General features: G+C 40.8%; 2 protein-coding genes across 3 annotated transcripts in view; one reads left to right on the top strand and one right to left on the bottom strand.

Moving 5' to 3' along the window:
• Window positions 1–14,357: 14,357 nt before the first annotated feature.
• On the bottom strand, window positions 14,358–36,162 carry TGS1 (trimethylguanosine synthase 1). Of its 2 annotated transcripts, XM_015855641.2 has the most exons (13): window positions 36,002–36,162; window positions 35,826–35,890; window positions 34,494–34,666; window positions 32,029–32,896; window positions 30,677–30,800; window positions 29,440–29,526; window positions 28,549–28,720; window positions 27,166–27,517; window positions 26,131–26,304; window positions 25,075–25,218; window positions 23,337–23,553; window positions 22,828–22,906; window positions 14,358–16,902 (listed from the first exon to the last, which is right to left on the bottom strand). In XM_015855641.2, exons 1-13 carry the CDS (start codon window positions 36,097–36,099, stop codon window positions 16,786–16,788), a joined length of 2,670 nt encoding a protein of 889 aa, XP_015711127.1. In that variant the 5' UTR covers window positions 36,100–36,162; the 3' UTR covers window positions 14,358–16,785. The 2 variants fall into 2 exon arrangements, with proteins under 2 accessions (XP_015711127.1, XP_015711128.1); XM_015855642.2 differs by lacking the exons at window positions 35,826–35,890; window positions 36,002–36,162 and adding an exon at window positions 35,189–35,296.
• A 25,771-nt stretch (window positions 36,163–61,933) lies between these two features.
• The window catches only part of LOC107310207 (transmembrane protein 68-like), a 17,090-nt gene continuing 6,934 nt past the window's right edge, over window positions 61,934–72,089 (top strand). Inside the window, exons 1-4 of the mRNA XM_015855654.2 lie at window positions 61,934–62,035; window positions 65,694–66,022; window positions 67,616–67,780; window positions 70,960–71,153. Coding sequence (XP_015711140.1) covers window positions 65,737–66,022; window positions 67,616–67,780; window positions 70,960–71,153 — 645 coding nt within the window. The 5' untranslated portion in view covers window positions 61,934–62,035; window positions 65,694–65,736. The remainder of the gene's footprint in view (window positions 62,036–65,693; window positions 66,023–67,615; window positions 67,781–70,959; window positions 71,154–72,089) is intronic.

The raw sequence follows: 72,089 nt of genomic DNA, 5'->3' as shown, positions 1-72,089 counted from the left end.
ACAGTGCTGTGAAGATTTTACCTCTTTCTGTAAATGTTTTGCTTTCTATTATTAACTCTGTTCTTTCAGTATAACTCTCAGGTTTTTTGTTAACAGGTAACATTTGTTCATATGATTCAGCAGGCTGATTTTTGTAAAAGAAGACAACAAAAGTGAAAAAAGTCTACTTGTGGCAGAGAGGTATGTGCTTCATAATCTGCAGATGCAGATCAAAATGCAAAATATCTACTTGGCTGAGCAATATCTTGAATGGGAGAAGATCTGTAAGGCAATCCTTAAAACCATATAGCGGATTAGATTTATAGGTAAATGCACAAATGTTTTCCCTAAAAAGGCAAGTGTGTCTTTTCTAGAACGCACACTACTCAAGGTGGTAGCTGTTGTCCCATGGCTCAGTGACGTTACTCAAAATGTCGCTCTGCTTTGCCATCACCTTTGCACGCATGCAGTGCCTTGTCAAGGACTGACATTACCAGGCCTCCAAAGTGGCTTCGTGCCCTGGTGTGTCAAGTCGATGTCTGCCAAGCATGGTGATGAGGTCATTGAGCAACAGCCAGTTGATCTGTCGAGCTCACAATCAGAAGGACTATTCACAGCAGTCCCAATGCGGTAGAAGAATTCTCTTCCTACCAGTGACAGCTACAGCCCTGACAAACATTCCAAGCAAGAACTGCCAAATGACACCTACTCTGCTAAGCTGGAGAGTACCTTCCAGAAAGTCAGAATGCTTCAGAACAAGCAGGGAAATGGTGCACAGCAAACTCATGGCCATGCCTGCCACAATGAAGAAAATCAAGGAATCAGAGAAAAGATATCAGGAGCTGCCACCCCCACTTTGTGCCTCTTACTTAGAGGCACTTACCTTAGTAAGTGCCTAAGACTACCTAAGACTTACCTTAGATATCTGTGTTTGTAAGAGATCAAGTTGCATGCAAAACAAAAACAAAGAAACAAAATAACCACAACAGTATCACTGACTTTTTTTGAAACTATCTTATGTGTTTAACATCCCATTTAATACCCTCCTTAACTTATGCACACTACTGCAAAATTAATTAGTTTTGTAGTAAGCCAGTTTTGAAATAAATGCATCTCGACATTCACCTTTAAAGTGAAGCAGTGGAACAAGAGATCTCTCAGATAAAAGCATTTTGAACCAGATTCTTGAGGTGCTGTAATAATACAGCTACTACAGGTCGCAGCTGGAATGATATGTTCTGTTTCCTCATGCTGTTTTTCACCTTCCCATCTTTCACTTTCTTTTGCATACACTGTTCTAGTTATTCTTGGCTTTACTTTTTTGCAGGTTTTCTTCCTCATTTTCTTTTGCCCGTACCTTTTCTCCTATCCTATTATTTTTCACCTCTTCCTCACCAGGGATTGAGTAGCAAATTGGAGCAGGCACAGCAGAGTGCTACAAAGATGATTAAGAAACAGGACTGCATGATGTTTGAGGGGTAGCCGAGACCCACGTTCATAATGGAGAAGAGTTGGCTTGGTAGAGGTCTAATTATATTTTTCAACTACTTGAAAATGTGTTATTGAGGAGGAGGTGTCAGATTCTTGGAGGTGCAAAGTGAAATGACAAAAGGCAATGGACAAATGACAGCAGTAAAAACTCCAGCTGGATCTAGGGAAAAGTATTCTTGCCATGAGAATGGCTAAACCTGGAACAGGTGCACAGAGAGCCTGCAAGATCTGCATCCTTTGAGATCTGCATCCTTTGAGAAACTACTTGATGAGGCCTTCAGCTACTTGCTCTGACTTAGTGAGCCATGATCTGAGTGAGCATTTGGAGTCTAACCTGTATTATTCTGTTTTTCTTCAGTTCTTTTTGGTGTACTAGCCACAGTTTTCTTAAGACTTTCTTTCCAAATTAGCTTCCTTTTATCTTACTCCCGCTCAAACCATGTGCTATTTGGTCTTCAGCCAGCAACACCATCCTCTAAGTGAGATCACGCTTTTGGTTGATGCACACCCTTTTCTCTCTGCAGTTCTTCATCCCGCTCTCCCCAGTGCCCAGTTGTCTTTGAACTGGAAGAAGTTACTTCAGCTTTTAGGTAGCATGACTTGCTGTGCAGCCAGCAGCTAGAAGATATCTACCAAACAGGAAAAAATCTGCTGAGAGTCAGAACCAGCTTCTTGTGTACAAGGTTCAGCCCCACCATCCAGCTTGTATCCAGATACTGTATCCAGTGTTCTCATAGGATACCACTATGTGCAGATATTTTACTGCTTAGTATTTGAAAGCTGGATTTACAAATAAGGTTCTTTACATTCAGTTTAGTAATATATCAAGAATAGCAAAATCGTGATTAAAACTAAACCATAAAAATATGACAAAGATGTTGAGATACATCTGTTATCATCATAATGGTCTTCCAATATTTAAAGGGAGTTTACAGACATGGGGGAATGATTTTAAACTAAAGGAAGGGAGTCTTAGATTACATGGAGGATTAGTGGGAAGTTCTTTTTACTGAGGGGGCGGTGAGGTGCTGGAACACGTTGCTCAGAGAGGTTGTGAATGCCTGTCCTTGGAGGTGTCTAAGGGCAAGTTGGATGGGGCCCAATCTGCTACTTGATCCACTGGCTGGAAGCCCTGCCTGTGGCAGGGAGGTTGGAACTTGATGATCCTTTGGTGATCCTTGAGGTCCCTTCCAAGCCAAGCCATTCTATGGTTCTGTGGTCCTGTGGTTCATATAAGTATGCCACTAAGGCAAAGTGGATGAGAAAAACAAGGTTTCTATTAATGGCATAAAATGAATCTTGCCTGCCACAAAATTTCTGCACTCCATTTAAAAGCTGAATGGCATCAAAGTAACAAACAGTAGAGAACAACATGGTAGCTATAGTCAGTATTAGACAGGCTCTCGAAAAGCAAGTTACAAATAGCTTTGGTGAGAGTCTGGTTTGGTCTGACAGCAATTGTATTAACTTGCTATTACAACATGTGGCAATGCTAAGGCTATTTGCTAACTGTAAACAGGCTGTGAAACCTAGCAATCTGATGCTTCCTTAAAGTGTTAGCTCTGAATGGGTAGTACTTACAGTGATAAAAATATTAAATCATTGCACTTAGAAACAATGTTGGCCAAGCAGAAGCCTCAGGCATGTCAGTAAGATCTTAGTCAATGACTTCAAGTCTTCAAAAGTACCCCACTTAGTTTTCTTGACTTTCCCCTCATCTACACAGTGGAGGATATGATTGAACAGGAACCAGTGAGGGCTACTTTTTAGGAAGAGATAGACCAAAAAACAATGAGAAGTAGTCTTATGGGACTCCCACTGCTCAAAGAAACCATCATGCTGAATGAGACAGCCAGAAGAAAAGAGGGACTTGATGTAGAAGACTTCATGTAGTGACCTCTTCCAAACTCCTCATCAAGTGCACTTTGCTGGTGTGTGCCAGAATGTTGCTGACAGGAAGCTCCTGAGACTTTGAGGACCTTCAGATGGGGAGTGTGTGAATGAGATCTGAGGGCAAAGTATCAGTCCTGCTAGGACTGCATCTCCTGCTGCAGACAGCTTTGGCCAGCATCCCAGGCCTGGATCTCATACTCACTAGGGGAATGTGTCTACCACGCTGTACTTGGCAGGACACAAGGGCAAAGAAATGCACAGGCAGATGTTCTTAAGGCACAAGGATATATACAGGACAGACTACTGATTACTATTCATTTGGCTGGTCTGGTGAATGGGAGGCTGCACAGAGCTGGCTGTTTGTACAGAGAACTGTTACGCCCAGCTTCAGCTCTAAGGCCACCAGGAAACACCTGCACAAAACAGCCACAGTGCTCGCCTACTCCTGTCAACAGCTATCTAGAGATATCCAAGGCTGAAAGCATTGGCTGGGATCAAACTTCATGGCAATGAGGCATGTAGGTCTGTCAGAGCTTTGTGCAACCAAAACCTGAGGCAGGAGTGGCACATGGCTGTTGGGAAGTGGCTCTATATCAGCTCCTGGGTATTGCAGCTCTGGGTTGTCCAATTGAGGCTGCCCAGCGCCAGGATGCAGGAATGAAGCCTAGCCATGAAGGGCCAGTTTCCTCAGCATAGCCTGTGAAGAGCAATGAGAACTGTGAGGATATGCTGTACTTCAAGAAGGGAACGGTGATGCCATCTCAACCAGTTTCAAACCTTTTCAACTGAAATACTTGGAGAAGGCTATTTTGTGAACTGGCTCAACTGTGTCAGTCATCAAATATAAAAACAAGTGCTATGCTGGTTTATTAGGTATGCTCTGAGCTCTAAAGAGATTACACCCAACTAGGTGACGAGAACATGACAGAAAAATGATATCACTGTCATCAACAGCAAACACTGAAAACAGCTTAGTAAGTAACGAGAGTTCCCAGCCATTGCACAAATAAAAATATCACCGGGAACAAAGCAACGCTTTCTTTCCTGTGACATTTTTCATTGCGTACTTTAGTGAGCCAACTAAGTCAAAAGGTTTAGAGAACAATTGCGTGAGAACAATCAGGAGAGGAAGGTGAGTTTCAGGTAACATTTGAAGAAAAGTAGGGAAAAACAAGTTGTTCTGGAAGGCTGTTTCAAATAAAAGGGAAGGAAAGAAAAGGCTTCACACTAATAGTATAGAACAACAGAGGCTGCAGAGCCCAAAGCTGGATTAAATTCATGGACTTCACCTTTTGGGCAAGGCTAGAAAATAGTGCTTTGAGCGGTTCCTGGAATTAAAAGGTTAAAGTTTTATCACCTACATCAGCATTACAGTAATAGGGCTTTGAGGTTTAGAGCTGGGGCTTTTTGAGGATAAGTAAACATTCACACATAGATCCAAAGCCAGTGTCTGCCCCAGAGAGTTCCCGGTCTACACTTAGGGCAAGAATCCAGAGGTGGAATGCAGACAGTGAGTGGCAGAAATTTTATTGACAAAATAAGTTGTGAAATAGATGGCACCAAGATAGGAGAACTGGTGATTGAAAAGTGGGGAAAAAATGTTTGCCAATATAAAGAACAAAATATTTTCTTCTCATGTACCTGTGACCAGATCAGGAACAGAGTAAAAAGAATAAGGGAGTGGAAGAAGTGCACATTAGATGTGTGTAAGAGAGCAATAGAGAGCTTCTGTTGGTGTAAATAGCGAGTGAAAGCAAAGAAAGAGACACATCGTTATTGTTCTGCCTACTGAGTTTGGGTATATATGGAAGAGGAATAACAGTGCCAGAATCAAGTTAGTTAGACTCTGGCTTGCCCTCATATCACCATCGGTTCACAAAGTTGTGAGACATATTTCTTGACAGATTTATTTTGAGGTCATTATTAGTGGGGTTTATTATGATTACAGCTGGCTACCACTGTGCTACACACTGTGTTAACAAACGCATTTCCTGATACTAAGTAAAGAGATTATATAATGAGTGGAAAAAAATCCTCCGTGTGTCCGTGACACATCATCATTCCAGTTTCATCAGCTTCAGTTTCAGCAGAGATAAATCCTGGGAAGGGATTTCAAGGAGGAAGATGAATTTCAAGAGAGTGCAGTTATTTTAGGCATGGAGTCGTGCCTCCAAAGTTCTATCAGAAATATGGCAGAATGTCAGACTTTATTCATTTGTAATCTCCTCACTAATTCCCTTTCACTTAATCTATAGTTTAATGCTCAGTTTTTGGTGATTGTATATGTATATACAAACATGTACACACAAACCACTCACTCCAAGATTACAGGCTATGTGTTTACCATCTACCTGATGGAAGATACCATTTTCCAAGGCCTTTGGGTAAGAACAGGCTGACATTTGGTGGATCTGAAGTTCAAAGCTCTGTTTGTACTTGCAGATAGAAAGGAATGAGGAAAACATCTTATTTATTTTCTTTTCTACCAGTGTATTTCTTCTCTCTGTTGATTTTAAATAAATCAAGTGTATGTCCAGAATTATGTTTCATTATGCTGGGAGAAGAATTTGACTTCAGTCCTAGCATTCTTACTGGTATCCTGGTCTGCTGTATCCCTTTATCAGCTTCCAAAAGAAAGAATGGAAATCTCCTAGAAATTCTTCTAGTGCCATGTAAGAGCTGAACAAGTGTCTGGGGGGAGGTGAGAGAAGACTTCTGGCACAAACACTTCAGCTCTTTTACAGGAAAGCTCCAGTGAAGGCTCAGAGCTGTTCTTTCCCTCTGATGCTGGTAATACCTGAAACTTCCTCAGGAGACAAAAACCTCAGAAAAATAGCACTGGCTTCTCTAGCCTCCCTCAGGAGGCTTTACTCTTGAAGTCCCTGCTGCTTGTCCCATAAGAGACCATAGTCCATCTCTGTATTTTCACACCCAGGTGGGTAATTGCCCCAGGAATTCCCCTTCATGTTATGGGAGAGAATCCAAATGCAGGGGAGAGTACAGCTGCTTGGACAGGACTTCACTGCACTTTCTTCCCTACTTCACAATTTATGTCATAGGGAAAAAAATAGAAGTTGAAGTAACTGCACAACGGCTACAGGATGTCCTGTTGCATTTATCTAGCTATGCAGGCAAATGACTCACTCAAAATATTTGATGATCGGAAACTATTATGTTTTTCTTTCTTTTTCACATTTCTTCCTGAGGCAAGCATTTCAACCCTGCAACATGCCTAATGGTAGATGTTTTAAAGCTGTGTGAATACAAAGAAAGACTAAGGAAACTAAGTCTGTCTTTGAAAGCTTGATGGAGGCCAGAAAAAATATCATGAGACAAAAATGCATCTGCCCACATTTGAAAACTATGTGATGCAGCAGCAAACAGCATCTTCCAGATCGCTGGGGAAAATCCTGCCCAAACCATATACTTTGGCATGGATTATATACTACATTTATTATCCTGATATATATATATATATATATATATATATATGTATGTTTAAATAAAGAGCTGTCCATCAGTGGCAACTCATGCCAACCGCAGGTCACAGCATCCCTATCACTGCAGCATTAACAGCTGTGGGCTGCACCCCAGCCAGTGCTGTGCGGAAGCCATGCAAGGCTTCCATCTTGCAGCAGACAGGCTGCGGGTAGCCAGCATGTGGCCAACACATGGTTGTAGGGATGCCTGCAGCCTGATTCCTCCTTTACCATATTTCTTTCTAACCTGTCTGGGAGAGGGGGGAGCCTGAGCCCCATTCCCTGCTCTCACGGCCGTACCCAATGAATAAAGATCAGCTATGAAGTCTGTGGTTGTGTTATGGCCTTGTATTTGCTGTGCTGAGAAACAATCTCTATCTAAAAGAGCGGAGACTGTTTCACTATAAACCATGTTTTGTGTGGTCATGCATAAGAAGCAGCAAAATAACCCAAAACAAACAAACAACAAACAACAACAACAAAACCATAAGGCATTTTAACCCATGAGGAGTGAACAAAGGGTCAGAATGACCGTGAGATGATTCTATTTACCTTAAGGATTTAAGATTTCTTCCATCATGTTTTCTCAGCAAACACAGATCTTGAAATTCACATGTGGTTTTTCTTTAAGTTTGTTAAGGAAATCAAGATTTTCATGTGGTTCCTCGATTGTTATCGGCCAGAGAGTGAAGAAAACATTGCATCCCATGACATTCATGAGATTGTGAGTTTTGATAGGGCTGACTCAAAGCACACAGAATTATCTTGACATGCTAATGCTTATTTTTGTCAGAGAGTGGCCAGCTGTTTCTGGGTAAACTCTCTCCCTCTCTTTTTGGTTGTAAGAAGTTTTTCAGTGTTATGCAATAGGGAAATAGATTGGAAATGGTAGTTCCTGCCCTAAGGACAAGGCTGAAAGAAGGTGGGAGGCAGAGGAGCTATTTAAACAGCTCAGTGGCTTGGCCAGACACCCAGCTCTGTTTTGTCTTTCATTCAGAACTTTGGGTCTCAACAGCATTTGCACAGAAGTCTGCTGGGTTCTGCAGAGCAAGGCATAACTAATGGCTGTATGAGGATATCATATGTAAGACACATATAGCCCAAATTTTAGAAAGGCCATTAATGGGCCCTTTCCAAAATAACAGCTCCCTCAGGCTCAAATGCCTCGCATTCAAATAAAGATTTGGTTTAATTCATGGAGAGACTGATTTGTCTGCTTGATTGTTTCCCATGGATCAGTCCATTCGCGAGCACAATAAATACAGGCATCCAGCTGGATGTTACTGCTGCTTATTTCAAGGCAATAAACAGTTTAGTACACTGCAAAATTCAGAACTTTTATTCCACAGACCAACGAAAGCAGCAGCCTACTTGTTCACTGCCCAAGTAAATAGTACCTACTGTATGTATGTGCTCCCATTCAGAGATTTCGTCAGATCAAAGTACAACCACTGATATTATCAAGCTTCATACTGCATAAAAAAAGGGTTCATGAATGCCTGAAAAACATTTTAATTTCATTTTCAAACACATTACTCATCGCATCTTAATGAGGTGCAATCTCTCTTAACAGCGGTGTACAAGGGGGCTGGTACACTTCTTCTGAATGCTGGGGTTTGATCTGGGATAAAGCCTTCATTGGAAGACAGAGATGGCATCTGTGGAACCTCTGGCACCCCAGAACAGGTGTCCCTAGCACATAAAGAAGAAGTGAATACTGATCTCAGACATAGGCTTCAGTTTTTGAATGGTCCTGCCCATGCAGGAGGTGGGTGTTGAATCCAACGATCCTTGTGCATCCTTCCAGCTCAGGATGTTCTGTGATCTTATGATTCAGGCTGCTCCACAGAGCAGTTATCTACAGTGCCCCATCTCAGGGTGGTGGGACCTGTACCACTGTAGGAAACTCAACAGTGGCCCACAAGAGGCTAACGCAGAAGCTATTCATTGGAGCCAGTGAGAGCAAATGTGCTCCGCAACAACTTGCCAAGATATGGTAATTGCTTAGGAATGGCTTTTTTATTTCAGTTATTAAGAAAAAAAGCAAAAGAAAAAAGATTAAGCAAACCTGCACCATTCCTTTTCAAGACATATAATTTGTCAGGAGAGAAACTAAAGGAATGACAGGAATGGGGAACAGAAAACATGGAGGTAGGAAGGAAGGAGGGATCTCTGGGACATCGGGAGTTAAAACGAGGAGGTTGTAATCTATTTATAGAAAATATGGTAACCAGCCCCAGCTCTTGAAGCAATTGAGGTGGCAGAATCAAGCTCAGAATGTTAATTACTGTAACTAACGAATGAGTATACTTATCATCTGATATAAAGCAATTTCAGAAACACCCACATTTTTATAATAATAGTAATAACAGTAATTGGAAACATGAACTGACAAGTCACTTCCAGCCCATTATATCACAGCAGAGTGGAAGAGCTCATACATTTACAAAGTGCCCTTCTATCAGCCCAGAGCCCCAACAAATACACACACCCAAAGGAGGTCTAAAGAGTTACTGCACAGAAGATGTAGGATATACCACAGACACGGAACCCAAACCACAGTGCTTCTTCTAGGTGGCTTTTCTGGGATAGGGTAGAACTCAAAGCCCATACCAGTAGCTGGCTTCAGAAACACTGGTTTGTCCAAACATCTGTGTCCTTTGGTGTAAGTCCAGCCAGCTGTTCTGAGCTACCTGCTTTCACTTGGATTTGCTAGAAGCTGAGGAAGACTTCATCAGGTAAGACAAAGAGGCTTTTATCTGCCTCAGTTCCAGGAGTGCTCCCAGTCTTGTGGCAGTACTCTAAGTAGTTGCCAGCCTGTGTCTTAATGTTGGATTATTTAACATTAATTTCACTTTGGATATTAGAAAAGAAATATTCTCAGACAGAATGCTGAGATGTTGAAACAGGCTACCCAGGGAGGTGCTGGAGTCACTGTCCCTGGACATTTTCAAGTAACATGGAGATGTGGCACTGATGCACATGATTTAGTGGGCATGGTGATGATGGATTGAAGGTTGGACTAGAAAGTCTCAGAGGTATTTACTTTGATGATTCCATGACTCTATGTACCTTGAAAATGGACATCCAGGCCCCTCAGACCTCTCTTATTTGGGCTCATATGGGTTAGGAATAAAACTTTAAGACACCAGAGAGGAGAATACTGTCCTTATGTGCTACACAGAAGAGTGTGCCACAATCCTTGAGCCCTAAGTGACAGGAGAACAGCTTCTGCCTTGCTTATCCTTGCCCTTTTGTATTCTGAGCAAAGGCAGATGAGGACACAGAAGTCCTCCTCACACTTCCTGATATTGGAATTCCCATCCAGTATAATTCACAGGATGATCCAGTGCCTTGTTAGCTCCAGAGCTGATGAGCAGCAGGAGCAGTGTGAAGTTTGTTCTGACATCCCTCATCCCTCCTGTGTGCCCTACACAGCCAGCAGCTCAGCCATGTTGAGGCCTGCAGTTTCCTCTGGCTTTGTGCACCATGGATGAGATCCATCTGGACCTTCGCCTCAATCTTTCAGTCGCTCAGAGGAGGCTCAGGAATTCAGTTCTGACTTTGTCAGAGTTTTCCTGTGAGCTCACACTGGGTCTGTGATTTGCAGATTCCCATCTGTGGCCAGGCTCAGCCCACTGATTTCCATGCACAATGTGGTTACGCTTTGCTCTCTCCTTGTGTCTTTCCGGATGTCTGCCATCTGGCTGGCCCCACTCCCATTTGCAGTCCTCTCCAACGACGGTGACGGATTTGCTTGCCACCAGCCACACAAACACACACATTGTGTGCCTGTGTGCCTTTGGCTGCACGCCTGGCTTCTCCCAGCTATAGCATAGCCCACCCATTCTGTACATCTCAACCCTGATGCATAATCAACTTAATATACAATAATAACTCCTTCCTATTTCAAAACAATCTTGCCCTTCTTTTCTACCACTTCATTAACTTATTTGGCTGAATTGCACAATGGCTTCTCCGAGCTGCACGCAGCAGCCCTATTCTCCCTGGGTATCTCTAAACTGGTGATTCAATTAGATTCAATAATGAATACTTTTTTTTTTTTTTTAACATATTTTATACTGCCAGGTGATGCTTACCAAGAGGATCCCCACAGCCACCGATACACATTTGGCCCATGGGAGCAGATAATTGGCACTGGTTCCTGATAAAGCCACAGTGATGGGTGCTCCATAGGGCCACTGACCTCCTCTTACACTCTTCCTATGGCTCTGCAATGCTTGTCAATGCAGCAACCTCTCCTGCATGTACTGATTTGGTGGTTTGAATCTGGCTTGTTGTGGTAGGAATGCAACACAACAGAAAGAAAACTAGGAATCTCTCCTTGGTGATGAGGAAGAGATCTGAGGCTCACTCCAGCCACAGTATGAAGCAAATGCTCCACCAGAATTAAGAGGGATCAGCAAGAAGCTATGGGTTATTACCAGAAACTTCAAAACTTTCTTTTCTTGATAATACTTCTTGTAAGTCACTACAAGCTGCCACAGACATCGCTCCATCATTGCTTACTGTGATCCTGCTGTGCAAAGCTGCAGCTTCTTCAGTACCAGAAGATCCATGGCTGCTGCCAGCCATACCACCAAACACAGAGCTGGGCACCATGTTCTTCCCTCTTCAGACTGTCAGAAAGACCAGGCACCTATAACTGTGCTCAACAAATTCTGGCTTCTTTTGTTTCTCTCCCAAACTGAGTCCCTTCTCACTGTTAAGCTATTGTCTGTTGTTCCTTGGAATTCCTTCTCAAGGCATTTTTGCAGTTTCCCTAATTCCCCACCACAATGAACACAATTCCCCTGGTGTAACTTAAGTTCATTCTCTCTCCTACCGCTGTTACTTGGGAGAAGAGTCTGACACTCACCTCTCCACAGCTTCCTATCAGGGAGCTGTGGAGAGCAATAAGGTCGACCCTGAGCCTCCTCTTCTCCAGACTGAACAATCCCAGATCCCTCAGCCACTCCCCATAAGATCTGTGCTCCAGACCCTTCTTGGCTTCATTGCCCTTCTCTGGACACACTCCAAGGCATCAATGTCTTTATTGTAGTGAAGGGCCCAAAACTGAACACAGTATTCAAGGTGTGGCCTCACATTGCTGAGTACAGAGAAAAGATCATCCCCCTGCTCCTGCTGGCTGCACTGTTTCTGATACAAGCAAAGACTGAAGAAACCCCAACCCAGAAGGAAACTCGGTGGCTTTAGGTCAGCCATCAGGCCGAGCTTCTTTGTGCTCTTGGGCTGTAGCTTTATGTGCTCAGCCCTCCTATGCTGCCTTTCAGATTAAGCTCCCGTATGCCAGTCAAGCAGAGTGTACAATTTGCTCCTATTCAGCATAATCATAGGCTGTCCCCATGCCTGGAACAATTTAATGAATACCTTGGGACCCGTGCTGCTGTCAGATCACAATACCACCTTTCACAAAAGCTCTCACCACTGTTGCCATCGCTAGTTTTGACACTGTGGAGAACCTCCTGAGCTCCAGACAGGTATGATATCAGGTGTCTTGATATCATAAATGTATTTATTCAAGCTGCACCAACCCGCAATAACCACACAGAGAAATATCCTCTCTGATAGTGTTATTCCTCAGATGCATTTTTAGGATAAAAGACCGGGAAAAGGCATTTTGTTATTTTCTGAACTACCAAGGGTGAGCTTTTTCTTGTGTTTGTGTGGTGTTAAGGCTCTGGTGAAGCCATTGCACTGCCCTACCAAGCCACAGCAGTTTCACAAGAAGGTTGCAGTGCAGTTTTGTGAAGGAGGAAGAAAATAGCTGGAGCCATACAGAGACAGGAAGGACTGCGCTGTCATCAAGGCAGACTGCCTTCAGCAGCACTTCTCCTAAGTCTGAGGAACCTCAAAACCAGAGCAACTTCAGCAGGTTTTCAATGAAGCATGTGCTGCTGGGAAGTGCATTGAGACTGGTTTTGGAACAAGGCAGGCAATGGGGCAAAACCCACAGGGAGACTTCAGGTAAGTCATTTTCATGAGACTTGGGGAAGGGCACAGGAATGGACAGCGTCAATACTACACCCCAAAACCCTGAGGTACTCTTCCAAGGTCATATCCTAAAGGGACGGTGGCCCTTGGCACTTCCGATGCAGAAATCCAGGGTTTGGCAGGACCAGCCTCAGTAAATGATGAATCTGTACTGTAGGTTACACGGATGTACTGCACAGCTTTGTTCACAGCTCTGACGGGGAATTCCCCACACAGGGAAACCCTTCTGCAGCACCCAGATGCTGCTTATATTGCCAGGTACTAACACATCTCAGGTACCTTCAGGGGACACCATGAGGCCAGACTGTACACTAACAGGCTGTGCTGACTGGAGATAGAAACCAAGCCCTGTTTGCAGAGTCAGTTCTTCCTCCTGCTTGCTCCCCACGTGCCTGTAGTGAGGGTGCTCACTGCTTGGGCTTATCTCCAGCACACTGCATTTAACAGCCCTTCTGGTTCTGGTCATTCCTCTAGCTTCTTTTCAGCCAGCAGTCCTTTCTGCAGCCTCCCAAGTAACAAACCTTGTATTACTGTCTTCTTATCATTGTGGTAGTGGTTGCTGTTGTTACGGTTTGATATGACTCTGGGGGCATTTTGGGCACTTCAATGAATGGAACCAGCAAAGCGTCTCCACAAGCAGGTGCCTGGAAAACACTCATTGACCCAGTGGGCTGGAGTGCTCAGCAGCTTCCCCTTCTGGCAGCTGTGACGGGAAACTTCTGCATCAGTTTCAAGTCCGGTTTTGCAGCATTTATTCCTCTGCTGCTTCCTCCTCCCCACCTTCTTTTTGGCAATGAAATAAAAAAAACCAAACAAGCAAGCAAAACCAACGTGCCATAGGCTTTCCTCGCTTGAATACACTTGCCCAAATAGCTTTGTTCTGGTTTCATACAGCAACCCATAACTTCCTTGACACTGAAAATCAACTTTTAGCGCCCTGAACCCCAACAAGATATTCCAGGGACAGGGATGCTGTTTCCAGTGCTGGAAAGGCTGAACCAGCACCAATCAATCAACCTATATGCTGGGTCAGGACTGCCCTCCTTATTCAGGCTGGGCAGATTCAGGTGCAGAGAACCAAGTGAATATGACACAGTTTTTACTGATTTGCTCAGCGAGTTACTGCAAGTAAGTTTTCCTTGCACTATTTATGGGGTTTCCCTCTTCTAAATGTTTCCAAGGTCACAGTGGTGTAACACTAATTTGTTTGTGTAACCCCTGAGCAGCACATACAGAACCAGATGTTATTTCAGAAACTACGTTTGGGGAAGGTCTTCTAAAACCCGTACGTTAAAATGACACGGCACAGTGATTCTTGCCACAACACTAACACGGCTGCCTCAGTGGCGCTGAGCTTCCTGCCATCAAGGGAGGGTTGGGCTGCCTCAATGCCCTGCTCCCATCCCGTTGGATCCGACACTGCTCTGCACCTTGCGGTCTGATTGCTGGAGCTATGTTTTTCATCACTCCCTGCCAGCAGAAACAAAGGAACCAGTAGGCTTGGTTTAATACCTGATTTAATTAAGATAAAATTGAGAAATCAGAACCTTGGGAGCATGGCAGAAAGTGAAAGAGTACACATTTATGGTAGTCAGTATAAATAGCCTCCAAAAAAATACTCTGCATTTTTCTCATGGCTTCTTTGGCAGAATAAAAACAGTACAAAACTAAATCTCTATGAATATTTACTTTGTGCTGGCAATGTAACTTCTTAGTGGCCTAACACTTGTTGCATGTGACATGCAAAATACTACTGGACTCAACACAGTATTAAAACTCCGGAAATTTAACTCTGCTTCAGCACATTACATTTTTGTTCCAAAATACAAAGCAACACCTTACAGTAACTCATGTGATGACTGACGCTGCTATGAAGAGTTTGTTGCTTGAAACTACTGACACCCATGAAGTGAAAGTTCTTAGAGCTATGTGAGGTTTAAAGTTTTATTAGGGTCAGTCCATTAGGGTTTAATTGAGAGACTCTCCAGAACCTGGAAATCACAGAATCACAGAATGACCCGGGTTGGAAGGGACCTCAAGGATCATGTAGTTCCAACCCCCCTGCCTGGCAGGGCCACCAAACATACACCTTTACTAGATCAGGTTGCCCAGGGCCCCGTCCAACCTGGTCTTGAACACCTCCAAGGACGGGGCATCCACAACCTCCCTGGGCAGCCTGTTCCAGGGCCTAACCACTCTCCTAGTGGAAAAGCACACCAAGCATGAAACTGGCAACAACCACTTATCACAACCCGGTAGAATTCATTCTGACTTCAAGTGGTATTCAATACAAATCAGCCAGTACACTAACCCATCTCTTTTGCACTTGTTGGTTATGCTGAAGAAGAGGCATGAACAAGGTTTTCTTCCATTTTTGACTCAACACACTTGCCAGGCTCAGTAAAGGACTTAAACTAAGTCTTTCATTTTTAACACTAACTTCACTAAATTGGAAGCAAACGCTGGAACAGTAAATGTTGTACTTTGTATGTCATGCTTCAGCTTCTACTTCCTGAGAACTGGGCGCTGAACAAAATCAGACCACCTTCTGATTATACCTCATGTGAAGGTAGGAAACGTTCATTTAACACCTCAGCAGTTGCCTGGTATTGGAAGGACAACAAATTTAGGAAAACTCATTCCTAGGTGTTTCTTTACTGAATTTTGACACTGAGTCAAGTTACATGTGTGTTTTTAACAACCCACATACACAAACCTTAACTGATTTAAAGTCACTTAACTGATCAAATCTTTATTTGATTTGATCAAATCTTTAAATATATCTTTATTATCTTTAAAGATAATTCTTCTCATTTGGTTGTTCCACACTGTTATTCTACAAAGCTTTGTTTGTCAGCACAGATCCATGGATCAGTGCTTAGACATTGCTGCCTTCAGCATCATGATTTGCTGCACTCCAAGTGGAGGAGAATCAACACTTCTCATCTTCAACATTGTATTCCTACGCTCTTACCTCAAAAGCACTGTCAACACTAATCTTGCATACTTTCTACAAGTGTGTTTCAATGAGAATTCCATGTCTGTGCCCTACAAACACTTCTCTTCTTGCCTGCCTCCTTTTTTGCTCGGAGAAATGTCTGAAGGCAACAGTTCTCCCTCAAAACCCAGACTGGGAGTGGATTACTCCCACTGCAGATTAGTGCTCCCCCTGCTGCTCCGTGCTGCCTGCACGAGGAGAGGGTGCCCAAAAGGGGACGCAAACCTGTGTGTAACTCCTCCAATAAAGCTACTGGGACCAACCTCCAGTCAGGTTTGTCCTGAATATCTGTAAGAGGGGGAAAAAAAACCAAACAAGAATAAATAGCAAAGCAGAGGGTACAGCCCTGCTGCCAGCCACAAACACACCCTATTCTCTCTGCAAGCTGCAGCAAGCTGCAGAACTCACTACAGCATATGTATGGGCCTTCATGCTATGAAGAAAACTGAAAAGGTTCCAGGTGAGCAGGGAGCATTAGAAGCTAGAAGACAGCTGCATCTGGCAGCACGTATCACACCAGGTAGATCCATGTTATGTTTAGGAGCTAATGTTTTGTAAGCACAGACAGCAGTTCTTTACACTTAGTGTCTTTCAAACTATTAAACACCCTGAATATCCACAATGGAGTGAGTACAGCAGCAGCACACATCAGAGCTGCAAAGAACTCCTCAGGTCCCCTTCAACTGTCTGGAATTGAAACTTGCAAGACTGTGTTTAGAAAATTTCTTCTACGTTCACAGCTACCCTAGTTTTAGAAATTTGCCAGAATTCTTATAAAACATTTATTGTCAGCAGCAACGAACAAAACATGGTTCAGAATAGAAATTAAAGCAGAAAACAGCTTTACGTCATTTTGGACAAGCCAGTTGTACAAAGGTTTACGCAGTGAAATAGTCAAGGAGGTTGCGCCTGGAAGAACACACGTGAAATTCAGGAGAGGTCAGGCCTTATTAGATCCCCAAAATAAGCTGTTATTGTCTTCAGTTTGTTATTGAGAAAGTTTTGTTCTATTTCAACTTTTCCTCCTGGCCCTGCCAAGGAAGCGATCTGAAAAACAAAAGAACAAGAAGCAGCTCAATCAATGTGCAGGTAAAGAGAAAAAACAAACTTTTGTTCTGTAAAACATCTTTGCTCAGATATCGCTAGTGCCTAATGACTCCGGTCCTCTGCGTGCCTCCTGTTTTTATCACTGAAGTGAGTCTGTGTCTTTCTTGGGACCTGGAATTTGTCCCTGTCCAGTCAGCCAAGAAAGCGGGAGAATTTGAGAACTAAAGATAAAGAATCACTACTTCTCACACTGTGCTGAGACATACTACAGCCTGCTTTGCAGAGCACCAGGCATGCAAGATATACCCTGCTGCTTGCCTGGTAATGATGACAGCAAAAAGCAAGCCAAAATCCTGAGTGTCAAAATGCAAAGTTTTGTGGGCAGAGTAAAAACAAGTCCTGGAACTGGGAAGCACAAAGGTTGCACTGAAGAGCTGGGGAAGGAAAAAAAACACAGCCAACCAACACAAAAACATCACAACAAGAAGATATTCAGCCCCCAAACCGAACAGCTTTCAGAAATACTAGCATTTCTTTTTTACCCTGTTGCAACAACAAAAGAAAAGCTGCTGCTGTGTGCAGGTGAATTTCAGCCAGTGTTGACAGTAAGGCAGCTGGCAGCTGAGCAACCGCTGAAGAATGAAGTGGGCAGACAGGCTGAGGGGAACACAGGCCCTGTCTGCAGCCACCTGAGTGAGAATGTCACCGTTCACGCTCCGTTGATCGAGCCCAGTGAGAGACTTCGTTGCTTAATGATTGCAACAGACAACTGCAAGGGAAACACTGTTGTGGACTTTGCCTTTTGGACTGAAGCACACAACCCTCTGTCCCCTTCCGCTCACCATTACCGTGCCCAGCAGTGCTCTGGCAGATGGCAGATGGAAGGCAGCTGCTGTGGTGCGCTGCTCCCAAGCGGGCCTGCTCCCCTCAGTGCTCCTCCAGCCTGATACTGCAAAGCCATCTCTGTGGTCCCCTATGCTGGAAAACTTTGCGCACCAACAAAATAAAAAACAAAAGGTCTGCAGGCCAGCAGGCTTGCGCTGATCTTTAAAACAAGATGTCCATGACATTGCCAGCTAAAATGTGAAGTTTGGCTTGTGTTATTGCCACTTCTGAACTCCTCCAAGACTTCGCTCTGTAGCATGGGTTTAAATATAAACATGCTGAGCTTCCTCTATTTTACTGCAAGTAAAAAAGCAGCCTACCATCAAGAGGAAATAACAAATTAATCTAAATTATACCTTGAACCTTTACTGACTTGCCCAGAAAATTCACACTTATCTAAAACAGGCATTTACTTTCCTTTCACCCCCCCAACCTTTTATTTTTCCTTTCTTTATCATGCAGATACAAACAACAGTATGAGCAGTTTGCTCATCCTTCAGTACCACATTCTCGTCAAAGAGGAACCTGCCACTCAAGTAAAAAAGCAGAAGCAGCCCGATTTATAAATAGCACCAGAGCCTGAACTGGCAAGTGATCAAAAATGTTAATTTTATGACTTATCTTTTTCCTTCTTGAAATTCTAAAAGCAGTTAACACTGCAAGGCAACCCATTTAATTCTTTTTTCCCCCTAGGAAGATGTTAATTTTGTCCTATTTTACTGTAAATGACTCTCGCAAAAAGTGGTAGAGAATGCCTCTAGTAGCTATAGTTTCTTGACTTTTCAGAAATATTGAATGGATCAGTCAACTTAATATACAAACACTGAAATTACCTGGGATGATCCAGTCCCAAGTTTGGAACACAATTTATATAACTAAGCACATATAAGTATGAACGAGCAAATCATATCTAACTGAAGTCTTCACTACATATTTTTCTTAGAAAACCAACCGGAATACTTTTTCAGTAGCGCAAGTAAACGTCAATCCTCTGCTAACAGGTGGCATTTGCTGAAGGATACCTGAGAGCACAATATCCACATGCTATGTGTAGCTATATATAACTTGATTGCTCAGATAGGACCACCAACATTCAGAACAGGAGAACGCAAATACTCCACCACCATGCTTTAATTTAAACTGCAGGAGGTTGCAAATTTAATTATGTGCTAGCTGCTAGCTGCAAGCTTTCCTTGGAAGGGCTCAGTGAAGCCTGGTGGATTAACAAGGACAAACTGCCACTCAAAAAGCTTCTAAAACGTATTATTATGGAATCAAAGAATAGCTTGGGTTGGAAGGACCTTATAAAGTCCACACAGTTCCAGGTCATCTTTCAAAATGTGAAGCACAACAAACATCTCATCATCCAGGCACAAGATTTGCAGACAAAAATCAAAGTTTCATTTACAATCTTGATCTTCCAAAAATGGAGAACGACCATATTGAGGAAACAAAGGCAAGAAAAGAAAAAGGATCTGCATGACACACATTCTTTTCTTCACTGTCGAAGTCATGAGCATTTTGCTTGATATCAGCATATCAGTCATGCCAGTTTTTCAGAAGGCAACATAGAGCCTGATCCCATCCTGACAACCAGTAGCAGGACAAACACCTCAGCAGCAGCACCCAAATCATGCAGAACTGTCTGCAGCATTAGTGTGTGAACACCTAGGAAGATTCTATAAGTTTCAGTGTCCTACATAACAAAAGCACGTCTTTGCTAATAAGGTGAAATCACTGTGAAGAACCTCCTACAGTAAACTCCAGCGTCTTCCCTCTTTGCTGCAAATATTAAGATACAAAAGAGAAAAAAACAGGCTGTGCAACAAATCAGGATACTTAGGATAAATGCCAGTCCCTAAGGTGAATACGCAATGAGGCTTAGCACAGCTTGCTGAACATTATTTAATCAATCTCAACCCAGCTTGCTGCTCCAATCACTCACGCAGGTCTTGATTAGGCTTAGCTGAAGTTTTAAGATCCAAACATAGCATCTCCTACAGGTATCTCCTTTCTTTCCCTTGATTTGATGGAAATGATCCAGCTGATGACAAAGATGTTGGAAAAGGTTGAACATTCCCCAACTTCAGGTTCCTTGCTGTTCACAAAGTCTATTAGCAGCAGCGCAAGAGCAGGAAATGTATTTTCATCTGAATTTTGTCAAGGCGCAGATATCTTCATTTATTTATTTTTTCAACTAACAGCTTAAGTTAGTATCATTAATTCTTCTCGCAGAAGGCAAGAACAGCTTTCAACTACCCAAATGTTTTTACGTTTGCTAAAGCATTATATTGATTTGAAACTACATGTCTATTTCAGACAGTGATTTCAAGTTCTTTCCTACCTTGAAAGATTTCTTAAGTTTCTATTCTGATTTTCAAAAATACTGTTGGCAGCCAAATAAAAGTTTAGTCCCACCCAGAAGTGAAGTAGTATTAAAACATTCCTGACTGGTAGTATCCACCAATCTCACAATTCTGCCCCTCAACCCAATCTACCCCCCAACTTCTTTTATTGTCTTTTTTCCAACCCGCACAAGACTGTGATACTGTGTGATTGTCTTTTTTAAAGCAATACAAAGAAAGTTAAAGAAAAGACTTGGAGGTAAAGATGCTGCAAAGATACAGTGAGACAGGTATCAACAAGAATGAGCTGCAAATATGAACTATGTTTTCATGTACACACACATATATAACGACTCCTGAATATTCCCTAACCAGAAAGAACATTTTTGAAAGATTGATTCAACCTAAAAATGGACCTATGCATTATGCATTTTGAATTAAGCACATACTTATAAATCAGAAGACTGGATGCCACAAAGAGAAATGTTTCCTATTTCTTGCCAATACACCAAGTGTGTTTTACTGGTTCAATGCTCCCTCTTGAGGCAGAAGTACAGAAGTTTGTTCTTCCCCCTAAATTCACAGAATTTTCTAAGTGGATTCAGCCAAAGGAAAAACCTCTCTCCTCTCTGCAAGACCAACTTGATTCAGAAAAGTCATAGGACTACGCAGGCATAGTACTCATCACTTTTGGAATAAAGCCATACAGAACAAGGTTGGAAGTCTGATTTACCAAGAAGGCAATGAATGCAGAGCACTCAGAAACAGTCCTGTTGAGGTCAACAACCACCTGCTTTCACAGCAAGAAATCACACTATCCTACATATCTAACACCAAAAAGAGGTGTGTATGATTTCCTGTACATCTGCACCCTCACAGTTAAAGGATAAGCATGATTTTAGCTCTAAGGTTGATTCCAATTGCTTGGCATCTATTTCTACAAACCTGTGATCTGCTATCAGATAAGCCAACTTGTACTGCTACACTGGCTTACAGTCAGTATAAACACCTGCATGGAAGTTTGCAACAGAAATTAAATCAGCTTCTAAATTAATTTCATCTGACCAAACACACCTTGTTTGTAGATTCAGGCCAGTCAGTAAAGGACAAGAGGCAAAGTACCGAAGATTTAACAACTGCCACCTTCCTTGCCAAACATGCCAGACTGCCTCTTCTAGGAGCTCAGGGATGCATGAAAGCCTCAAGTATGTGCATGTATACAAAGAGAGAACTTTTAAGGACACTGAAGAGGCAAATCTGATAAGCCCATGCAATGCTATCACAAATAAAACTTAAGAACCCTGCAAGTTTCAAATCTAAGGCATCAGGTAATCTCTCAGTAAATGCTGCCTTATCAAAGTTATTTAGATTTCAGGTTTTAATCTCCTGCAAAAAAATGTTAAATATTTTCTTCATCAAAGTTTTCTAGGCCCCTGGTAGTAGCTTTCTTTCCATGAGAACAGCCTATAGATGGGAAACCTGAGCTGAACCCAAGCCCACAGCTACCTGCTTTTAGAACTAAGCCATGGCCAAATAGCCACAACTTTGAGCAACAGCACTTTTCAGCAATTTGTGTAAAGGAGAACCTGAGGATGTACATCAAGGAATATTCAGAACTGACTGGACCAAGAGGTAGGGGCAGCAAAATATCTAATGCAACCACATACAGGTGCTAGACAGGTAGAGCATGCTAATAGCTAGGCCATCAGAATTTCAGCCCATTTCTCATGCTGTCCATTTGTCATTAACCACGTCTGCAGGCAGTGGCTGGAGACCTCATCTGCTCCACATCAGACAAAGCTTTTGGAAAAGCTGGAAATAAACTTGTTAACTTCTGTGGCATAAGGCACTGCTCCGTCTTAACTATAAATCTACAAGACATAATTAGCATAGAAAATATACAGAGGAAACTAAACCAGACACCCACGGGAAGTGCTACAGTCATCTAATTACTTCCAAAATAAAGAAGTATTTGACTGACGTATTCAATTTCAATCACTGAAGAAGAAACTGTATTTGACATTCCACCTGAACAACCAAATAGGTACAGTACTTAGCTAACGAATGCCTCTAGCACAAAGTAAACAATCAACAACAAAAATGGCCACCCTGAGCTGGCAAAATAATCTGTGCATTTAACAAGTCAATGCTACATCTAAATAATACAATCACTGCCGTGCAAACCATAAGTAACTACACACCTGTATGGGCAGCATGACAGATGTCTCTTGCTTGAGAAAGTGCTAACGTGCTAATGAGGACGACAGCAGTGGCATTAATGATACCAGGATGTATGATGATCTCCTGCAACTCCTTCGTGAATGGAAAACCAGAAAGGTTTAGGACTCAGCTATTTATGAGATGGCATGAGCTGGTTAATATACCTTCTTTCTTTTATATTAATGTATCCATCTAGCACCCAAATATACCACACCTGGATTGTAAGTACCTCCAGTCTGCTGCTCTATGAAGGAATAGTATCAAGATAATGGAAATCATCTACTACTCCCATTTCTATATACGCCAGAAGTGCTAGAAACACAGACACCACTCAATATAAGGTTCAGATTTTAAACAAAACAGCCAAACACGTTCAACTGAATAGACTTAAAAATCTTAACTTTGTGCTTATACTATCTATGTTCTAAGCCAGTTGATGTTTTGGTAGTTACCAAGCCGTTATCCAGTAACATACCTGGTTAATGTCAGCGTTCCGAGGTAGAAAATACACAATGTTGTTTGTGATCTTCTTGGAGAGCCTGAAAATTTCAAATGTAGAAGCCAGTAAAGGAAAAAAAAGGTAGTGCATGGATGGAGAAACTATTATATATTAATTCATTTTGAAAGCTTAATACGCAATAATGGAATGTCTGTGTAATTAGATACTGCTCTAGAATGCAGAAGTTAGCACTAAATGCAGAAAGTCAATTATTTCACCATTATTGACCTTTTTTAAATAGCAACAACAAGAAATCATAGAATCACAATGTTGGAAAGGACCTACAAGATCATCTAGTCCAACTGTTCTCATATCACCATTACTAGCACTAAGTTACTAAACCGTATCTTGTAGCACCTCATCCAGACAGTCACTTTCAGTCAACCAGCTGGACATGGCAAAGCCCACCTCAAGAGAAACAGGGAAGAAAAAAAAAAAAGGACTGAAAATGACATCCATGGTAACACAGAGCTTTGAAAGGATATCCATCTGGGCAAATCATAGTTTGGATGTCAAAGATTTCAGCAGTGGCATAGTCAGGCCCACCCCAAGGAGGGCTAAGGAACACAACATCTGCTTTCAGGTCAGCAGCCAGCACCATGAAGTCTCCGCACACAAATTCGATCTGGTTGGCCACGCCGTACACCTCGGCGTTGCTGCGTGCAAGGCTGAGTTTCTCAGGATCGATATCAACAGCAATCACTGCAAGTGAACGAGAGAGGAAGTGCACAGGTAACGTGGGCTGCAAAGTGCACAAAACATCCGATCACCACACAGATGCCACCCAGTTACCAAACAAAAGTTTCACAACATTCTCTTGTAGCAACCAGATACACATCACATCCGTAATTTCATTTCATGTGCTAAGCACTTCATTTTCTGCATGGCGGTAGACATGAAACTCCAGCTCCTCAAAGGGAAAAGAGGGTCCTTTACTTTACAGTAGAAGCTCCATGCATTCACACCAAAGTGACAGCAATACCATAGCCAAGACTGTGGGAAGACTTAGCACGCTGTTTAAGTTTTGGGAATCACACATCTACTACAACACTCCTCAGCACAAGCATAGGACAGGCAAGGCTGTCTGCCTAAGTGAGGAAGGCTTCCCATCTTCTCTCCGGGCAGGAGCCCAACAGCTTCCACAGAGTCAACTGGAAACCCATTCTTCTCTCTTGTCAAAGATGAATGTTTGCCTTGTGGCTGATCGCATTACACTGAAAACTGAGTTGGAAAAACACGCAGTGTAGTACAAAAATTATGATACAATGGCAGTATATAATTATATAAAGTATGTGAAATTTAGGAAATATTTATAGAATGCATCATAGCCTACCAATTTAGTGCAGCACGAACTACCATTTTTCTTGCTCAGAAATTACTGGGAAGTGTTAGATGAGCTGGTATTTTACCAGTGTTTCATGAATAGGGGAGGATTAAGTAGTTAATGTATTTACAGAAAGCACTCATGATTCACTGCAATTTCATTACCTGGAAACAAGAAATTACACTAATATCAAGTTATCATTGCTTTTCTGTATTAGGTCCTGCTGCACAGACAGAGGTGATCCCATTCCGATGTTTTAAGTACAGTTCACATGAAACATGCCTTTGAGTACATAGTCTTAATGCACTATTGAGAAAAGCAGCAGCTTTCTGGTGTACTGCAGGTTGGCACTGCAAACAGAACTTAACTTTTAACAGCAATTTCCAGCGCATCCAATGGACTAGCTACTATGTCAATTAAAACTAACATTTATTACGTTCAATGTAAATCCAACTTTGACTTTAAATTGGAAAGCAGTTCTACAGGTCAACTTTAAAAAAAGAAACCTTGTATTGTGATTCTGATGAAGGAAGAAACCTCCCACTGCTTCAGAAGCACTGGAGAAAAATGCATCTGTGAAAAAAGCCCAGCTCCAATTTTCATAGAGTAATAGAATGGCCTGCGTTGAAATGGACCTCAAAGATCAACTAGTTTCAACTCCCCTGCCATGTGCAAGGTTGCGAACCACTAGACCAGGCTGCCCAGAGCCACATCCAGCCTGGCCTTGAATGCCTCCAGGGATGGGGCATCCACAACCTCCTCGGGCATCCTGTTTGAGTGCATCACCACCCTGTGTGAAAAACTTCAACCTAAAAAACTTCTTCCTAATTTCCTTCCCTAATTTTAGGGCAAAAAGGTTGAAGAAATGAAACAATGTACTGCATACAATGCCTACTTACCTCTTTTTGAGGTCAAAGCAAACTGAATAGCATTTCCTCCAACCCCACAGAAGGCATCCACTATTGTATTGCAGTTGAATGACTGAGCGACACGGACTGCAATATGCTCTGCTATCTTCTCAGGAGTAACAGAAAACCAGCCCTCTGCAAAGGGAAGAGAAGTATTTTTGCCACTTATTTCAATGTTATCTAAATTAAAAACAAACAACTGAAGGTTTAGCATCAACCCCAGCAATTTTGGCTTAGCACGTTTGACCAGGAAATACAGGCTTTCAAGATTATAAACTCCGTTGAGTCCAGTGATTTGCTAAGCAAACAAAGTCTCACCAAAGTGAATAGATATCCCTGATTCTCACTGAAGGCTTTGTTGAACTTGGCGCTTATCAAGGACAAATACATAAATACAATTGCACAAAACCTTATACATGTCATAACTATGCTCTGCCACAAGTAAAAACAGAAATATATCCTCTCACATCCTACACATTATTTTCATTACAGTCATGCCTGGCCTGCCAAACAAACTATGTGTTTATATGGAAAAATACTAGAAATGAAAGCCTAACAAAAATCTTACCAAAAACGGTGGTAATACTAACTCCTTATTTACCTATGAACTGATAATTTAGAAGCAGTTTCCACATAACATGGAAAAATGCAACCTTGAAAATGACTGCTGAAAAACCGTGAATGTTAAGAGAACTAAATTACATTCACCACTGCACTTCAAAGTTAAAAATGATAATAATAATAATAATAATAATAAATTATGGAGAAAAAATGTCATTGAGTTTCTGAGAAAGTCCTGACCAAGCATTGCTTGGGTACACTATGACCTTCAGCAAGCATCACAACCAGCACAAAGAAGGGCATACCATGCTAGAAAACGGGAGACAGAAGTCCCAAAGCTCTTTTGTTTGTCAGTGCATTGGCTGTGCACTCAGTATTGTTCCTTCCATCAAAAGAATTAGTAATAAATAAGCTGTAAGAAAGGTCACAGGCCTGGGTACCCCTTATGCCACCAAAGTCAGCACCCTGTGCACTAGACACACTTACCTCTATCTAGTTTAATCCCCTCATCGAAGCGAGAGAACAGCCTGTAGCGTTGTGCCCAGTACTTGATCAGCTCAGGATCCGCAGCAATCTCAGGAGGTATCTCTCCCAATGCCATCTTATGCTTTCTCCTCCTTTTTCTATCCTTCTTCTTTGCAGTATTTTTTTCATCTACAACTGGAAGACACTGCAAAAGTTAACTAACCGTCTTCATAGTCTACGCATATAACTGGCAGGTAGATAAGAGCCAAGATATGAAATGCTCGAGTTCGGCAACACTGATAAATGACCTTTAATGCTGCCTGCCAGATTATTGAGATTAGCCATTTAAGTTAAAAAAGAGCATTCTATATAACAAAGGAATAAAGTAATCTATCAGACATCTGTCACAGTTATAAAATGATACGTTTTTACCCATTATATAGGAGTCTTAGCAGGCTAGACATGACTTTCTGCTGATAGCAATAAGCTCTAAATAGTGAGCAAATGTGGATCGGACACCAATTTAATGCCCATATACTAAACAGGAATAAGAATCAATCTAGATGAGGATTTTACATAACTATAACATAACTGGATTACTGTGGGAAGGATTAAACTATGCAGAAAGCTGAATAATCCTATTTTCTGTTTTTCAGAAGGTTAAATTATCAAGTTTGCACCATAACTGCTTTTCTTTCTAGAAATTCTTTTTTAACCTAAATCTATGTGTATATGTGAATCCAAAAGTGGACATTCGTTGCCTCTACCTGACATTAATAGCTCTCACAGAGGAAAAAGGCATGAACCAGAGACATGACCTGCTAGGTCACACATCAGATCTATGGTCACTGTTCATCTATACAGAACACTGTCTAAAATAAAGGTAAGGTTTAGGATTTTGGTGGCCCTGGAAGACCAGTACAGCTATAAATTACTCAAAGAGACCTCTTGGTCCAAGTGGTAAACCATAGATAAATGCCACACAGCACCATAATTTGGGAAAGGAGAAACAGCCCCACTACCAAGTCATGTCCAGTTTGTAGGAAACAGGAGTACCTGGGCTCACATCCTCCATTCCTGCCTGGAGATAATCAGGTATGTCCAGAGGGACCAGCACTCTTCCAGAGCCACCCTTGGGCTTTTCCATGCCCTGGCATCCAGTGCTGTTTGCTACTGCATCCATTGCTCCCTCTTCCAGCTTAGATGACCCAGGTTCACCACCAACCACACTGGAAGTCAGCAGCTCAGACGTTTCCATACTGAATCTCACACTCTGTGCAGTTGCAACACTTTCCTGATCCTCTGAGTCACTGCTTGTTGAGGAATCCTCAACTTTACCAGGAGGAGAGGCTTTCTGGTATGTGATTTCCTCCACAGGTTCATTAACCTGCTTCAGGAATGCTTCCACCTGGAATGGAAATATATCACAGACTGTTAGATGCACTGCTAATAAGGTACAAATAAGACAGTTTTAAATCCTTGCAGTTCCAAAGCACCTACCATGGATACATGCTCTACCACTTGTATTTTGAAAAAAAGTAAAATATCTACAAATAAGCACACAAAAAAATTATCCTACTACAATGTATGAGTCCTTAGCTCTGCTCCCTTTGCACGTTTTCTCAAAGTAAGTTGTCTTGGTAACCAGATATCAGCTAGGTGCAAAGCAGAGATTGAGTTGCCTGATCTCCAGGATGTACCAAATGGTACATACATTGAATCTGCTGCACAGTAGGTAACTCCACACTGCATCCCAACCAGTGGACAGATGTCAGTTTAAACTCTTCAAAGGTATATGCAGATGCCTGGTTTTAACATTACAGTTACCCTGAGTAGCACTAGGCCTAAGGCAGTTGCTTACCAAAAAGACTGAGGAAATTTGTAACTTCTTTTCACCTTCACATAATCACAGCTCTCCTCGTTGGCTTCAGGCACAAGAAAGCAACAGCCAAGTTTTTGATCCCAAATTATAGCAGTGAGACAGGAGTTCAATACAACATTCATCACCATCACCAGAAAACAGTGCTTTACAGTGAGGTATTAGGTAAAGCCAGGCATCCCAGTATATGTTGATTATATACACTATTTTTTCCCCCCCTCCCCACTGAAATTCTTGCACTAACAAATGTCCTCATACTTATTTTAAGACCAGAGATACTCTTAGTAAGTACAGAAACCTACACACATCTCTAAAGGAATGATGCACCTATACGGTACGTGGTTTCATGTAACTTCACCATTAAGCTCACATTCCTTTTACTAGACTGCTAAGTGTCTACCAGTGCCTTTTCATACCCACCCCAACAATAATTATTCTTCACCTGATCAGACTGAAAATGAAATCACCTACTCTGTGCAATGTTTCCTTAACATAATAAACCAAGAGCTAAGGGAGCAGAGACATCTATGCAGTTCACCAACACTAACAAGTATGCTCACCTTCTTCAGAGTTTTATTTGTTTGGCAAGATGTTTCAGGCTCTTCTGTAAAGAAGATGTGCGTGTTTTTGCTCTTCCTTGCTTTACGCATGTCCAAAAATTTGGACTTCAGTTTTGCTTTTTTCTCCAGGTACTGAACACTTCGGTGAGTGAAATCTGGAATCCCACCATACCTGAAATAAAAGAAAGTAAAAAATTTAGTTGTTAAATTTACAGTTTTGAAGGTTTATTAACATACATGTAGCAACAGAATCAACTACAAGGCATATTCCTTTTTGAATCTTACATATATGTGTGTGTATATATGAATGTGTCACCAGAGCCCAATACCAAAGCTATAGTCCACCTGTGCTCTGTGATGTTACTTCTAAGGCATTGATAACCATATCTTTAAGTTATGCTACTGAAAATGGAAATTCCACCGAACAATAACCTGGAAATACTTTATTAACATAGTTAATGTAAAACACCCACAGTTCAACATGAAACATCTACAAATTAGGATCTAAACTCACAGCACTTTAGCATTCCAAATTTAACTAGTTGACTGGGCATTGCAGTTCAATACTCACACAGAATCACAGAATGACCCGGGTTGGAAGGGACCTCAAGGATCATGTAGTTCCAACCCCCCTGCCTAGCAGGGCCACCTCAGTGGTTGGTACTCAGTAGTTTGCAGTTATATAACTGCAAGTACACTACGATTTATGCTTATCTTTCAAAGCGCTTTTCTTGCTGTCTAACTGCATTTCTACTGCCAAAGCTTACAGCACAAAGATTAACTTTACCAATTATCTTCCAGTAGTTCAACAAAACTGGAATGCAAATTAATGGCATACTACAATAATATCAATAGAGCTGACTTGCTGTGAAGAAACCCATAAGCAATTACTTTTGTCCTGCACCACACTTGAAGCCCAAAATAGAACAGGTTTCCTCAGGATCTTCCACTGGATTCTCATCCACATCCAGTTCGTGGCTAGGAGAAAACACAGATGACGACAAGTTAGGTTGCAGGTTATTTCCCACCCCAAATCAATCAAATAACAGATTAAAAGAAAACCAAAAACAAACAAAACCACAAAACCTATGCACTCTTATAAAAATGCCATTAAAACTCCTGCACTGAAGCCATTTAGAAGTGAAATTCAATAAATCCCCCACACACTGCTGATATCGAGCAAGGCAGATAACACCAACTTATTTATATGCATGAGCAGATACTTCTTCTTACCCAACTCAGTATGCCCTCCCATAGGAGTTATGATATTCCAAATATTTGTAATGATTTCTCAAAACGTTTAATACCAAGCCTGATGTGGAACTGATGAAGACAAAATGTCTGTTCACCCTATTTCAAAATCACCCTCAACACCTATGATGCTATCTACGTCATCCACCTTTAGTTTTACAGAAACATCAAAATGTTACAACAAAAGCTGCGTCATTAGTAGATAATTCCATTCATCCCTTCATCTACGTGTTTTTATATTTATTAGAGAGGGAACGAAAAGCCTCCCATCTTCTTTGTGGTTACAGATTTACTAAAGAATAAAGAAAAAGACTGTGACGAGGCAGAGATTAACTATTCTGTGAACGTCACAGTACTGAGCACTTCATTAGCAACACATTAGCTAAGCAACACAAATTATTAAGTAATATCTCATACCTTTTACACTAATTAAACCTGAATAAATGAGTCATCATATCCAATTTAATAGTCTTATATACTTCAGTGACACAGGGCATTGTTACCTTGCACAACTCGGCATCCAGGCCATATATTCTTTATAAAGGAAAGAAATACTCTTCACTTGCTGCCAGGTAAAGTGATAGGCAGCGATGGAAGACTGTCATAGAATCATAGAATGGCCTGGGTTGAGAAGGACCACAATGATCATCTAGTTTCAACCCCCCCTGCTATGTGCAGGGTCGCCAACCACCAGACCAGGCTGCCCAGAGTCACACCCAGCCTGGCCTTGAATGCCTGCAGGGATGGGGCATCCACAACCTCCTTGGGCAATCTGTTCAAATGTGACACCATCCTCTGTGTGAAAAACCGTTATCTCAGTCAAACAGATGTTATAAGTAATAATCTGAGAAATTAAAAAAAAGATTTCATTACTTACCTTCTCTTGACTTTGGCACTTCTGTTTTCAGGAGGCTCTTCTCCTTCTTCATCTTCATCTTGATCACAAAGCGGCAATTGTTCTTTGTCATTTGAGCTACATGAGTTACCTGACTCCTGGGAACCTAAAAAGATAGAACTTCTTTAAAGCCTTTAGCACGCTAAATTTCAGAACCTACCATCCTTAAAGTGCATCTGCAGCAACACTTACATTGTTTCACATATCCTTACCAGACAAATAAGGCACAAGTGTCAAACCATGTGTAACTTTACCTGTCTTTGGGGGACAACATGCCTATGCAAGCTTCCAGTATTAGTTACGCTACAGTGTTAATATCTTAAGCAGGACTAATTTCAAGATAACTCAGCTCTCCAAGAAAAATAAAAAGCTTGCGGGGTACAAATTCCAAGCAGTTTCTTCTCTCTTTGTCTCCAGAAAGATTTTCCTCTTATCTTTCTCCTTCCAACTCTACTGTAGGATCAAGATGGGGGCAAACCTGCTTTTCCTTCTTTAGGAGGTAGCAAGCAATGGACTCGGGTTTCCTCATCAAACTGAATTTGCAAGCTGCTGACTCTTCACTCATATAGTTAATCTTTCATCTTCAGCAGGAGAAATCATACATCTGCCAGGAAGCTGTCGCACTGCTAATTATTGGCAGTTCTGGCAGGAAAAAACCATGGTCAAACAGGATAGTCACATCCCTTTCTGTACACAGAAATGGTGGAGAAAAACGTCCAACCTTTTATCTCCCTCGTAGAAACCCTTCCAGCACTATAAGGCACAGCCACTGCCTCTCACCATACTCCTTCGTGAACTGCCATTTTCACATGATGCAGGCACACGAATTTGGGGTTGTAAAGATGACGGCAGCTCACTGCCTAATTCACCTCTGGAAGTCCATAGTAACAGAAGGACAAGAGTTTAATTTCAAGTATGGCATTATTAAACAGAAGAGCAAAACAAAACCAGCAAGAACAAACAAAACCAAACTGTGAAAATGCTTTTTTGGGAATATTTCTCAAACTACCAGTGAAAAAAGAAGCACAAGCTGAATAAGCTGCTAATTAATAAACCAGTAAAGCACAAACTCTGCTCTCTTATCACTTTTAGTGATACATTTGGGAGTGTATATTGAGTTAAAATCAGTTGCGGCTGAAGAATACATTCAATATACAGCCTAGAGAGGCGTTCCAGGGAATCAGAGGGGAAAAAAAGGAATTAATTATGCAGTATTTCCACAAAATACTCAGTCTATGTTGTAAAACAGAGTGATAAAGATAGGCTCTTGTTTTTTATGTATAACCACTTAAGAGTTATAGCGGTAGAATTGATGTTAGCTGATTGTGTATTACCTGACTGGTTAATACTTCTATTTTCACAAGATGCCCTCCTTTTCCTGGTTCCTCCATCACATGGTTCCTTCTGGCTTGAAACACAGGGACACTGGCTTTCACTGTTACATGAACTGTGCTCATGAAGATCTTCATTGATTTCTTTTAGAGGTGCGCTTTTCTGCTCCAGTGTGTCCAAGTTTAGGCTTAAATTACAAATCCCAGAGATTATCTCATGATGGGGCTCAGCACTCGAAGTGAGTTTTTCCTCACTTCTGGAGTGAGGAGGAGACAGCTCCAAGATCACCACTTTGCTGCCTTCAACCTCTGGGTAGACCAGGTCCATTTCTTGCGAAAGATCAGTCTCCTGCATAACCCCATTCAGCTGGGCACTGTCAGTGTGTGAGCTCTCTGTAGTCCACCCCTGATTTGTCCAGTATTGAAACTGTTCCCAGTAATACCAGTACAGTTCGCTATAATGCTGCTCCCACTCCTCCTTGGTGTCTGGACTGTTCCAAGGCTCAGATGCTGCCATGGCTTCAGGTGACGAGACATCCTTATGCTTCTCCAGCCAGCTTTGCCAAAGAAGGCCCTCTCCATACTCGTTCCAGTACTTCTCCCATTTCTGTTCAGTGGGTAACGCCTCATTAACAAGACTCTCTGAACTTTCACAGTTCCCTTCACCTGCAATCTGAGATTTGCTGTTTTCTGCACTTTGCTCTGTAGCTGAGGCTGGCTCATCTGAGATGGGCTGCTTATGATCACCACAAGTGTGATCCTGGCATCCCTTCTCCATTTTATCCTGGTGTTTTTGCTGTAATTCTTTTCTCTTCTTCTTTTTCTTTTTCATAAACTTCATGTTAGTTCTCTTTCTGTATTTTTCTTTTGCCTACAATATAAAGGATAAACATATTCAGAAGTTCACAACACACATGCAGTCCTTTACTTCCCTCCCTGTAAGCACATTTCTGCTTGTTGTGACTCCCTCACTCTGTAAATCAACTGTTAGCTTTCTCCCCTCAGAAGAGGAATAGGATTATACAGGTCTGATAGGACCCTGTCATTTTGCCTGAGATTTCTAAGAAACAGCTGTGAGCATATCTGCAAAAAGGATCACGAAAAGGTAGAATTCCAGATAGAAGTTGGGAGGGAAGTTGTTCATTATTATTCAGTGATTTAAGAGGAAAGACATCAGTGTGAAAGACCATGAAGCGCTATGGGGAGATTAGTAGGGTGTGTAGTGTCACTGTGGGGTAACTGAGTTTAGCTCAAGAGTATCGCTCAGTAACACCAAGGACTTCTTTGGAGTGCCACAGAGGCCAACACTTACCATTGCCTGACACCTGCCTTGCTTACAGAACCAATTTATGCCCAGCTAAAGATGACTGATGAAATATTCCTTCCATCCCACAATGATCATTGCTCGTAAGCAAAACACCCCAAGCAACAAAATGTTATATAAGATAAATCTGCCAAGTTTCTGAATAAACTGTCCAATTAAATTTCACAGGTAAAAGCGTGGTGGTGGTGGTGAGGGAAAACAACTCACATGGCCAACAGACTGCAAGTATGCAGACATTACCCCAAATGCCTCATTAGCTGTAACCCCAGGTTTTGTTGCATTAACAAATGCATAATGCAGCCTGTCAAGGAGCTGGCTTAAGAGAATGGACATTAAACTTTCATTCACACTTCTCACAATGTCACGTTAATGTATATGGTGAAAAGCACAACTCTTAGCAGTAATCTAGAAAAACGCATTATCTTCTCACTTGACTTATTTACACTACTGTTATATAGCTGCACAAATCATACATGCATATTGTGAGCTTGAACTCAGATGTCTGGAAGGTCTATTTATGTGTCATCACGTAAAACAATTTACAAGCTCCTCCTATTTATTGAGAAATTAATCAGCCCAGAATCGCAGAGTGCTCCGCACAAAGGCACTCTCACTTCTAGAGAGGTTTGTAACTCTATGAAGCGGGTACTGAATATCTCACTACCCTTTTCCCACTGACGCACAACTTTAGCCTACCCATAAAGCCCAGCTGCTCACTGCAGGAAGCAGAGGACCCAAGTTCAAGCTCTGTCCTTTGGAACAGCTTGGTTTGACCAGCTACAAGGGGAACGCACAGAACTTTTTCTATTATTACCTACAGCCAGATGGTTAATCAGACAGCTTGCAGTATATTAGTTGTCCTGCAGTATGACATGAGCATTACTGCCTTAAATCAGCTCCTCATAGCAGCATGAGCAATACAGACATGGAAGCACAAAGCACAGCCTGACCCTGCCAAGCCCAAACAGCAAGTGACTTTTATAGGCTGCACAGACCATGACATCCCACACTGCTAGAAAACCTGAGTGAAGCAACTTGGATACACATCCATAAATTGCAGTTTCAGATGTAACTAAGGAGTAGGCATGCCCCTACAATCTGGAACATGAAGTAAACAGAAACAATAAAGCACGGTAATTTTTACCACAAAGTCCCTGTGAGCTGAGTGCCCACCAAAGTGAAGAGGTAACCCCATGCTCTTCATAAGCTCGGCCTCTGAGTCTAGTTCAGCTTCTTCCAGGTCCAGAGCACAGTCAGTGTCCACTCCCAACGTCACAGCGGGACAACCGTTTTCCTGCTCAGATGCTTGTTCCTCTCCTGTGAACAAATAACATTGACTGAATACAACCTTCCAGGTTCTGCAATCAGAGACTTTTAAAAGTCATCTAGTCCAATTCCCCTGTGATGAACAGGGACACTACAGCTACATCAGGTTGCTCAGAGCCCCCTCCCGCCTGACCCTGAGTGTCCCAAGTATGGGGCACCCACCACACCTCTGGGCAACCTGTTCCAGTGCCTCAGCACCCCCACTGTGAAAGACTTTTTCCTTGTAGCCAACCTAATTCTCCTCTCTTTCAGTCTGAAACCATTTCCTCTTATCCTATCACCTGACAGAGCCTGTCCCTTTCATTCTTGTAGCACCCCGATAACTCAGTGCATCAGCAAATCCTGTAACAAACACCAGCACTACCTCTACAGCTTTCTGTTTCATTTAAAGAATACCTTATAAGCACCTGAAAGCTATTAACAGATTGAGCATTTTTCATCTTTTGCACTAGTTCACTGACACAACGTTAACATCAATACAAAGTTTTATACATTATATATATATATACACACTTGTAAAATTAGCACTTCCATGAATTGTAAACTTTTCATCTGCGTCAATATTTCAGCTGTCTTAGTTGATCTTTTTCAGGACCACACTGCATTTGCCACCGTACAAAAGCAGCAGGGGTGTATTATCACATCAGGCCTCAGTTGCTTCTTACGGCTCTACCCTCAAGGCTCTTTTTACACACGTACTTCTTCAGCAAAAAGAGGGAGTAAAAACAAGCGGAGAACAAGAGCGCAAGACAACAGCAGTAATCAAAATAAGGCTTCAACAGCCCAAACGTCAGACTGGGGCTGAGCTGGTCGCAGTTAACTCCCTTCTCAGCAGCCCATACAGCACTGTGTTTGGACTGGTGGCTATGCTGATAACACAGCTGTGTTTTGGCTGTAGCTGAGCAGCAGAGCCCAAGGCTCCCTCCTTTCCCCACTCGGTGCTCCCCAGCCATCTCTCCAGCTGTGGAATCCCTGCCTGCACAGCTAGCAATTATTTGAGCAACACCAGACGTGCACATCATGACAAAGGCCAGAGGAAAACAAGAAGCACAAGTGAAAGCGATATAGTCCTACCGCACCTCAGTAACCCACACACAGCTCACTCCACGCATTACCACACCGTACCGTACAACCAACGCTATTATCTCACCCGTACTCTCGTCGTCATCTCTGATATAAAATCCTTTTAATCCCAGCTTATATAACTTCCGATCCCTGCAAACACAAACAGCGATGCTGACGGTCAGCGGACAAAGAATGGCAGCACTATAAACCCCGTTGGAGAGACTCTTAACCTCCCCACCCCCGCCGCCCCGCTCCACTCACTCCACGAAGGCTCGGGAGCAGAGGCACACGATGCCACCCGCCGCTCCGGCCCGCAGCAGCAGCTCGGCCACCCGCTGTCCCCGCGGGTCCTGCACCATCCCGAACCCACGCCACAACACGGTACCGCCCCGCCGTCCTTCTTCCGCCGGAACTGCCTCCAGCGCCGGGCCCGCCCCGAGCTCCGAGCCGTGCCGGGTCTGGATGCCTTCGGTCTCCGTGCGGGGGCGCCGCTGTCCCCTCAGGGCCGCCCGTGTGAGGCCCGGGGCTGGCCCCGCCTGGCGGCCGGTTGTGGTGGCTGTGGTTGGGTTGCTGTGTTCCACATTCATTGCTGCTTGTTCTGTTGTTGCTCACAGAATCACAGAATTATCAAGGTTGGAAAAGACCTAGAAGATCATCTAGTCCAACCATTACCAATACTTCCCAGCTAAATCATATTCATCAACACAACATCCAAACGTTTCTTGAACACTCCCATGGTCGGTGACTCCACCACCTCCCTGGGCAGTGCATTCCAATACCTGACCACCCTTCCTGAGAAGTAATACTTCCTAATGTCCACCTTGAGTCTCCCCTGCTGCAGCTTGAAACCATTCCCTCTGGTCCTATCCCTAATGACACAAGAGAAGAGGCCAACCCCCAGCTCACTACAACCTCCCTTCAGGAAGTTATAGAGAGCAATAAGGTCTCCCCTCACCACCCAAAAGAGTCCATCCCCACCCATTTGACTGCTGCCTTTCGGTTATTTAGAAACAATTGATGAGAGCCTCTCTCAGACATCTTTTCTATAGGATGAGCCTTATCCATAAAACCCATGAAATTCAATCTTAACGCTATCTGTATCCTCAGTCCTGCACAAATCCTGTATCCTAGCAGAGTTATTCCCTTTGGACCAGCACTGCAGTAATAGGTGTGAGCCTGGCAGGGCAATGCACTCAGTATGATTTTTAGCAGACAGGTTTTTGCTTTAACTAGCAAAAAAATCCCCTGATGATACAGATCTCAAACTGGTGTCTGTAATGAATCTGGTTTAAGTTTGTGTTTGACCTTGGTGACCCACCTTTTCCTGCCTTCTCTCTTCTAAGTGTAGGACATCATGATTTGGACCATTCCCTTGTCTGGTTCACTGACTCTCGCTCCCTTTCTCTGCTCTTGCATATCATGTTTGGCCTCAGCATCAAAGCCCTTCATGGATCTTACTGTTGTTATTTTCTTGTGATAGTGAAGATCTTCACTTGCTGGTGACCCTGGCTTGGTCGCTTTTATCTGTGCTTCTCAGATCTTGACCTTGCCTCCTGGTTGGCTTTAAAGCTGTTCATTTTTCCCCCCATTCATTTGAAATCCCATATCAAGACTGACTTCCATGAGAGCTGCTGACCAAATAATGATAAGAACAGTGCTCTCAGCACTCCTCAGCTATTGAAAACAAAAGCAAATATATGCACTGTGTGCAAAACAGAAGATGTTCCCAGAGCAACTCTTATCTGCTCCTGAAATTCTGAGCTGGACCCCTACAAGCTTCCCATACTTTCCATGTGCTGCAGAAATAAAGCAATTATATTGGAATCAGGCTGAAGTTTATTATATGCTGTATCAGAACTCACAGAAAAAAGAGAACCTTGTTTCTTCTCATGGAGGAAATTATCAGATTATATACATAGCAGAGTATAACCAAACCCTAAGTCACTTATCAAAGGCTTGGTTTATAAACAGATTTAAGCAGAGCAAAGTCTTCTAAGTCATGAATCACAAAAGAAAAGGTCATTCTATCACCTTTCTCTAGTGCATAAGCTCGGAGAAATGTCTGTGTGAGCATTTGATTTAATGTGCCGTATTCTCTTTTCACAGGAAGTGAGAATGTAGCATAAATCCCTTACATGAGAAACACTATTCTGTTTATATGTGGGAAGAATGGATTCAGTAGTATCCGATTCAGGGAGCATCTGTAAGACTTGCTGCACTGTGTTTACTGCTTGGTCTAAATTCCAGTTATAAGTCTGTATCTTATGTTTTTCTGCCTGGTGTTCTCTGTGCAAATACCAATGATTGTGTTGATGTGGGTTTTGGTGGGTAAGTGGCATTTTTTTCTTTACAAGCATTGACTCTTTTGTTCCTTATTTATTTACTTTTTTTCCAGAATAAACTGTGCCAAATGACCTTGTGTAACATTCACCAGAGAGGAGAAATTCCCAGAGGATAACTGGTTTGTTGCAGCACCAGGAAGTCCCATCAGTTATTGGTAGCAGCTTTAATTTCTACATAAAGAATCCTTTATCTCCTGCTGGGAGACTAAAGCAGAAGGGCTAGAGAGATAACAGATAACTTTGGTAATGCCTGAATCATGGTTTTGATTGTTCCATCATTCCCTATGTCTTCACAGGGCCAGAACGAATAATGTCTGTGCCTGCTGTCTTCAAAGCAAACCTGAATCCTGACTGAACGTTAATTAATTAGAGCAGTACCTGCTTGGTCTTGTGAACTGCCAGACTCTGTTAGCCTTATACTTCTGTTACCAGTTTTAGTCTCTGGTTTAATGCAGTTACATCACATTCAGTCCCATCATCCTAAATAATGAACCAGACAATTTCTTTTACAAGTGGCCGCTGTTCATTTGCACTTTTGAATGTGCTGCTGATTGAAGCCAGAGGAGACCACATCCCGAGTCTGTGAACACTATGGGGACACCTCAAAAAATTAAAGATGTGTTGCTTTAATTCTTCTTTCCTGTAAAACATGCATTTTTCTTTGAATTTGGATGGTTCTTATAGCCTTCTGTGACTGTGCCTATACAGAAGTTTTATAACGGTTCTGTTCTCCAGGGTAGCTCTGAAAAGAATAGCTTTATTTTTCTCTGTACCTTATTATTGCAGGTTCAGGCACTTTCTGGCATTGTGTGTGAGCCCCAGACAGAGACCACTATGCTAAATACTGTGTGTGTACTGAGCGCTTCTAACCTAAAAAACAGAGCAATTTTGTGTAAAGAATGCATGGTTTTTGTAGAGGTTTATTACGCTTTAAAACAAGCCAAAAATGGATGTCAAAGAGACAAATCAAAGGACGTGGCTGTAGGCAAGGAGCTTCAGAAGCAATTAATTTTTCACCTCAACAACTACTACTGACCACAAAACAAGATGATACTGGTTGTAATCACTGCCAGGTAACAAAATGAATCTGGAGGATCCAATCTCCCAAGAAACTGGGCAGCAAATTAAGGACATGCCCTCTCCTATGTGCAGTTAAGCAACTTAATGTTAGAGATTCAATAATAAAAAGGAGATATTCCGTGTGGTCACCACGCTTGTTCCTGCTGAGGTCCTGACTTGTAAATGCAAGGATGCCCTTATGTGCAATGTAATGCCTGAAGCCTGGCAAGATTTAGCTGTACTGGGCTGGCCACATGCTACAGCTTCTTCTTATATTAGGAAGCTGAATGACCAGCAATTTTTGTACTTTATTTCTGAATATGTGCATTTCTATCATGCTATGTTTGTATTATATAAATTTAAACTGCTGTGTTTAACTACTAGTATTTTCAGGAAGGCTTTGGGGATACATTCTCTTGACTGAGTCACTGAACCATCTTTCTTCTCATTTCAGAGGGCCCAAAAGCTTTATCTATGTTTTTCCTTTTTCACCCAAGTGAAACCCTTCTGCACTCTCATAGCCCATCAAGTACTTTTAATTTCCCTAGTTTCTCATAGTCTTACGTTTTGACTGTAGAAGATCTAATCATTTGGGAAACAGCTCCCAAAAATCAGCAGTTTGGTTTCAAATAGTGCCAAAATATTTGAGGAGAGTCCACATGTTGAAATACTATTTCCAAATATGAATTTCTCTATTTCAAGTTCAGGGAAGATTTGCTCAGCTCTCACAATTTGACTCAAATCAGGATCAAAGTGGTTTATTGATTTACCGATCACAAGTTATTTGGCAATCAGTGAACTTCACACAGCGAATCAATGTCAGCAGTCCAGCAGACAAACCAGACCACGAGACACTTGCAGAATGCTGACAAGTACAAGTACAGCTTTCTGAAATCCTTTCTATAGCCAGCCAGGTGGGGATTGGCTTCTTCTCCCTCTTAATAGCAATAGGAGGAGAAGTAATTTCCTAATGTTGCACCAGCAGAAGTTCAGGTTGGATATTAGGAAAAATGTCTTCTCAGAAAGAGGGGTGAGGCACTGGAATAGGCTGCCCATGGAGGTGGTGGAGTCACCATCCTAGTGCTATTCAAGAATTGTGTAGATGTGGCACTAAGGCATATAGGAGAGTGGGCATGACAGGAATGAGTTGGCAGTAGGACAGGCTGATCTTGGTGGTCTTTTCCAACCTCAGTGGTTCTATGATTCTATGATCACTGGCAGATATGTCCAGGTGACAATCAGATCAGGATCCAGGACATGCTTTCTTGTAGCTGGGAGGTCTGCATAAAGCCTGAAGGTCTCCCCAATGGCTATCCATTATATCTGAGCATTTATCCTTCTTTATTGTCATCTGAAACAGCACAGCCTGCAAATCCATCTTGTACTCATCCATTAGCAAATGCCTGTGTAACCAGCATGAGTTAACCAGTGAGCTAGAGAGCTCCAAGGGGTTTGCTGGGAGCTTGTGGGGAGGAACAGTGTGGGGCAGGACAACATAAGCAACGCTTCACACGAATGCTTTACGACTCCTATACAAGCATTGGATCACTGCATGTGGACTTGTGAAATGGATGTAATTTTGCAGCCATTTCACAAGCACAAACTGAAAAACAGTAGCTAAGATACGGTTGCAGGTGATTAGAAGAGAGCCAGTGTCATTAAGAACATTAATACTCTTATGACAGAGTGTGTAACATCATATTCCACTTGATCCTTGACTAACATTAGAAAACTATTGCTATCCTATTATAAGCTGTTTGCTTGACGTGCAGTACGTCTGAGATTAGCTTGGTTAGCCATGACACAACAGAACATCAACATCACCACTGACATTTATCTCTACTGACAGTCTCAGGCACAGGGAAAACAAATAGGATGGGGAAGGGCCAGGAACTAGCACACAGTTGTCATTTTTGCCTAAACAATGACATGCTCCCTGGAATAGCTTTGGCCCAAGACTCTCCTTGGGGACAGCCTTTGCCAGCCACTGGTCCCAACAGAAGGAGTGGTGAGGGAAGAGAGGCTCTGCGGGAGAGGGGGAGCAATGGTCTTATGGACAAAGGAACTTGCAGCTTGAGAAAAGGGAAAAAAAGGTTCGATTTTCAGGATATCTATCTGTATCCTAATCCCACACATAATGAAGAACATGTAGATGCTTTATTGAAATAGATACAGAAATTCCATATGTGTGTGAGTTTTACGTATATATGTATACATGCACGTATATATATTTGTGAAGTTCATGGATACTGGCATTGATTTTCAAAAGGAAACAGCACAAGCTGGAAGTATGGATTACTTTTTCCCCTACAAGGTGAAACCTTTGTTTGCTAAAACAATTTTGTCATCAGAGTACCTAAGAAAGAAGGATAAATAAGAAGGATAAATAAGATAAATAATATTCAGAAGTAGCACAGTTAGTGCAGATAAAAGAATCTGCAGTCAAATATTAATATCATTCCTGATAATAAAATATAAATATAGGAGAACAAAGTACTTTAATGCTTGAAATTAAGCAGTTGTATTAGATAGCATTTGGAGGTGACAGTCACAGATCAGAGAAGACATATCTGAAACACCTTCCTTTCTTCATGCTTGGGAAGAAATATCAGAAGAAAGCTCTGGAAGAAAACTCATTAAAGAAGAAAGCAGAACATAAATCAATTTAGTGATGGTTTACAATGACAATGTAAACAAATCAGTTTTGTACCTCTGATGTGCTAAATGCACAGAAAGTAGCATAACCGTGAATAATGTAGATTCAACCTGCCTCTGCCATTGTACTGATACCTCTGTGGGTAGCAGGTGTGGATACCAGCCACCCAATTAAATAAGGCCTAAGCTTAACTACAGAGATTTAATTTTATCTATATTAAATCTCTTTTGCAGCTTGAAGTCCAGGGCTCTAAGATGATGTGTGCTGCATTCTGACAGGGGTTCCTGAATGGTGCACAGTGAGCTCTGGACATTCCACTTGGTCCTCACCTTTAGAAGAACTTCATGCCACCGCTGCCATGGGGCTCCTTGCTGGCTGGGGGGTGGTTGGTGGGGTGTAATACAGAATACAGAATCTAGACCTCAGGATGTTTAGAAAACAGAAAAAGAACAGAACTAAGAAAGAATGACAGTCCTTTTCAGAGAAATTTCAAGTGATTTTTGAAGAGACTGGGAGAGCTTATGAGTAGGAGATAATACAGAGTTATGAAACTAAGCCAGGAACTAAAGGACTTTTAAACCAATTTGCCAACAACACCTTAAAGAAATCAGTTTAAAAATGTGTATTCCTCTCTTTCAGGGAAGATGGTTTTGGAAAACAAAAGCATCAGTGGATGGTACATTTTTAGGTAATCAGAGCATTCCCCATCAAGGCACTGAAAATGAAAAGAAATCCATTGTCTGCATTGTTGTTTCAGTTCACAGCTGGGAAGGAAACAAAATAGTGAAGAGTTGAATTTAGAAGATGGGTCAGTATAATATGACAGCTGGGCTTGCTGAGCATACGAACTGCTCAATCTCTCCTTTCTAAAGCTTGATTTGAGAGGATGAGGCAGCTCTAACATGGTGATGAGCATGAGGGAATTTTCTGTTGGTTTTGTAGTAAAGGAGTAGTATGTGGAAAAAGAGGGTCTGTGGCACTTGTTCACACACCAGACTTTTTTAAAGGAATAAATAAGGGACTACAGAGAAAAGGAAAGATCTGAAATGAAAGCAGGACCTTTACACAGTGTGCAAGTGTGATGGGAAGCTTTGGGCAAGCTATCATCTGTGGTATCAGATTAAAAGAGTGGCATCTTTATGAACTTGGGAAATGTCAGCTGTAGCATTAGGTAATATAAAAGCCTGAAAGTGACATACTGCTGATCTTCAGGGATTCCTATGTAAGTGATGAGAGATTAGGCTAGGAAACTGACTTAATTTAAGTTGAAAATAAATCAGACATGAGCAGACTATTCAGCTATACCCTCCTTATGGCATTCCAACAGACTTTATAAGAAATCATGTAGACTCCTGGCCAGAATACGAGGAACTATAATGCCAGAACAGCATAGCAGTTCACAGATTTATTTTTCCCTTTAAAGCTTCCCTGTGCATGCAGGTTCTTCCTCTTCTTCACTTCATAAAAACTCCCATTTTGGTTTTATTTCTGCCAGTACCCCCATGCCAGCCTCTGGAGCAGCAGGGGTGCCTTATGAACCCCTCCTAGTACAGGCCATTCTGTCAGTGACTTTCAATGACCTTTGCTGTTAGCAACATAATACTGGTTTTTACTGCAGTGTTCACAGGAAATTATTATAGTTTCTACTGTTTTATCAGTTCCCAGTAGGATTCACCTGTCTCAACTTCTTTTACCTGTCAAAGCCTTAACTTCTTAAGGTTAAGGTGATCTCTTTTACTATCACTTCCCTAGTCAGCCTCTTCTAGTGCCTGACCACTTGTTCAGAGAAGCTTTTCCTAATATCCAGCGTGAATCTCCTTTGAAACCTCTCCTCTCATTTCAATTCAATTCATTTCTGTTTCTGTTTCATGTATTTTATATGTTTTCTTTCTTGTAGTGTGAGGACAAATATTTTAAAAGTACAGTCTTTTACTGAAGGAGAAGTAGGGTATGTCTCTTCTAGTCCAACCATCCTCCCATCACCATTGCTACCAGAAGCCACTAAACCATATCTCGTAGCTCCTCATCCAGATGCCTCTTGAACACTGCCAGGGACGGCAACTCCACCACCTCCCTGGGCAGCCATTCCAGTGCCTGACCACTCTCTGAGAGAAAAAGTTTTCCCTTTTCATCCCAAAAGCTTTGGGATGATTACCTTCTCTGCTCCTGCTGGCCACACTATTTCAAATGCAGACCAGAATGCCATTGGCCCTCTTGGCCACCTAGGCACGCTGTTTGCTCACATTCATCAGAGCATCAACCAACACCCCCAAGTCCCTTTCCTCTTCACAGTCAAGCAACTTCTTTTGAATCACTTTTGATAATTCAAAATTAAAAATATTTTCAGATCCTCACTCTGTGTTACTCACAGTAAACCATGATCTATGTGTGAAGAGATAGATGTTATCTGGCAGTAGAAGTTTTCATACAAAAGGAACTGTCCAGTACCACCTAGTTGTCATATGTTCTTCCAAGGGACACATAGCCCTCTAGAGACGATATTTCTTTGAGCTGGAAGAAGTTTACACATCTGCTGAGTTCTGCTAAAATGCTGCTAAATATAAGAGAATGTAAAGCCTGTATCTCTTCAGATTCCTTCCCTGTACATTTCAAAAGGTACCATAAGCACGAGGGACTGTGCAGATGTCTACAACACCAGGAAAACTTTCATATAATCAAAGATTTAAAAGGTTATGCTTTGGTTCCAGCAGGGACTCCTTATGGGTGGTGTGACTGGCAGAAGGGCCTGCAGCAAGGAATACTGTGGAGAAGACAAACTATGTGTTTCTCTCAGTCTGTGTAGTAGAAGGCTTTTGAGACTATGTACTCAAAGCTGAAAAATAACACACCTATGTCTGGTTTAAGAACTTGTTGTGACATACTTAGTTCCTTAGTTGAAGTAACTAATGATGTGTTGCTAAGAAACATCACTGAAAAAATAATATTGAAATAAAGCTAAAATTTATTTACTGTTTATTTAAAATTTATATTAATATTCTTTAAATGCAATATATTTACAGTACTTACTACTTTAATCAAATACTTCCAGCTACATTAGTTTGAATGTACTGAGAGGATGTTCAGGGTAGAAGGCAACTCTGACATCCTCAGCAAGAGGATTCTCATTCTCTAACAGGCGGACACAAAGCATCTCCTAAAGCTGCTAACACAGGACACTGCTGGCCTCTGCTAAGTGACAAGTATAATCTCAGGGGAGGATTTCTTAAGCAGCTTCTTTGAAAAGTCTAATAAAATGTATGATCATAAAAAAGGTTTAGATTTTGTTCTTAGAACAATCTCCTGTGATTAATCATGACAATTTAATGATTGTCAGTTTTCTAACTTCAGAATTATTTTTACTTCCTTCATGTAATCATTTATTTTGGAGTTATTTTTATGTCTAAATTTACATTCCAAATGATACATTCATTCATACACTCAAAAGTTATACAGGCTGGTGCTAAAAAGTTGTTTTTAAGGTGGTTTGTAGTAACTACAGAAATGCAGCAGAAGTAATAACCAATTTTAGATCTCGTGTGCCCTGGTGGCGCAGTGGTAGGAATGCCACGTTGTAACACCAGAGGCCCGGGTTAGAATCCCCCGTGGCGCAAGTGGTAGAAGTGCCGCTCTGCTACACAGGGGCTCGTATCCTGGGGGTTGGACTCGATGATCTCTAAGGTCCCTTCCAACCCGCACGAGACTGTGATACTGTTATACTGTGATCTCTGCCTTACAATGAATGAAACATAAGCAAAACATGCCATACGCTACGCTCTTGGTTTGTCTTCCCACCATGTTGACCACACTGGCATTTTGAAATACTTGATTGCCAAGACTCAGTGATCAGTGCTGAAATATTTAGTTAATGGTTGCCCACTGAATACTGACTTGTGTACTTTCATTTATTACTCCTCCTCAGCATGTTGTAAGGAGCTAAATTGTAGGGTGACTTTCATGAAGCCAGTATTGGACGTATTACATTTTGAGCACCTGCCTGTTTGTGAACAGAGCAATTCAGAAAATGCACTGGAAGGACCTAGGCTTATTGTTTATTACCACAGTGCTGTTCTTACATATCACAGCTGATTTCTATATTAACACAAGCTGGCTCTGCTACTCAGCAACTAATCACTTTACCAGCAGGATACCTGGTAAATACCTCTGTGGTAAATCAAATGTTTAGAATGGAAATGTGTAATATAAATTCAGACACAGCCCTCCATACCACAATATGCAGAATGGATTTTCCATTCTTCTTTTCAGTATTTCCTTAATACTTGCTTCAGTCACAGCTACTGTAAGCCTGGAGTATTAATTCCTTAATTATTTTTATTATCATTGATGACAGAGCGGCAAGAAAAGGTAGGAACCAGTTGTAATAGCATGTTACATCAACTTAGCAATTAGATTTCATATACAGGAATTAAATTATGCCACGTTACTCTGTAGCCAAGCCAAAAAGACAAACAGAATGTTTACTGAGGTGGTAACTTAGCAACTGAAAGAGAAACAACATCAAGAAAAAACAAGCAATATGAGGAAGTTGATGCTTGACTTAGTAGCATATTAATCCTGGTTATCTATTCTTTGTATTAACCAACAAATAATGCCTGCCTCCGTGTTCTTCTTTGGCAGCAATTTTTTTTTTAATCTTGATTTAAACCCATTAGTTTCACATAATGTAGCTTCATTCTATCTCTGTAAGATTTGACAGATATTCTCCTTTAGCCTTTTCTGATGCCTTCATAACACGATAAACCCCAACAATATTCCTCTCAGCCTTTTCCTCTTGAAACAGAGGAGCTCTAGGCTCAGTGTGTCTCCTCAGAAGATACCTATTTCTCTCTCTGGATCATGTTGGCTGCCATTCTCTATACCCCTTCTAACTTGAGGATGCCCTTTTGAGAAGTGGCTTTCAAGATTACACAATTTACTCAAGACGTGGATGCACCAGATTTCTGTGTGATGATAGATTGTTCTGTGCTTTGACTGACACTAAATACTCAACTAGTGTTCCAAACTACTGATAACTCCAGGACCTCTTTTATTAGGGATGTAACTTAAATGTCACTTTTGTCGAAAACCTCTTTTCAACTCAACACACACATGCAGCTTTCCATCATTGCAATTTATCATTAAAATGAGCTGTGTGGTTAATTGGGCTCTGGGAATTATTCAGAGGACCAGCTCTGGAACTGATTTTGAAATACTTTTATTGAAAATATTGATCACAATAGAGAGAAGAAACGAAAAGTTGACAAATGATGCATGGAAGAAATATATTTCTGTAATTATGTTTCAAAATAGGAATCTTAATATTGAAACTTTAGACAGTGTTTTATTATGAAATGTTTACAGGAGGTCAGTGTCCAATGCCTAAGTTCAAGACATTAGTGCAAAGAGAAGATCTCGTTGAAACTCCATGTGGTAAACAGGGTAAATACATACTAAGCACCGGACTGTAGTGCCTCAGAGATACACCCCTCCTTTATAATCTCACTACTGAGACCAAACTGTGTTAAAAGCAAAGGAGGTAGATATAGCTAAGACTTCACACTCTACCTTGGTGATCAGATCCAACCTGAATTTATTCTTACAACACTGTGCGTACCTAAGCCGGTGTAATGTTACACCCGCTACTCAGTTCTAGCAGCCACAGTTGAGAAGTTCACAACATCCACATTACTTCTTCACAGCTGCTTCCTTAGGCTTTCTTCCTTTAATGTTGCTTTTTGGCCCAACTTAGGAAATTAATATATAATATGTAATTACTAACAAGATCTCTCACTGTTGTTACACCCCCTATTGCTTCCTCTCTGGAGTAGGTGAAGACCATTTTGCATTTACCTAGTGCTCTGCATAACCGGATTCTCAGACCCATGATTTTATCTACTACTGAGGTTTTTATGAGGGGTTAAAACAGCCTCTGAAAAAGAGGGAGGACACACAATTGTCAAATAGGATTTTGCATGCACTTGAGGTGTTGCTGGGAAGGGATCAGATGAGATTTAATTCTGCTTTCAAGAAAAGTATTCTAGCAAAACACAGAACAAGCTGTGCCAACAATCTGCCCCAAGTTATACAGACAGAGTGACAATAAGAATATATAGTGGCATACAGGATGAAGGGGATGTTGCAACCAGTTGCAATATGTTGGTTGTTACCAGAGATGCTGAGATCAAAAAAAGAAGGAGGGGGTAAGGAACCAAATTTAATCTGCATGAAGAACGTCCTTTTTGAACTAAATGGTAGATCAAATAAGCGAGGGGAAAGCGGAACAGGGAACCAGCCACAACTGCAGGCAGAGTAAAATGTGAAGCATTGTAAAAAGACAGTACTGGCACAATTTCAACTGGTTATCTTGGTAATAAACAGAAGTGAACTAGAAAGCATATCTGAACACCAAGATCTGAAATAATGTTTTAAGTATATTACTGAGTGTGAAAAACAAAAGGTTTTAAAACTGACTTTAAATTTATTTTTTTGAATGATCACAGTGAAAATCCTTACAGAGAAAAGTAAGTTCTTGCATATTGCAATGTTATTACCTCCAACAGTACCTCACCTTTATTTATATTTGTATAATATAATCCAAGCATTACATTGATTCCACGTGTTAGCGCTTCTGATGTTTATCTTTAGATGAGGACAGGAGGCTTTTTTCCAACTTCTTTCCTAAGCCTGGGTTTGCAGGACAAAAGATCTTCATGTTTCTATTGACATTAATATTGCCAAGATGTATTTATGGTGTGTCCTGCTTATGTGCTCATAATGTGTGCCAGATTCATAGTCAGTAGTGACCTTTTCCCTAAGTCAGTTTTGCAGGGACAACAGGTTTTTCCCACCTGCTCATAGCACTGGGCAGGGATTATGTTATCATCTGGGAGTTTTCTGTAGCAAATTCTTCTTGTTGCAAATGTCTCTGTCATTGACAACTCCCTTAATCTGTCCTGTTTTCCATCTGTGACACTTAATTACTATGGCTCTTGACCTCTTATTAAAATTCTTATCATTGGTGATGTGGAAGCACTGTGTGTCATTGCAAGTGGAATAAATATTCTGTGGGCTTCTCCAGTAGCCACCTGGCTATACCTTTAGCTTCCAGAAGCTTGGTTTCTCCCCACTTATTCTTTTCAGTTTGGTGTTTTTATATCATAAACAGGAGTTCAGTAGCTTGCTGCTCTTAGGTTTTTGTGTTTTTTTTTCTTATCATTGAAACTTCACTTATTTTTCCTAGGAAGTACAAATTTCAGCTCTGTTGAACACAGCAGGGATGAAACAAGAAGACATAAATGTTTTTCTCACTTAATTTCATGTTTAGATTTGTTTGATCCAGCTCTCCTTGACAAAACAGCCTGAAGGAAATTAACCATTGCGAGGGTTTGAGAAAAAGTTGTTGCGCCAGATCAAGTCTAATTTGGACATGCAGGCTTTGTTTTGAACATCTTGTTTTTCTCAAGGTGTCACCTTGTGAGCCACCTGGGGTTGGTTACTTACCTGTGTCCTGTATCTCCTGTGCTGGGGTACTAAGTTGTCTTTGTAAGGATTTATGAGTGCATACAGTAGTTCTGAGTAGATGGAGAGTTCTAGAATAGCTGAGCTAGGCCTGTAGGTTAAGAGCTAGTGGGCGGGGATTTAGGTAGATGTGTGTACAGGTTCTCTTGCGTGCATCAGGTTTTGCGTAGCAGGTGTACGTGTCTGTGCGGGATTTAGGATGGTATATAAGGAGTGTGACACAGCAATAAACTCAGAGAAGACATCATGGCATCCATGTTTGTGTCTCTCTCCCGGACAGTCAAAGTCCCAGGATAAGTCAAGATAATTGGCGGATACATCACTCCTGCTTGAATTAGCTACTGTAATCCAAAAGGTTGTGAACCATTATTCCGTTTTTTCTTTTTTGTTCAAGACTATGACGTGGTCCTTTCATCTGGCCAAGTGTCTCCTATCTGTACTCAGTAAGTTATCAGTGATAGCTTTTACTGAGCAAATAATTTTTCATGTCGTTCTCTGGGAAGAAAAAAAAAGACAGTACCAACTATTTCTATTCATTATATTACAACGAAGAGAGAATTTACAGATTGAAACAGCGGTCAGTCAGAAGAAACAAAATAAAGTGGAGCTGTGTTTGAAAACCTCACGTTGCAACAGTATTGTTCTAAAGTTATGATTGCAGAACTTAAAACAACTGAATACAATTCTTATTCCTAACCATAATTACTCCAGAAAAATCATAGTGTAAGCAGCGAGGGTGTGAATTTGCAGATTAAAAGAAAGTTCTGGGCTCACATTTCATCAAAAAACAGTAAACAGTGCAATTTAGATTAAGTATATGAAAATTGAAGGAACAGAGTTTTCGTACTTCCACCAACAAATGATGCATTGCAGAATTGCGCCAGGGCAAGTTTAGGTTGGATATTAGGAAGAACTTTACAGAAAGGGTAGTTAGGTACTGGAATAGACTCCCCAGGGAGGTGGTTGAATCGCCATCCCTGCTTGTGTTTAAGAGCTGTTTGGATGTGGTGCTCAGGGATATGATTTAGTGTAGGGTTTTTAGAGTTAGGGTTCTGGTTAGGCTGCGGTTGGACTTGATGATCTTCAAGGTCTTTTCCAACCTGGGTAATTCTATGATTCTATGATTAATAAATGTCTGTGTACAATACAGCCTTTCAGTTGGATTTTTAGCAGAGCTGTAAGATGAGCTCAGTGGTTGCTCTTTATCAAGAACCTTAACTGAGAAATTGATGTGATCTCAGGATGACAAAAAAATGTAATCATAGTCATTTCAAAATACATTTGGAGATCTCTACTCTTCACAGGTGTAGGATGTCTCTTTTCTAGAGGGTAATGCCACTGATCTTCCAAAGCAATTATTACTTTCCAGGAATGCAAAGACTAAGACCAGTGTCCTGCCTCTTAACGCAGCTGCCTGAAGGCCTGTTCCTGCTCTACCACACATATCAAGAACTGAATACTGTCTGTATGAAGCACTGTGACTGAGAGGTGCAGAACACGGTGATGCACTGAGAAAAAGTATGACACATCACCAATCAGAACAAGACACGGCAATTTACGTGGTGTAACCCACGTCCCAAACACCAAAATCCATCTGCAAATACTGCATTGAAAATGGATAATTTTGAGTGACATTCCAGGCAAATGAAAACTGGGAATATGCATCTGGGGTTCTTTATTAAAGTAAAAAAAAAGTAAATGTTTCTTATGCATGTACATGTAACCAGAGGAACTGATTTAATGTACAAAGAGAAGGAAGTAAAACCTCTTTGTATAATGCCCAAAAGTGGCTTTGCAATTAATCAGGAAATTAAAGACATATTGAAATACAATTATCAGAAAAAACTGTGAACCTATCACAGAAGTGGAGGCTGAAGAACAATTGTAGAGGTGCACTTTTTACTGTTACAAGCCTAAATACATTTAGGCAGGTAAGGTTTTGCCAAAGAAGATGTGGAAGTTGCCTGAAGAACTAAAAAAGTGATATATCTGTCAAGGATAAGCAGAAGTAGCTGAACTTTCTTTAGAGCTGAGACGGACAAGATAACCTGTCAGGGTCTCTGCACTGTAATTTTATGATTCTACCCTGTATTTCAGTTTGGCATTGTACATTCCAAACCTGAGACTATTTATTTATTTATTTATTTTTGCATATCTGGGAAAAGCCTGAGGCACTTCTTTACTCTTTACCCAGTTATAACAGCATGTCAACAGGACAGGAACAGTCAATCTACCTGATGCTCAGTTGGTTTACCATAATTATTTTTTTCTTTTCAGAAACTTATCTCTTACCTCCCACAGAGTCTCCATTTATGCTGGTAGCAATCATCTTGCTTTCAGCAGCTTTAAACATAAGGCAGGCTACCAGTTTTACATGTCAGACCTTTAACACAAGGTAATTATTGTCCCTTTCAAATGACTGGGAATAATTTTATGTAATATAAGGAAAAGAAAATATTCATTACCCTGTTGGTGGAGTGAAATGTCAAGTGGTTACCTTGCAATAAAATAAATCTAGTCTTGTGGAATATCAACAGATTACTCCAATGGATGATGCAACTCCCACTATTACATGGAGGGAAATACATTGGTCATGTGACTCTCCAGCTGATATATGTTAATAATTAAGGTATCAAAGGATGTCACACATGCATAACTTACATGCTCTAAAAATCCCCTCAGTAAGAAACAGGAGATTTTGTCCTATTATGTTTTTTCAGAAGTCTCTTTATATATTACTCATGTAAAATTCTTACGACCTTTGTTTCTTATCTTTTACAAGTATTTCATACAAAGAAGCATTAAGTAGAAATGACATTAAGATTTGCTAAAGCAAAGTCACAAACAAGCAACCTGAGTCCAGCTATTGCAAAATTAGCTGTTCTCTTTCATAAACAAACACCATGAAATTTTCCCTCTCTTGGCCACACACAAATCAGTTGGCGCAAATGGGTACAGATACACTACATAAGGCACATGCTCATTATTTATCTTGTTATTCATGGCTTTATTTTTTTACTCTGTAGAACCCACCTCAATAAATATTTCTTTCCTTTTCAACCGAACTTGAGCTTTCAGATCCTGATGTGAGAGGGAGTGAAATCCAGAATGAGAAAACGTGCTGAACTTTAAAGCAAGAGGCTTTTAAATAAGAATTTATGCTGAACTAACATTGAAACACAAAGTGTTAAGAGATCTTCAGTTCAAGAACTCAAACAAAGACGCACAATAAACCCCATAGTATATATATATATCTAAGTTTACTTTAAACAAGCCAAACAATTGAAGCATCCACCAAACAAGGAAAATCAATAAAAATATACATAGTCTAGATACACTGTCCCTATACGATTTGTTTATTTATTCAAACCACTGAAAAAAATACTTTCAACATTGATGTTACTATCCCAAAACTTTGTTGTGAAGTAGGACGATTTATGGAACTCATTTTAGAAAAGGAACAAAACCCAAAAGTTCAGTCTGGAACTAGATATACTTAACTACATTTAAAAAAAGAAAAATATTGATGAAAAAAGGCTCTACTCTATGGTAACTGTTATGCAATATTATTTACAGGCATTGCTCTCACCCTGATGATTAATAAGATTATTTCCACACCTGGGTGGTGTTAATAGAGGAGTTATATAACTCCTATAACTTTGATTAAGCTGTTTACAAAGTATGACTTTATAATCAGCTCTACAACTTAGAGCACTTGGGTAAATGGCAGTTCTATTAGTTTCAAAATTGGTCTCGACCCACAGATGTGAAATCAATTAATGGTTTGTTCTCTCACTTTTACTTTAATGACCCAAGTAATTTCTGACCAGGCTACAAAAAGAGCTTAAATCTTGAGGAAGTCTGTGATTTAAAGCAACTGGCCACATTTGTGATGGTCAGCAAGTGCTTTTTCATTGAGGCATCATGTCACTGAACCACATAACTGAAGCAAGAAAAATAAAAAATAAAAATCTACTCTTTTATTTTTTTTTCTTATTGACTACACAGCGCCGTAAATGTAGCAGAATGATCCATAATGTTTGATGAATAAATCAGAAAAAAAATATTGTTTTGACAACCCCACAGGGTATAACGTTCAAAAAGATATTTTTATGGATCTATGGTCTATATTACTATAAAGCAGAACTTCTGAAACTTATGTTAACTAAGTAGTCCATCTATCTATCAGTCTGTCTACATCTCAGGATGTTGTAGTGAATTGTAATGACTGCTGCACTTAAATGTAGATGCTTGTCAGTAAATACCCTGTATTTTTAAGAGTACTCTCCAAAATGCATTTCAGGAATAGGAAAAAAATGAGTAAGAACATAAGAAGAGGCATTTTAATGTATTTATCTTGAGTTGGGATATTAAGAAGGACATCTTTTTTTTTTTTTTTTTTTTTCATGCATTTTTTCACTCATTGGTTCGTTCTATATAATATATATGATATAAGTGGTAAAATCTGTAAGTGATAAAACTGTAATTTGCTTCCTACCTGAATCGTAGGATTGCTTGGGTTGGAAGGGACCTCAAGGATCATATAGTTCTGACCCCCATGCTGCTGGCGGGGTTGCCAGCCACTGAGTCAGGCACTAGATCAGGTTGCTTTCAACTTGATTTCAACCCCATTCAACTTGGCCTTCTAAACCTTTGGGAATGGGGCATCCTGAGGACGATGGTTTGCAGTTATGTGGAGGAACAGTATCAGATGGCTGAAAATAAGAATGATCTCTGCTGTGGGACTGAGTCACAGGAGAGACAGGCAGTTACAAGGCCTAGGGAAGCAACTGAAAGAGGACGTTAATTCAAGATGAAATCTGTAATAATGTGACCAAATCACCAGGGAGTGCACTATTTAGGATTCTTTCTTTACCTAACAATTACAGGTAATAATAGAGCTTACAGGAACATATAGGTATTTCTGTAATATTCACCTAGAATTATTTCACTCTCTGCCTGTTTTAGATGAGAAAACTAGGACCGTTGCTGACATGGGATTTTCAGCCTTACAGTAAGGAGGTAGGTCAGACACCTAAATACACAGGACTAAAAACTGCCTGACAGCAGTCAGACCCTTGACCAATGTCGGAATCGCAGAATTTGCATTTGTAGTAGATTCTGAAGGAGACAGGAGGAATAGCAAGAATCAAACTTTCACAAAGGCCATCATTTCACAAAGAATTCATGTTCTTTTTGACCTTCAAATGTCTGCTTATAACCTTGTTAACTTTATGGGTGACCCTAAAGAGCTGTTCTGACCCAAACTTGACAGTCTTTACAACCAGTGGAATTCTCCCTAGGGCCTCAGTAGTGACACAGTGGTTGGGAGTAGTATGATAGGATAGGCATAGAATGGGACACAGGCAGAAGAAAGGCTTCTTATAGAGGTCACAAATGGAGTCTGAACTGCCATGAACTGTGACGACAGAGGATACAGCTCCATCCACTTCAGCAGTGTCATAATAAGTCTTTCGACAGTCTGTTCTGTAGTTACACTTCCTTGATTTGGAGATGGCTATACCTCTGTATTTCTTGGCTGCTAGTCACCTTACCAGATCATCTGTAAAAAAAAACCAAAAACACAGTGCGGTGGAGGCGAAAAGAGATGGCACTCTTGATATCTGCCTCAGAGTTGTGAGGTTGAGGAAGCAGAATTGTTAATTTAATCCTCAGATTAAACTTTGGCAATGCTTCTGGGAATCAGTTGTGTCAGAAATACTCAACCAAAAGAGTATTACATTTGAAGAAGCCACATTGTCCTTGATTTTTTCCCACTTTGTAGTGTTGGAAGAAACACCTTTCTGAATGCATGTAATGATAAATAGATTTCTAGGGGCTTGAAAGGTAGATTCAGGAAGTATATGAACATCAAAATCAGACCTTACTAAATGTTGTGATTCTACAGCTAGCAACAAATTGCGCAGTGCCTTAAACAAGTTGTATACACCTAGGTACGGAAATATCAAAAAATTGAAATATATATATATTTGCAGGCATAATGAAAAACTGAAGTGCCACACAGTGGCCTAAGTTAGCTACCATATGAGCTACCAGATTATTAAATTCTTGATTGAACTAAAAAATAAAATAGACTCTTTCATTCCTAATAGAGAGTTCAGGATGGCTAAAAAAGCTAAGCAGATGGAAAGGTTCAACAACATATCATGATCTGGTGCGCTCTGTCAAATGAACTTTGCAGACACTAAATGATTTACTTAATTATACTTCCTGTTTAATCAAGAATAAGATTTTGGGGAATATGCATGTTAATTTACCAAATATGATTTTACCTATAATGTACAAGAATATATTGGATTGGCCAAGATCTCATAACTTTATCAAAGGCAAAGCTGGAAATCAGTGATGAAAATACCCCAGGCCAGTGGTTGTTACCTCCTATATATCTTCCTGTGACAAGAGACAGAATGACATCAAAGACTGGAAACGCCACTTTAGCTCATGCTGGTTGATGACTTCTCTGTGGCCCAGACTCCTTATCCATGAATATCTTACTGGAAATCACTGTACGACTGTCTGGATAAAAACTCTCTAGACATACAGACAGGGAAAGGAAATTGATTCAAAAGTCAAACAGGTGGAAGCAATCCTTACTACAAAATATTCCCCAAAATATCTACTAAATTCAGGCTCTATTCTGAAACATTGCTGTGCAAGAAAATGGTACTTCTTTCATGGGAAGCCCTTGTTTTACAAACACATTGAGTTAATTTTTAATTGTTAAATATTTTTTATTAGTAGATATTACAGCCATAAATATAATCTGAGTTACCAGAAAATCTCAGCAGGAATAAGATCACAATAATGTAAATCAGCAACTTAATGTAAGTGAGGACTTGAAAATCCTGGCTTTGCTTAGGTATAAAGTGTGGCTTATCACTGAAAATCTAAAGATTAACACAAAAGAAGTGCAACACCTAAATTCAAGGAGCACTTCAGCACTTTTAAAGGAAGCAGGGACTGAAAGACACGCAGGACAGAAAAATGGTTTAAAATCAGTCTAATTAAGGAAGTATGATGGTTTGGATTCACTTTTTTACCCAAATATATACTTAATTTTTTCCCTGTTTCTCAGACTTTTTTCAGGTGATAATCAGCATTGCTCTTCAGAAATTATTTGAAAGTGTGTTTTATTATTGTTTTATTGCAAAGATTATTTCATTTTACATACTCCTGAAAAGCTCACATATATATTATTTCACATGGCATGAACTAAACATCTGAAATTTCAGTGAGGAAAATGCATATGCATCTGTGATTGCCCCTAACTTTAATGCATTGCTGAGACGCTTTAACTCATCATCTTTCAGGTCCCTCCCAAAGGACTTCCCAAACTCTCCATCTTTTGAGACGCCTGTTTGCTTCACAGAAGAGCCATAACAAAATAGCAACCAGCTTGTAGTGTTGAGGGGTAATATTCACCGCTGGATTATTTTTAGACTGAGGTAAACAAACGTCTGTGAAGACACAGAATCAGTGCCTCGGGCAAAGGGATGAACCTGATCACCTATTGAGATCCCTGTTAGTCCTTCCCTTGTGATTCCGTGACAAATGCATATCTGCTCTGGCCATAATGGGTTGTCCCCACATTTCCTTGGCCATAAGGATTGTGCAGCATTTGTGTCTGTGGAGAGATACTGGAAATGATTGCCACTTCCCTCTAATTCCCTCAAATGGGGATGAATTCAGTTGAATTAGTGCTAACAGGGCGAATGATAAAGAAGCCCAGATAGATGATAATAAATACTGGCCTCAAATACATAAAAATATAAAATAGTTAAAATATCTTGCAATTATTTATGTGAAAGGATGACTTACTAAACAATCAGTTCAAATACCTCAGTGACACTGGATCAAGCTCATAATACAGGCATTTGTCTATTGTATTTTATATCATAAAAAAAACTGTCTGAGGAAGAAATCTGTCTACAGCTGCTGACTTCTGTATGTGAGTTTTGTCACATTTAAGGCTGAGTTTTCTGGTTTTAGGTATGAATGGCACATTCCTGTGACCTGAAATGAAGTTGCAATATGTTCCCCTATAAAAAGAAATGTGTTCCTTAATGTTTGTTCCCATTCTCAACAAACTCAAACAGGTTTTAACCTTCTATTTCTGCAGTTTTTAGTTAAGATTCTAATTCATGTTTTTACTAAATGATGCAGAAAAAAGATGTGTTTCATTTAAAAAAAACTTTTTTTTTTTTAAGGCAGTTTCATTAACATTGAAATGAAGATTATTTTTGATAGTACACAAGAAGATATTAGAAAACCAAGTCAAAAACAAATACAAAACAACAAAAAACAACCCCACATCCTGGAATAAAAAGCATCCTAATTGTATCCATTCAGGAAAACCCATGTTCCTGTAAGATCTGTAAGACTTCAGCCTTGTTTCGTGAATACATTCTGTGTGGGCATTCTGCAAGGGTGTATAAAGAAGGCAAGTCACCCACGCTTGATATTACAGCTTATCTACTTCATTTTCATTTGTGCACATTCTATCCACTCACGCAATTGCTACATATACTCCCACTCAACAGCTTGCAATAGAAAGAATGCTGTTATTACAGTATTTACCTAAAGTAATAGGTAGTGCACGGCTGCCTAACCTCTTGACAATCAAGACCTGAATTAGATCACAAAGTTTAAATTGGGATTTAAGTGTGAATAAGGTTTATATTGCTTGTTGTGATGTGAAATTATCCAAGAGCCCTTCAGGGGATCATTGGTGGGAATGCCCTGAAGTGGAGACCTCAGTCCTGACTGTAGACCAGCCACAACATGAGCTGTATAGCACTGTGTGCAGGCAAAATATTTGATCTGATAACGCCATATTTTATTGTGTCTATATGTGCGTAAGCTTAGAAAATAACTGTGTATTCAGGTACACATGATAGTTAATAGACCTATAATTTGCATAATTATCCATCAGCAACGTCTCTGCAGGGCAAATGCACTAAATATGCTCCAGACCTGTTAAAAGAGGCACACTTAAGGCCATCACTGGTATTGTGACTGTTCATGCCAGCACTGGGTTTGGCTCTTTTTGCCTTGAATAGTGATGAGTTATCAGAGAAAATACGTGTATACGACTTTGCTGATGTACCGCAAATGTTGCAATCCAGAAAACAGGAAGTAACTACTGCAACATTCCTTAACCTCTGTGTGTATTTGGAATGGATCTTCTTTCCTACCTCTTTGACAGCAGGTTGGGATATGATTGTCATGATCTAGAGGAAAAAATAAATAATAAATAAATATATATATATTACAGGCTATGCTCAGCTCTTGTTTGACCTTATCAAATTCCTATTGAACTTTCAGCCATTTATATGAAGGATAAACTTGTTCTGTAGTGAAGCTGGAGTGAATTCAGGGAAATTAGTGGATATATTTCTGACCTGTATCTACTTTGACCTACTCTGAAACTTTAAAAATGTGGTGTGCCTCTGTTCAAAAAGAGGGTCAGCTTTTAATATTTAAATATCTGTAATGCTTCTATCCTCTCTAAATACTATAATTTTTTCACAATATATTGTACTGATTAGACTACATCTAAGCAGAAAAAATTCTAGTTCCTCTACCTTTAGGCACAAGAATAGTTCAACATCATCAACAGAGGCAATTAAATTTGATGGCAGCCATTGAATTCCAGGAGATCAGAGGGAGAGAGGAGTACAAGGAACTAGTGGATGTTGTGGGAAGTGAGGCTGGAGGGCTTGGAAACATCAGTGGGGTTTAAAAAATATAAAGATGGATAAGCAGGCAAGAGAATAGCTTTTTAAAAAGGTTTCATAGTACATAAAAGAGGTAAGAATGGAAACTGGCATCTCTAGAAAATGAAGCTTTGGAGATCCAATAGCTCTGGGGGTTGTGGGGAGGAGGAGAGCAAAGCTTTCATTGTGGACATTGTGATGAACTGAGCAAAGAAGCCAGGAAAAAGGTGAGAAGGCAGAGACTGTTCAAGCGAGATGGATTAATGCTGAGAACAGAAAGACAAAGATGTGAAAATGACAGACTCAGTTTAAGGACTAGTGTTGGGAAACAGTGAGTAAAAATAATGCAGACTGAGATTAAATAAGAAGGCTACGGAGGGAAGGAAGCTGATCCGAACATCAGTAGAATGGAGATAAACTAGAAAAGAAGGAAACTTGCAAAATACTAATGCATATGTAAATAAAAAAGAGAGAGAGTAATTCCTGCTAGGGACTATGTTTATTTGCAAATTGGAAGATATCCTCAAATTCCTGATCATCTACATGTTTCTTGAACACTGTTTTTCCAATGGATGGCATCAGCACAAAGGTCACAGACATCAAGTTAAAGAAATGAGTTTATCTTTACATACATAAAGCAGTGAAATAATAAGTGAAATGATACAGCAAGAATAAAACAGAACAAGGTAATGCACCTAATCATTACTACATAAGATTAACTATAGTGATTAAGAAAGATACATCACCAATTGCCTTTATACTTTACCATCATCTAGACCTGCAGTCTCTGGGGAGCTCTGGTTGCAGTGAGGATTTGGAGAGTCCTATTTTTCCAGTATTTGGAAAGTCCTACATTGTGTTCACTTGTAGGTGAGGTCTCTAACTTTGCTGCAAGAGGGTCCAGAGTTTATATTTTTGAATAAAAATGTTTACATGATTTCAAGGGGGGAAACAGCTGGTTTCATTCCCCCTTTTGGATGCCACCTGACCGGGGCTCCATGGAGTTTGTGTACTAGGCCTTGATACTGTATTTCTAAACAAGGAAAGGTTAATACATTCTCATAACATTTTGTCTAAGATATATCTCTTGCAAATGAGACATTTTATCCAATTTGTCTATTTCACTAATGGTCACACATATTTTGCTAATAATCAGATACTAAAGCAAAATATAACACATAGTTGTGAGGTCAACTTTTGTTTGAGGCCTGTTGTTCAGGCCTTAGTATTTCAAACACCCCCAGGGGTGGTGACTCCACCACTTCCCTGGGCAGCCTGTTCTGATACCTCACCACTCTTTCTGAGAAGAAATTCTTCCCAATATCCAACCCAAACCTCCCCTGGTATATCTTAGTGGCCTTAGCCACTATTTCTCCTCATAGCAGTTGTTGTTTGTTTGGAAGGAATCTCTGCTGAAGGATCCTCCTTGGGAGTAAACCCTTCTGGGCAACTATTCCAAATCCTCTTCACAGTGCTACTGAATACACTCAGTCCTTTGAGCATTGACAGGTCTGGATGGAAAGCACTGCTGAAAGTGCTACAGCAGTGTCACTTGGTGATCACCATCTGGCAGACAATTGTGCCTCCATCAGGAATTGTGCCATGAATCAGCAACATGGAAAAGACAGATTCTGAAATCTCTCCCAGTAGCCTTTTCAGTCATTATTTGAATCTATTCATACATACACTTTTCTTTCCTGGTGTTCTCTACGGAAACTAGATTCTAGAATCTCCCATATTCATTTACAAACCACTGTCATCCCTCAATTTCTTGCTCAGTATCAAAGCAAATGATCTGTCTGTACTCAGTACTGGTGAGGCTGCACCTATAGTACTGTGTTCAGTTTTGGGCCCCTCATTACAGAAAGACACGGAGGCCCTAGAGCACATCCAGAGATGGGAAATGAATCTGTGAAGGGCCTGGAGCACAAGTCTGATGGGTAACAGCTAAGGGAACGGGGATCATCTAGTTTGGAGAAGAGAAGGCTCAGGGGAAACCTTATTGCTCTCTGCAGTGACCTGAAAGGAGGTGATGGTGAGGTGGATATCAGCCTCTTCTCCCAGGTAACAGTGACAGAATGAGAAGGAATAGCTCTAAATTGTGCCAAGGGGATTCAGGTTGGATATTAGGCTGCCCAGGCAGGTGGTGGAGTCAACTGTTCCTGAAGGTGTTGAAGAATCATGTAGACATGGCACTGAGGGACAGTTGTTCATTAGGCATGGTGGCTGGCAGTTGGACTAGATGATCCTGTTAGAGGCCTTTTCCAACCTTTAGCTGTCCTGTCAGTTATACAGTGAATAACAGTAATGCAGAAGGGTACTCACGTTTCCCCTGCATCATGTACCTGTAATAGCGTGGCTTAGCCTTTTCCGTTTCAGTTACGCCCACAGTCTGTCTGGCACCCTGTTCTAAGCTTTCAAAGATTCCTTCCTTTGCACAAGCATTACACACTCTCAGCTTAGCAGTCAGTGCCACTGCCTGCACCTTTCCATACTGGATGATGTTTCCATGCTGGACGTGAAATGCGCACTGTTCAGGTACTCCCTCCTTATGACCGCTAACAAAGCCCGTGTGACCAACCCCAAAACTCGCTCCCTGCAGCGGTAGAAGCTTTAAATCCCCTCCGCCCACCGTACAGGTTGGCGGACCTCTGCGGTTTCGCAGCCCCGCGGGCAGACAGCCGTAACCATCGCTGTTTGCCCCGTAGCGACAGACTGAGGGGGTCGCGGGAGAGAGGATAAGGAGGACAGAGGGCTGCTAGTGGGACGGGCAGCTAAAGAAGGCTCAGAGTGTGTGCCATGTTGCCCCCCAAATCCCGCTCCAGCCCCCATCCAGAGGTTTTCACCTCGGACACGGTAAAAACGGAGCTTTGGGTGCGGAACCCAGCGGCTCAGCCCCGCCTCCAAGAGCTGCGGGCGGGGGCGGCACTGCGCTTATTCCGGGCCGGGACCCACTCGGCGTGGAGCTTCATACTGCTGCGGGCAGGTGAGGAGGGTGGGGGGCGGTGGAGGGAGGGAATCGCGGTGGGGACGGGGGGTGTTACGGTGCTCTGCTCGGAACCCCGACGGCGGGCCGGGAGCCTGCACAATCCCTCCGACCGCAGGCTTTGCTTCGGAGGGATGGATCCGTCAAGTTTTGGGCTGGATGTGCTCATAAGTGAAGGCGATAGTGAAAGCTGTAGAAACACAGCCGTATGCAAGGTGTTTGTGGGGAGAGGAAGAGTGGGCAGTGTCTGTATGGGAACAGCAGGAGTGATTTGCTGTGGAACTGTCGTAAACGTTCTGGGAAATATGTAATGGGATTTAATTGAAGGCAAGATGTCGAGTTGAACTGCTGTATCACTTCTATTGTGAAATAGAGCGGTTAGGCTTGACAGAATGGAAAGTAGAAGCTGCTGCTGCAGCATAAAAGCAGGTGTCAAGAACTTCTGTCCAGAAGTTTTAAGCTGCTTAATGCCGCTCTTCCCACTGTGCTCTGCTATGCCTGCAGCCAAGAGCAAAGTGCTGGGCAGCAAGACCGAGATTATCCATTCTTTAGTTGAGGCTGAAAGCCAACTGCGAGGTTTTAATTTTGTTGCCATAGGTCTCTTGTGGCAGTTTTGTTGTTGCTTTTCTGTTCCCTGGAATTCTTGTGCTAGCTGATAGGTCTGTCCCTATGGACTAATGCTGCTTCAGTATGAGCTGAGGATTTGAATGACTTATCCTATATGGATATTTTGTTGTAAAGGAGCTCCCTTTAAGAAAGGAGACATTAGTTCTGTCTCCCAGTGACATCATTTGTGATCTCATGTTGTACATAGGGCTATTACTCTGGAATTTGGTGCGCTTTATAGGTGGAGCCAGAACAAACATCTTGCATGACAACACGGATGATGTTTGCTGGAAGAGCAGTGGAATTATTCAGCTCAGTAACAATTCATATCCATCCTTAGTAGAGATGAGAAAAATATGGGTTCTTAGCTTAAGGCAAGTTGGTTCAGAAGATGCTGTGCCCATTTGTTAGGCTTTTACAGCATGCTCAGTATTAAAGAATATGGGAGCTGCTCTTGGCTCAGATTTTAGAAGAGCAGAAGAGGGATTCCTCCCTAAAATTCCAAGCGAAACAGCATTTACAAGCAAGAATATTCTGGTAACTCTTGTATTGTCTTAAAGACAAAAGGGTCTTTGGGAAAAGATTTGTAGCAGGTACTTGGATAGATGTGTAATAATTTCTCTCTACATTGTTTGATAAAATGATGCTGCAAAGTTGGGTTGGTCTCAACAAGGGGCTGGTGAGAGCTATCCAGAAGGACACGGCAAACATCGTAGTACTATCCTGCTGTGGTCTTTGTTACACTGGCACAACAGAGAGATGCTTTTAGCGTGTTGGACGCAAACTCACACCGTATGGTTGAAACCCTGGTCAGAGTTCATTCTTTCCTTTTGAAATGTTGGACGTAGTGTACAACTGAAGTATGGGAACTAGAACTAAAACTTGATTGAGTGTCCTGACTACAAGGAAAAGTCATGCTCCTAGTTGTTTGTTGGTGTTTTCTTTTTTTCTTTGTTAATATATTATGCTTTTCCTGCTCTGGCAAGGATTCAGCTGGAATGATGTAGACTTGGCTTGTGACCTGCCCACCCAGGTGTAAAGTTAACTCACTCTGTGTGTGGCAAACTACTTTCATGTATCCTCAGTAAAATTTGTACTGACATTAGTAATGCACTTTCATTATCTGTTCCCATGAATGGCTTTGCTTGTTCCAGTGCTTCTGCAGTCCTCCTGTTAGCAGGGAGCTGGCTGTTCCTGCTGGGCACTGTTTTATTTCCTTTATTCGCTTATTTACTGAATTTCAATCATGTTTGGTACAGAAAAACATCTGAATGTGTTATACTTTAATCTTAGTATTTTGGTAGATTATGCGATCTTTCAATCCCTAGGTTCCAGTTTGTGTTTAGAATATTCTGATTAATATCTACATCACGTAGCTATTATAAATATTATCAGTGTATTTACTACATGCTTATAAATTTTGTGTGCTATTTTAAGAAATCCTAAGTTTCGCTACCAGCTGTTATAGTTCCCAGTCTGAAGCTTCCACAACAACGTGGAAATCATTCTCTTCCTTCCCTCACCTTGTGTTGCAGGCTGAATGTATTACCGGCAGTGGTGTTCACAGCCTCTGATTGAGTAGCCTGGGGCAAGCCCTCAGCATTACCTTTTCTTAGGGCCTTTCAACAGAGTGTGCTTCACAGGCTGGGGGGATCTGTAGTCCTTATTCTGTGTCAGCTATTTAAACCAATTAGTTACATCCTTACTATAGAGTAGCACCGCTATATCAGCCTTATCCTTCTTAAGCACCTTCTAAGCACAGTTTTTAATATCCAGATCATTCAGTCTACTCATTTTATTTCTTCCATTTTGCCAATAGATTTTCTCATTGGTGAGAATTTCTAGATCTTGTTATATTTCAGCCAGGCATCTATCACCAGCATATAAACAACTCCATACTAATTTTGTGTTTCTCTTTGCCAGTTTGGTGGCATGCTGAGTATGATACAAAGCAATGCTTGCTTCCTCTGTGCTCCTACCTTACTGTCCTTCCCGATACTGCAGTTGATTTCTTTGGGTTGATAGCAGCCATGTCCTGAAGAGCTGAGAGAGTGTTCATGGTACTGAGGCTGTGCTTTATACCAGCTCACCCCGGTATTTTACCCAGGGCTTCCAAGAAATGAAATAGTAAGATAAGAATTGGAGCCAGTGCTGCTTCTATAAGTATTCAGCTGAAGACGCTATGTCAGAGCTATGTCTGGGCTTGCTGTATTCTATGATCTTTCCACTGACTATAGCAACTGCAATTTGTTTCTTGTTGGTACTTGTTCTGGTGTTGAGCCAGAAGAATTTACTTGCTAAACAAGCAGTAACTTGATTGAGGCAAATAAAAGCCGAATTCAGTTACGGATCACTGACTTTGATTGTAACGTTTAAATCTCTGGCTAATGCTTAAGATGCCTAAAACAAGCAAGAAATGCTGTGATGCTATTGCACTCCAGAGAGACCGCTAACTGCTGTTATGCAACTGGAGTCAGGTGTGGGAACAGACCAAGTAATAGCTGTATTTGGGGCAAAAATATCACTGGGCCCATGGAACTTTTTCCAGGCCTGGTAAGTGTCAAAGAAGGGTGTATTGGCATTGTTGTGTGGATGGGGAAGAGCAGTGAAGGGCTTTTTTTAATAGCGCTGCCAGCAAATAGCAAATGCTGCTCCATACTCATCTAGCTCTGCAGAAGGAGCCTTGGCTATCCAGGCTTTTCCTACTGGCAAAACTGTCTTGAAGGTCTGCTGGGAAGAAAGATGTTCCTAAGGTACACACCTTACTTGCCTCAATCCCTGGCTGAACTCTGGACTCTAGCCCTTGTACTCAGAATCCTGTTGTCTAGCAGTGTAAGAAAGACACATAAGTACATATGATAATCTCATCACCACCCACCCATACCAGGCAACTGGTAGCAATTACCAGCAGCTATCTTAATATGACAGAGAGGAAACATGTTTGACTTTGAGCTATGCCAAAATAGCTATTGGATAAGTCTATGGAAAAAAAATTCTTTAAATTGAGAAGCTTTTGTGATCAATTAGATTATTATTTTTCTCTTTCATGCAGGACATGATAGATAGAAGAGAATCCTGTGCCAGAACAGATACCTATGACCTACCTAAGCTACTTTGCTTGTGTGCTGGAAGAATGGTCTGCTGTGGAGTACCTGAAGAAATATTTTTTCCACGTGGTCATCATATCAATGACAATTAGTACAATATTAGTTTTTTTTATAGTTCCTTTAACAATTCTCTTTTTCATTTACCTTACTAACGTCTTGCTTATAATATATCAGAGGAATAGCGAGGTAAAAGCAGATCCCTTGAGTGATGTTTGGGATAGTGCAAGGAAAACTGTGGCAAGCTTCTGGGATATATATGCAAGAATATGGCATGGTAAGTATGGCATGACTTGTCTGAAGCTTTGAATTACGATCAGTAGTAACTACACCTAAGTTTTAATAGTAGAGTTCTTCCAAATGTATGCAAGTGATTATATATATATATATATATATATATATATATATAATACACACATTAGATATCACAATATATATATGTAATATATATGAAGTTATACTTTCATTTGACATCTAACCAAGAAATTTCTCCCTCAAAGGCTGTTCTAGGTGTATAGGCAGATGTACTTCTTATGTGGTATCAGAATGAAGTACAGTGTTAATTTTAGTCTTACTGACTCAAGGGCAAGGGAGATATGTAATTTTATTTCTGCTTTTGTAGCTGTTTGTAACCCATTTAATACAGGATTAAAAACAAAATAAGTTATTGGTAATGTAAGTGCTGTATTTTTAGCTGAGGAAAACTTATTGTGTCAGGAGAATATAATCTCAAGAACTGTATGGAAAAAGAAAAAAATAAGATACCATATTTAAGTTTGTACTGTAGCAGAACTTAAAAGTAACCTGATTTTTAGTTTAATTATGTTTAACCTTCAGGCATTTTTTCACCACACCCTAGTCCCTAGGGAAATCCTCAGCCACAAGCTAGACACCTGTTCTTTGCACAGATGTAGTTTAAGACTATTAGCAAGGCTTAATTTGCTGCCCTAAGGATAAAGAATAATAGGTGGTTATCTGTTACTTGCTGCTCTTCTTCACAGCTTTTCTTCTTAATCTTTAAATATCCTGCAACTTAGAACTTCTTTAATGCATTTTTAGAACTCCACGTGCACCATCCTTGACTTTTCCTTCCCAGATGGCTTATTTATGGAGCTGTAGCAGGGATGGAGATAAAGGCAAGCCAGGTGGAATAAAGTTTTTATTTAGTAGAAGCTGTGGCTTTTGCAAAACTCCTATTTTGATTCCACCTGAAACCTAGATCAAATATAGGAAGAACCAGGAAAGAGATACATAGAAATCCATGTCTATGACGAAGTTGCCTTCCGCTGTGAAGGAATGGTTTTAACTCTCATGGAGAGAGTTTGTATTTTGTGGATTCTTTTCTGGACAGAAGTACGTAAACCATGATGGTTTTGTACTATGTAAAATCAGAATGAAAAGTTCCCCAGCCTATGGGAAGTCCCTAAAGGGAGCCTATGGGGAGACAGGAGGGGAGTCAACTCTTTGAAAGGGTAGATAACAGCAGGATGAGGGGAAGTGGTTTTAAGTTGAAGAAAGGAAGATTTAGGTTGGATGTCAGAGGAAAGTTCATTACTATGACAACGAGGAGGTGCTGGAACAGGCTGCCCAGAAGTTGTGGATGCCCCATCCCTGGAGGTATTCAAGGCTTGGTTGAACAATTAAGTTGATCAACAAATTAAACCACTAAGTAAGATAATTTGTGGTGTTTGAGGGGCTTTCTCTGCTGTTAATCATAAGTTCCATACAGAATTTAGCTCTTTTCAAGCTACCTCACAGGTGTTTATCTCTACCTGGAAGTCATTTAATAAAGGATAGTAAAAAGTTTGCTTTAAATTGCCATGTGGTTTACAGCTATCATTGTTGGTATACTGCTTTATATCCCAAACAGGTTATGAACTTCATGGTGTGGAAAACCTACCAGAAGGACCAGGCATTGTTGTTTATTATCATGGAGCTATTCCGATAGACTACCTCTACTTTTTATCTAGGCTATTTCTCTGGAAGAAGAGACTTTGTCTGTCAGTAGCTGATCATTTTGTCTTTCGTTTACCAGGTAAGAGCATGTTCTCTTGTATAGGCATCCTGAATTCACTCAAGCTGTTGCTGATCTTGGTGAAAATAACATTTGTTACAATTGTAAGGCTTTTAAGAGGATATCAGAAATAAGGTGAAGGTTACCAGATTGCTGCAAAACAGACTTCTTTTTCAAGGGAAAAGTGACAGAGTAGTATTTCAATTTGAAGAGTCAAATATTTTTGTTGTAAATACATAGTAAACTTAAACAAATAAACAAACACCACCAACCAGAAAACCCACAGATAATAGGAGCCAGGCCTCTCTATTTGCTGCATTAGTAGAAAATGTAGTTGAAAGTAACAGACTGAATAGAACTGTTTTTCATGCATCTTCTCTTGTGCTACTAATCTGCTTTTTAGCAGAAAAATTACATTTCATAAATCCATTCTTTGAAGAATGCTCATAAGGATATGCTGTGCCAAAGTCTCTAGAAGATTTCTGACCAGGTCCTTCACAAAAGTCTGTTAGATAATTACACTGTTTGAGGAGAAGACTTGTGAATTAGTGACTGCTTAAAAGGTGGGAGAGAAAGGGTAGAAATAAATAGTTCACTTACATTACAGAGAATTAGTAGTTATTGGCATACCAATGCAAAACTGTGCTGGCACCTATATTGTTTGAAATGCTCATAATCTAGATCTGAAGTGAAGGAACAAAATGTTATCCTGGACATTTTTTTCAAGGTAGTTCACAGTAGAGGTATCTAACCATAGTGAATCGCTAACATTAAGTGATAGATGAAACTCAATATTAAATGTAATGTGATACAGGAAAAAAAAACAACACAACTTTAAATAGGCAAATAACATTATTAGGCTTTAAATTCTGTAGATGACTTTAGGAAAACATACCAGCTCAACTCAGCAATTACTGAAAGGCAAGTAGAATTTTAGAATCATCATGGAAAGAGAAGAAACAAAAAACTGCATGAAGGTGCTCATAATGCTCATGGTGTCCACATCTTGAGTACTGAATTCTGTTCTCCCCATGTAAGTAAAGCTACAGAGTAATTAAGACACACATCAGGGGAAAAAAAAGAAAAAGAAACATTCCAGAGGCCTGAAATGGCTTCCTTTGAGGAGCCAGGTAAGAGGAACAGGAACAGAAGTCTTACATCACTAAAGGATATAAAAATGAGTGACCTGGAAAAAATGAACAAGATGTATATATAATATGTTCATCTAATGCTTCATAACTTGTAGACAAAAAAAACACACCACAACAAAAAAAGTTTTAAATCCAAGGAAAAAAGGGCAATACTGGAGAGTTCATAAAGAGATTAGGCAAAACCAATGTCTGTCTTTCACAGAAATATCTATCAAATATGACGCATCAAATAAATTACAAGATGCAGGACTATTTTTTCCACTGTTTTCCAAAGGTTCTGTTTTTCACCTTTGTCAAAGTTGCAGTGTAGACACCAGTTCTAATGGCATAATGTAGTTTTTATTTACATTTATTAATAGAATCAGTATTTTTTCATGTCAAGCTGTTATCACAGTGATTTTGAAGATTAGGGACATTCTCATTTACAGAAGCTTCTTGTGGCCATTTAAGATCTAAAATAATATAACACCAGAAAGCATAGAATGCTTCTGAAATGCGTGAGCACAGGCAGTGGAAGCAAGGATGTGTCACCTGGGAAGAATACAGGGATGCTGTCCAGACTTGCAGAGATGGGATTAGGAAAGCCAAGGCACAGATGGAACTGAACTTGGTGAGGGATGTTAAAAACAAGAAGGGAATTTACATATACGTAGATCAGTAGAAATAGCCCAAAGAGAGTGCACCTCCTCCACTAAACAAGAAGGAAGAACAGGCTACAACAGATATGGAGAAGGCTGAGGTTACTCAGTGAGCTTGGTCTTCTCTGGCAGCCAGGATTCTAACATCCCTGAACCTGAATCTCTAGGTGGGAACTGTGGGAGCAGACTGCCCCTATACTGTCAGGGTGGAGCAAGTCTGAGGCTGAATCATGAGACCAAATGTGTACAAGTCCATGGGGCCAGATGACATGTATCCCAGGGTCCTAAGGGAGCTGGCTGATGTGGCTGCTGAGCTCTCTCCATCATATTTGAAAAGTCATGGCTGTTAGGTGAAGTTCCTGAGGACTGGAAAAAAGGAGACATTGTTCCCATTTACAAGAAAGGGAGGAAGGTTGAGCCAGGGGACTACAGGCCAGTGAGCCTCACCTCTGTGCCTGGAAGATCATGGAACAGATCCTCCTGGAAGACATGTTAAGGCACATGAGGGACAAGGGGGTGATCTGAGACAGCCAGCGTGGCTTCACCAAGGGGAGGTCATACCTGACCAATCTGGTGGCCTTCTATGGTGGAGTGATGGCAATGATGGATAAAGAGAAGGCAACTGATGTCATCTACCTGGACCTTTTGTTATGGTCTTTTGTTATGGTCCCCCACCACATCCTTACCTCTAAATTGGAGTGAGAAGGATTTGAAGGATGAACTATTTGGTGCATAATGAATTGGTAGGACGTTTATGGCTTGATATAGAGGTCAGCAACCCTGCCTGTGGCAGGGAGGTTGGAACTTGATGATCCTTGAGGTCCCTTCCAGACCAAGGCATTCTATGATTCACTACTTCTCCATCTATATTTTGGGCAAATCCCAGGGAGGAGACTCCTTTAATGGTTTGTGCAGTGCTGAAACTACCCTGTTAAACTGTGCCATTCATGCATTTAAGAGTCATACAGCAGCACAACTTAACCATGGAATACTCAATTTAAGAGTTTAAAAATCAGTGTTTAAGATGTTAAAAATCACATTTTATAAGGACTCTAGGAGTATGCGTTTGTTACGTATTTGTATAGTAAGCCATATCCTACTGAAAAAGAAAATTTACATTTATTCTGTATTAAGATCTATTTTAAGAGAAGGTAGCAAGAATAGATACTTTCTGATTTCTAGCTGTGTTGCACAAATCTCAGTTGTGTGGCTGCTGTTTCGATGATTCTGAAGAATGACACGTGTAAGCTTTGACTTACTGAGGTGCACTTGATACGTTGGTTCACCTTTATAACATCTGAACAAAACTACTGCCAACCGATATTCACACCTTTGCTTTAACCTACATACACGAGTATCAGACTTTCATTTGGCTGTAATCTTGTTCTTACACGCTGCTTCTTTATTGCAGGGCTTAAATTATTACTAGAAGTGACTGGTGTCATGCCAGGTACAAGGGAGGTGTGTCTCAGTGCGCTGAAGAATGGACACTTGGTGTCTATTTCACCAGGTGGAGTTAGAGAAGCCCTGTTCAGTGATGAAAGTTACCAGCTCATGTGGGGAAATCGAAAAGGCTTTGCTCAGGTTGCTCTAGATGCAAAAGTGGTGAGTATTATATGTTACCAATCCCAGTTTATGCTTAATGCATATATGTTTCAGTTTAAAAAGCACTTTAGATGCACTGGAAAATCTCTTCTTATATTGTATATATATATATATTTTCTTTTATTCTGAGGGGAATTTTGTTCATACCATTTAACTTTTCTTCATGTTTGTTGAAGATACTATCAATGTCTACATTAGTACTTGAGTTCGACTGAAGCAGATTTTCCATCTTCATCACTCATTATGCTTTCATTTGCACCACTGAACGATTCTCTGAGTACATGAGCTGCATTCCTTTTGGCAGGAACAAAAAATGGAATCTAATACCCTACAATTTCAAGTGGGTGTTCAGTCAATAGTACCAGATGAGAATTAGTTCTAAGTAAATACAGGGCACTGAAATGTATTTGGTGTTGATGTCAGATCCCCAGCATCAGCTGTTTTCCTCCAGAGGAGTGTTCCTGTTAGTTCATACCGTGCTAATGTACATATGGCCACAGTTTAAGTTATGTTTTCCATATGAGTGATGACCTTCAAATACAAATTCCGCCACTGTGTCTGATATCCGCAAAACTTGAATTTCTTACCATGATTTTTTTAAAATATATATATCATGTATATATATATTTTATCCCATTTGTTGCTTCTCATACTCTTAGTTGCTTTTGCCAAAACACTTTGGGTTGCGAAATGTGTCCTTCACTTTAATATTTCTTCATTGCTCTATCTGCCTTTGAAATCTTGTGGGAAGGAAACTAAACACTAGAATAAATATAGAGAAACTTAATTACTCAATGGATAAAGTATTTTTAGCCCAGGACTCACACCACTTTGTTGTATGACCTCTTAAAAGTCACGCTTCTGTGTTTTTGTTTCCTCTCTTTCTTTTTCCTAAAAAGTATGGGCTTTTAAATGTTAGCCAAAATACTCCCTATA

Source organism: Coturnix japonica, chromosome 2 (genome assembly GCF_001577835.2).
Source record: "Coturnix japonica isolate 7356 chromosome 2, Coturnix japonica 2.1, whole genome shotgun sequence".
Lineage (NCBI taxonomy): Eukaryota > Metazoa > Chordata > Aves > Galliformes > Phasianidae > Coturnix > Coturnix japonica.
This window is presented reverse-complemented; position numbering and strand designations above follow the sequence as displayed.

Bases quoted from the DNA above. Each gene is read 5' to 3' on its own strand.
- TGS1 (XM_015855641.2), bottom strand. From the start codon at position 36,099: ATGGTGCAGGACCCGCGGGGACAGCGGGTGGCCGAGCTGCTGCTGCGG. The intron at 29,527-30,676 runs GTAAGTAATGAA...GTTTTCTCCTAG, and splicing joins AGTGCCAAAGTCAAGAGAAG to CCACGAACTGGATGTGGATG. The intron at 22,907-23,336 runs ATATCCTTTCAA...ACTGGCTTCTAC, and splicing joins ACTATGATTTGCCCAGATGG to ATTTGAAATTTTCAGGCTCT.